Source organism: Mizuhopecten yessoensis, unplaced genomic scaffold, assembly GCF_002113885.1.
Source record: "Mizuhopecten yessoensis strain PY_sf001 unplaced genomic scaffold, ASM211388v2 scaffold2711.2, whole genome shotgun sequence".
NCBI classification, from domain to species: Eukaryota; Metazoa; Mollusca; class Bivalvia; order Pectinida; family Pectinidae; genus Mizuhopecten; species Mizuhopecten yessoensis.
In genome coordinates, this window is record NW_018485984.1 from 46495 (window position 1) to 111199 (window position 64705).

General features: G+C 34.7%; 5 protein-coding genes and 2 pseudogenes across 6 annotated transcripts in view; all 7 read right to left on the minus strand.

The window, feature by feature from the left end:
• Positions 1-1255, minus strand: part of LOC110445102 (probable zinc transporter protein DDB_G0283629) — a 36075-nt gene extending 34820 nt beyond the window's left edge. The window contains exon 1 of the mRNA XM_021489497.1: positions 302-1255. Within this exon, the coding sequence (XP_021345172.1) occupies positions 302-1250 (949 nt within the window). The 5' untranslated portion in view covers positions 1251-1255. The remainder of the gene's footprint in view (positions 1-301) is intronic.
• A 1797-nt stretch (positions 1256-3052) lies between these two features.
• Positions 3053-13643, minus strand: LOC110445073 (rho-related protein racA-like). Of its 2 annotated transcripts, XM_021489458.1 has the most exons (11): positions 13530-13643; positions 12628-12817; positions 11871-12042; positions 11397-11527; positions 10162-10270; positions 8989-9176; positions 7920-8118; positions 7149-7388; positions 6130-6233; positions 5744-5983; positions 3054-5395 (listed from the first exon to the last, which is right to left on the minus strand). In XM_021489458.1, exons 2-11 carry the CDS (start codon positions 12808-12810, stop codon positions 5177-5179), a joined length of 1785 nt encoding a protein of 594 aa, XP_021345133.1. In that variant the 5' UTR covers positions 12811-12817; positions 13530-13643; the 3' UTR covers positions 3054-5176. The 2 variants fall into 2 exon arrangements, with proteins under 2 accessions (XP_021345134.1, XP_021345133.1); XM_021489459.1 differs by lacking the exon at positions 13530-13643 and having other exon boundaries at positions 3053-5395; positions 12628-12813.
• A 1885-nt stretch (positions 13644-15528) lies between these two features.
• LOC110445075 (rho-related protein racA-like) lies at positions 15529-18417 on the minus strand. Its single transcript, XM_021489461.1, has 4 exons — positions 18184-18417; positions 17397-17497; positions 17034-17273; positions 15529-16759 (listed from the first exon to the last, which is right to left on the minus strand). The coding sequence occupies exons 1-4, from the start codon at positions 18239-18241 to the stop codon at positions 16550-16552; spliced, it is 609 nt and encodes a 202-aa protein (XP_021345136.1). The 5' UTR covers positions 18242-18417; the 3' UTR covers positions 15529-16549.
• A 75-nt stretch (positions 18418-18492) lies between these two features.
• LOC110445070 lies at positions 18493-22436 on the minus strand (annotated as a pseudogene).
• Positions 22437-26535: 4099 nt separating this feature from the next.
• LOC110445074 (rho-related protein racA-like) lies at positions 26536-31738 on the minus strand. Its single transcript, XM_021489460.1, has 9 exons — positions 31656-31738; positions 31119-31253; positions 29908-30016; positions 29516-29703; positions 29115-29307; positions 28626-28865; positions 27784-27887; positions 27307-27546; positions 26536-26874 (listed from the first exon to the last, which is right to left on the minus strand). Exons 2-9 carry the CDS (start codon positions 31203-31205, stop codon positions 26650-26652), a joined length of 1386 nt encoding a protein of 461 aa, XP_021345135.1. The 5' UTR covers positions 31206-31253; positions 31656-31738; the 3' UTR covers positions 26536-26649.
• Positions 31739-36287: 4549 nt separating this feature from the next.
• On the minus strand, positions 36288-41031 carry LOC110445082 (rho-related protein racA-like). Its single transcript, XM_021489471.1, has 9 exons — positions 40848-41031; positions 40275-40577; positions 39369-39471; positions 38854-39044; positions 38254-38461; positions 37726-37965; positions 37345-37448; positions 36778-37017; positions 36288-36512 (listed from the first exon to the last, which is right to left on the minus strand). Exons 1-9 carry the CDS (start codon positions 41028-41030, stop codon positions 36300-36302), a joined length of 1785 nt encoding a protein of 594 aa, XP_021345146.1. The 5' UTR covers position 41031; the 3' UTR covers positions 36288-36299.
• Positions 41032-50365: 9334 nt separating this feature from the next.
• LOC110445083 lies at positions 50366-57292 on the minus strand (annotated as a pseudogene).
• Positions 57293-64705: the final 7413 nt, after the last annotated feature.

A 64705-nucleotide genomic window follows, 5' to 3' on the forward strand; every position in this document is an offset into this window, starting at 1 on the left:
CACTCAAATTACGTGAAGTTACACAGTGAAACAGTCAATGCAAGGTGTCCTCAGATTTACCAACATGACATCAATCAATTGATGCTCCGGTCGCTATTTCTACAGAAACTTTATTATATATGCCATAAAATCTGCTTTTGAGGCTGTTCTGATGCCAGATTGTACCCTCTATAAGAATGCTGATACCCATTTGAACAAGTTTCCAGCTGCTGAAAATTGAAATTAGGTAATTATCTTAATGTGCCGATTCAAAGACAGCTAGTAGAAAAAAAATCACAAATGTGTATTGTATATTACATACCTACTGCTTCTCCGATCATAAACAATGCACACAGAACACACACAGCGATCAGTTGATTCCTCGCAACTTTATCATGCTCAGGTTTCACCTGAGTATGGCAGTGCCAACCAGACATTTCAGGATTAGACCTTGTTCCATTTGTGACATGGGACAGTCCCAAGTCTGCCTCCAGATCATCGTCACTGCTAAATGATCGTAACGTTCTGTGGTTGCTGTACCTCCCATGTGTTTCGGGATGTGATTCATCAGATCTTCCATTAATACATGAACTAGATACAATGTCAACACAGTGGTTGTTACTTAAGTCCTCCGATGTCAGATGTCCATTTGGTATGTTATTTGAGGTTCCAAGTGCACCCTTAAAGTTGGACAATACTTTTTTACTTTGGGTTTTTTCGTTTTCTGGAATCATGTTGATATCCTGATCGTGCTCGTTTATATCGGTGGCATCAAACTTTTCTAAAATAGCTAGTAATGAGTCCTCAGACATCGATCTGTGGGGACTTTCCTGAGAAGCTACCTCGGGGAGTAACTGAAGTCTTGGAGTCGTCTGTACATGGTCATTATTTGACACGTTAACATTATGTGCATAGTTGTCAGCCCCAAACGGCCAGAAGTTATTTTCACTGTCTAATAAACTTGTGTCAATATGTTGTTCTTCTCCCCTGTAAGGATCCGCGCTGATACCAGAGTCAATCTGCTCGCTTGTAACAGCACTTACAAATGGGCCAATTTCTAACTCCAGGTTGTTTACATTACCACTCCATCCAAGAGAACTGCTATTCTCAGAGTGTTCAGTCGTTTCATGTGTTACGTTTATGTTAGGCCTAAGACTACGTTCACTTTGCAGACCAATAGTGTATCGCTCGTTCGTGCTTACAGCTGTAAGGCTATTAATATCCGACACATCCCACCCACTGCTATCATCAACGAACACTTTAGCTGCCATTTTACCTTCTCTTATGTCGTCACGTGATAAGTCATGTGATATTGCAGGGGTTTTCCCGTCTGCTAGCTTGACTGATTTGAGAGTTTCCTGCAGTTTTGAACGACACCCTTTTGAGGCATACAGAGGACTCCCTTTTGAGGCATACGGATTGAAAATCTACCAGTGTTGCACGCCATTAATATTGAATTAGATACATCGCGTATTTGGAAAATGCAACGTCAAAATAGGTTATTAAAATCTGCAATAACCATGGTGCGAAGGGAGGCAACTCCTATTACAAAAGTNATTTTAATATCTCCAGTGAAAAAAATTCCTTCATGATAATAATTTTTGCCTTTGACCTGTGAGCCAATATCACGGTTAATACATGTCTTAACGAGTGTCAAGACCAAGTGGATTTTTGGTCTTGGTCTTGATTTTGGGAAAAGAAGCAGAAAATGAATATTATCGACGGAAAAAACAAAAATCAATATATTATGAGATGAAAATGTTCCGCTAGCTTTCACATGTCTTTCGATAAAGAAAATATATTTACGATTTCCTACGTAGGTACAACTGACAATCAATTTTAATTTTAAAGTTTAACAAAACGTAATGCGATATTGCAATTGGCTCACATACAGTGCTGCTGTTCAAATACTACATACAATGTATACGTCTCTGTTTTGGCCGATCATAATTCATAGCATGAAATGGACAGTCATGCGAGTCCAAGACAGACAAAAAAGAACATGACATGCAGCTTTCCTATGATATACACATGTAAAAAGTTTGATACCCAGGCTACAGGAAACACCATAAACACGGAAGAACTTTGACGAAGCGAATATTCTTTATCCCAACTTCCTTGGAAGCCGGAGTATAACAAAAACAACAGGTCCCCATTTTAACCAGCACTGATAGTTAAGCGGGACATTGATGTGCATATTTTTAAAATGAGTACTATACACATGTTTTGTATGACTTCTATTATCTATTTGAAAGCGATTAATACGTATTATTTTAACTCATTTAATAAAACATTTAACTCGTTAAAAGTATTTTTAATTGAATAATCGAATTGAATAACCGCCTGAACCATATCTCCTTTACAACTATATATTCTATATATGTGTAGAAATCGCATCAGAAGTTGCCACATCAGCTTCGGGCGGTCAAAGTATCGTCGATTCGTTCATTTCTTTCTCTCTGTCTTGGGCTCACATGACTGGTCATTCGTTTCCGCTCTAGTGGTACTGTGCATCTGATGTATTGGAATTGGTTTGTCATACATTGTTCAACCCAAAAAGTTCATCTCTACAAGCAATATGCGTAATGTTTCACTTCTCTCTGGCTCTCAGCTCGTTGCTGCAGCCTGATAACTTTCCACCAGAGTGGTTAGTCGAATTTGAGAATTTCCGTGATACAAACTTCAGTGTCGAGTATATATGTGTAGGGAATTTCCCTTTAGGTCAGCGGTAGAGCATCGGGCAGGAGAGCCAAGGGTCGTGGGTTCGAAGCCCCAGCGACGGCACTATCTGTATCACTATTTCTCGTCCTACTACAAATTAGTTCCGTTGCCCCTTCCCGTTCAAGGTAGGAAAACCCGTGGCGGGGAGTCAAAGAACCTGGGTTGGTGTTTGAAAAAAGGGGTGAATAGTGTAAAAGATGTGCATTGATTAGGTTGCCTTACAAACGTCAGTTGTAGGGAATTTCCGTTTAGCTGGTAAAATAGGCATATTATTACAAAAAATCACAATTTAGAATAAAACATACAATTAATATCACAATGCAGCTGGTAGATAAAAATAATATTTTGTATTAAGACTGAGAATAATAATAGTCTATCATAATAAAAGGTTTCTTAATTAAATCCTTGACATATATAGAGTATAAAAATCTAAAAAAAAAGTCTGATACACTGTAAAAAAGGGCAGATATTACTATAAAATGAGACAGACTATATTTTAGTACATGAAGTTAGATATAAATAAGTCGCACAATAGGAGTGGTGTGTGCATTTACCTAGGATAACCCATAAAAGCCACAGAGTGGCTTATTTCCAATGGGGTCCTTTAAAAATGGAAGAAAATAAAAGCAAAAATAGGAAAGCCAAGGGTCGCGGGTTCGAGCGGCACTATCCTTATCAGTATTTCTCGTCCTACTACATATATATATATAAAAAAGAAATAATTTGACCACTTCGTAGATAGAAAAGAGTTATCACTGAAAGTAGCGGAGTAGCCAGTGTTGTTACCTTCAAATCAGCACCAAGGATTCGGAAACAGATGTCAAAAAGAAGAGGCTGACTTATTCAAACTCATATTAATGCTGAACGACATCAAGTCTGTTAGTGCTTCGATAGCAATTTATCATTCATCTCAATCCATAGCAACATATTTAAAAGGGAAGGATATTATCCAGAATCCTTTAGATATTTGCTTGAAAGTATATTTATTGGTAAAGAAACAGGATTAAAGGTGACATCAGTAGGCCAGGCCATCGTATCAGTCCATTGTGTTTGGCCTTTGTGTTCCACTGTAATACTATTTGGAGTTTAATTATCACGGGTTCTGTTGTCCTTATAAGGAAGTGAAACGGTTTGAGGAAAGTCTTCCTTTCTCTCGTCACAGAAATAATTAATTTACTGCTCTACTTCTAGAGTTTTGACTCGGAAGATTTAGGTCCTGTTTAATTTCTTTCCGGTTTCAGTGATCTTTTAATGGATGTTGAACTTGAATTATTACACTGGATGGACACTGCTAGATGCTAGAAAAAGTTCAACAGAAGACACAAAACGAACAATTATGCAGATTTTATACTATATTAATATGTAGTTTGAAATTAAACAATCGAAACGTGAGTTGAGGTATTTGCAGTTTCATTAATGAGTCACCAATCTCGGCAATTCGGAGGTTTCTTCTCTACTGACTTCGATTTTCTCATGACCGAACTTGATATTACCGTGAGCTAATCGATTGGATCCAGATTTGTTATGGCAACCTTTTTAATTATGTATTCAACTACTCTTTATCAACTATTCAAACTTTTACCTGTCCGAACTCCTAGAACATTCTTAAAAATGTTAAACTTTTAAACAATTCGGTTAACCTAACGATCACATGCAGAAATAAAACACAACAGAATACTTTAGTTCCTTTTTTAGATCTAGAAAAATCAGATTTTTTTTTCAATTGAACAGACGTAGGTCCAAAAAGAATCGATAGCAGAATGTATGATATGATACAGTTACAAATGCATATAAGCAACAACAACAACAATACAGTTTTCAACAGTAAGCGGCTAAAACAGAACGCTTTTCAGCTGTTCCACACAATTTGACAGGGAGTGTTACATACTATGTAAATTACATGGTAAGGTAAAATCTTTGGCCTCTGATATATAGAAGCTACTCATTTTGAAATATCTTCACATAGAATATAAGTAATGCCTGCATCGGGATATCATCTGACCAAATATCGAAAAATTCAATATATGCACGAGAAGAGTGTATACACTTTATCCGTTATTATATTAAATCCAAATTCTGGTCTTCCAACTTGTCAGACCTACAATGCATTAATTAACATAAAAAGGGTAGCATAGCGAATGCATACTTACCAAATTATACAAAAAAATAATAATGTTAAGAAAGAAAGAATGTAGAAATATAAACTTACATAAGTATATTCAATTATATCTATAATTCAATCCAGTATGTGCCAGATGTCGCAGTTAAATGAACCAGAATTATTCACAAGTATAGCACAAATAGCTTCCTCAGCATCAGGCCCAAAAGCTTATCTTTTGATTCGAATTATGGGTTTGTTGCCGCTTCGGTATTCTCTTGTTTTGTTTTAGTCCTAGATCAATAATCTAGTGTGTCATTCAAGTGAAAGTTTATCGTTCCACACCAATCTTTCATGCATCAAATGCAAATTACATGTCTATATAATTGAACATTTGAACGAACATTCAACATCTTTTAGGCGTTTCTCGTACGTTTCCACTTCACGGAGGTATGCTGTTGGAGGCCACCGATTCTCTTCAATATACGGTTTGTTATCTCCCTTTAATGAGGAGAATTCCAGCCGGTGCTGGAAGGACATGTAGTTTGTGGAGATGAAATGAAGACACCATCTGGACAATTGTTTTGCATTGTATTTCTGTAACATCAAACAAACAACTCTATGAGATTCTTAACAAAACATTACCAATCAATTTCAAGGTAAGCTATTTTAATAAGACATTTTAAATATAATATATAAATTCACATGCCATTTAAATTGTTCAATTTTGATTTAATCACTTGTACTAATATACAAAAAAGAAAAGAAAAAAACATGATTCTTCAGCGTCGACATATACTGATATACGTTTGTCGGGAGAATTCATATTTTTTTCACGACATAAGACAGAAGATTTGTTAGGAAACGTTCACAGACATATGTTTCTAACGTTAAACTCATCATTCTGTGTATTATGCCACCGACGTCTATGTGTACATTCTTTACCTGTGACGTGTGTAGAATCCCAATGACGTCAATTTCTGCTTTCTCTATATTTGTTGTCACACTCCTGTCGACTTCCTTGGCAATGTATAGTTCACACAGATCCACGAGACGTTTCACTCCGTATCTATCAGCAAGAACAAGTAGTTCCGTCGCTTCAATATCTTCAGCAGGCGCATGGTCGGTGTACAGGTATTCCAAAAGAGCCAGGAAACATTCTGCCGAAGTATCTGGAATATTCACCTGTCAGGTAAAGGAAAGAAAAACATTCTTCACTTCAAGCCGTTTTTATACATAACGTGCACATATAGCCACGTGTGACGTTACAATTCCTAGAATATAATTACTTTTTAGCTATCTGACTTTAATATTTCTGATGTCAAACCTACCTCAGATATAGTCGCTTGGCCCTCCACGAAGCGGTCTCCAAACATAGCCGCCATAGTTCTGCATCTTGTACACAGCACACTTTTATGAGCATATATCGTTCTTCCTGAAATAGATTAATTTCCTTTGCATTTATTTGATCGGAACAAACTAACGATTGTCAGGAAAATAAACGCGATTCTTTCGAGTACCAGTACATTCAACATTTACGTGAAATAGTATTTTATCAGATTCAGAATTATTTTAAAACTTGTGCAAACAAGGGCAACGACGTAATGACATCCCCCATTCTATTCCATCTTTTCGTATTGCAGAGTTATCTGCACTTGTGAGCAGGTATTGATTGTAACGTCGTTTGTTTGTGAGAGTAACGTCATCAATTTTTGAGAAAACGACGTAATTTTCTCACACAAACCAATGACGTAACAATCAATACCTGCTCACAAGAGAAGATAACTCTGCAATACGCAAAGTCGGAATACACACGACGTGAAACTCGGGAAAGTATGTAGACATTTACTTTATATGTTCAAAATATCAAAGACACTGAACTTATGTGAACTAGTTACAATAAGGTTCAGACGCCGATCGTATGGTTTCTTCTACGTAAGTGAAACATGGCAGATAGAAAATACTGTGGATCGATCAAGTCTGGCATAGCATGTATAACGGTGATAACACCACACGCAAGAACGACAAATGTGTTACCTCCAAGGAAATGAAACTTAACAATCGTGATAAAAATGTGGTCTCGCTTTTCATAGAGTTTGATAGTAAGATGCTCATTATTATCAAACCTCTGGTAAATAAAATTAGTACACTGAAGTAGGCTGATGAAGTCTAAGGGACTTCTAATTGTACCTTCTCAATTGTATTTGATAGTGTATTGTTCTATAACCACCCAGATAGCAAGTAACTAGTAAAGTAGTTACGATCGCTTGTTGGTGAATCGACGCTCAGGTATGTTATCATATTCTTTCTCATCTACTTTGTGCGTATGGTTACAGTCAACACGTCTTACCTTCCACCTTGAAAGTGACGTCAGCCATCTCAGGTTTATTGAAGTAAATCTCTTTCATCGTCTCTTTTGTTTCTTCATTCACGCAAGTTGCTATACTTGGATTGAGAAATTCCTGCTCAGAGAGATAATTTTGGCAAATATCTCTCAGTCGCGGTATTTCAAACATGTCGGCTATCCTCATGACGTCAGCGAGTTCGTCCTGTTCAATCATGTCTTTATCGTTTGTAAATCTAAGTAAACCTGGAAATACAAAGTTTATTCCGTTACTGTCACTTTTAATTCTTGTATGAATCGGTAGGTTCAAAACGCAAGTGAACGTTTGAAAAAAAATGTTTTTTTCGCAATTGGTTGCGAAATATTTAATATTTTACAATATTTGCTTAGTGATTGATCTTAATGTAACTGAATCCATTTCGGACTAAGATTATAACTAACTGTACAGAAGTTATATTCGATATATTCCATTTTGAACAATGACGAATATAATTTAGTGTTTGTAGTATAAGTAATTAAACAAAGTGATACTATACCAATTTCAAATTTAATGATAACAAAGTATGTAATTAACATAAATACGAATCTGCACGAGAGTCCATTTGTATTAAGCTATCCTGTCTCTACAGAGATTACTATTTTTTCTTCCCGAAGAAATGCTATGCATTTTTAATCTAAATTATATATAATCTATCTTCTAAAAACAGTCCCTGTGAACAGATGGCATCTTTAGCCTCCCATTGTGTAGTTTCTAAATAAGAATTCAAATATACATACCAGCGTAAAGAAATTCCAGGATTCTGACAAATGTTTTTGGTTTGATATCAGCGCTGAGCTCCACTAATGTATGGCGACGACCTTGACCCAGGAGTTCCTCTGAACTCTTGTCCTTGTCACAAACTGCTACAATTCCAGGAACGAGTCCGGCGGTCAGTTCATACGTGATTATGTTATCCAAGGATTTTATCTTCTTCATCTGAGGAGTTAGAATGAATACATGTAGTGTTGTGTTTGGCAAGCCTATTAAACATTAACTTTGGGGATATCTTATAAATAGAGATATCTCATATAATCCTAATGATATATGATATGTTTACAACGTTTAAAGATATCTTTAATGCAATAAGAAATATCCTTCACTCTTTTAGGGATATCTCTATTTGAATTAGAGATATCTCGAACTAATTAAAATATGTCTCTGATATACTAGAGTTATCTTTTAATGAATTTAAGACTTATTGATTTTTTATTTACAGAGATCTCTAAAACATCGGAAATATAAATCACATAACTCGGTTATAGAGATAAATTACTTAAAATAATATCCATTCCGTTTAGAGACATTTATCCTTTTTTTAAATGTATCACTATTTTATTCAAAGATCTCTTAACCAAATTACCCGAGATATTCTTAATTCATTTAAAAATACATGTATTTAAATTAAAGATATTTGTATTTCTAAGGGAAATGGGTTACTCTTTAAGATATATCTCTTTTTCCTTGAAATATATATTTATTTCTATATTATATGGGAAATCCTGATTGATTTTATCACATCTTTGTTTGAATAAAGATATCACTATTAAATATAACCATATCTCTATTTGAATCATAGTTTTTCGTTTCGAAATATCTCTATAACAGTGAAAAGATGTTTAATACTTTCACAAACCCCTTAATGGGTTTTAAATTAAGTTGGCTTGGTATAGCTGCAACATATGAGACGGCTTCCGAACATGCGATTGTAGCTATTCTTGAACCATCAAAGATATATAGTCGATATGCGAAAAACTTGCGCTTCTCAATGTGTTTACGTCACTGAAACCTTGATACAGTTCAGGTTACCTTATGCGTCATCAATCCAAAGATTTGTCTGAAGTATTTGGAGGCTGAACAAAGAACTATTTTATGCGCGTCAAGGTTGTGTTGCCCGTTCATTACGAATGTCACATCAGCATGTACAGGGTTCTCGTGCATCGCCATCCAATCCTCAGCAAATCTGGATGTTTCAACTTCAATCCACGGGGCCTTACCTGTCAATGGATAAGAATACAACTTAAGTTAATAGGTTATCTACTTTAATACTAATAGTCATGAACAATCGTAGAAAAAACAAATATCTGTATCGTTCACGGTATGAATCCAAGTAAAAAATGAAATTGGAGTGTGTGAGACTGTACTCAAGAACTGTTCAAAGTTCAGAGTAACATTCAAAAAGATATCTATACACTGATGTTTCTGTAATATTATTTCAATTGTACGATATTTTGAAGTCTGATGTTTTGTTTTGATCACTAAACGATTTTAACTTAACCTACGGTACATGGTAGAAACTCATGTGTGGTATAGGAAGGGTCTATTTTTAAGTCCATAGGTTCTTAGTATTTAGCTTCACCGTTCATCGTGTAAACAGTGAAAATATCATAACAAACACTATTTTTACCATAGTTTCATCATAAATCAAAGTGCACGTGTGCGTCGAAAAGAAATAGCATAAACATAAAGGATTATGGTGGCAAACATTTTAAATGAGCTGTTTTACTATATAGCACCTCATCATCGCGACTAATTTGTTACTACCAAGGAAATGAAAGTTAACAATCGTGATAAAAATGTGGTCTTGCTTTTCATAGAGTTGGATAGTAAGATGCTCATTATTATCAAACCTCTGGTAAATAAAAGTATTACACTGAAGTAGGATGATGAAGTCTAAGGGACTTTTAATTGTACCTTCTCAATTGTATTTGATAGTGTTTAGTTCTATAACCAGGCAGATAGCAAAAGACTTATTCGTTAATTCAAAAGACTCCTTCATGAGTTCAAACGATTTATTAACCAGTTCAAACGATGGGTTTAAGAATTAGGAAATTGAAATACAGACGTCTATGAGGCAATTGTTTATAACCGTGTCGAAATATTTATTTGGTTGATATCTGAAGTTGAATATCATGAAATGCAAGTCTTCTGAGGGCAATCATTTGATTAGGTTGAAGATTTTAATCTAATTGTGTAACTTACTGGCAGGGGGCATCGCGGGAGGAGTTGGGATTTCTTTTCTATTGCTACAGGAACACCACGGTTGGAACTTTGTTATTTTCTTCGGTGTTGAAAGCAACGCTGCTCGGATCTAAAACATAATATTGTGATATGTAATTGTACACCCTTTATTAAATACTACCTTCGTTAGATATATGATGCTATGTACTGTACTTTTGTGCAGTATACGACATCAGATGCGTCGGGCTGATGCTGTTATTCCTAAATACCAGCGCTGCACATACTTGTTATACTGTTTGTGGATTATTTAGTCCCTGAGATTTATCGTAATCATCACGGTCACAGTCATCTCTTTTGAGTAGTGGCACGGTTTATAAGCACTTTAATATATGTTTGTTTTGAAATCCACCAGTACTCTTATACATTTTGAACTTCATACGTTAAGGGGTCTTACGCAATCGCCCCTGCCCCGATCACCCACCCACCCACACCCACAACCTCTGTTTTAATAGTAGTTTAGACGAAATGGATTTCCAACCTTGTTGGCCCCTATCGAAAGTCATACCTTTGAATAAGGTGTCATTTCGTAGTATTCAGTTTGGGGACAAAACGGATTGACATGTTTTAATGTCAATAAACTATTTTTAGAAGGCATCAACTTTTAAAACCTTTTGCAATGCAACATATACATAACTTCATGTTCAATATAGTCAACGTTCATATCTTAACACCGATGTAAAATTGGGTTTAACCAAAACTTGATACTCTTGCTGTACCTTAAGCAGAAATAGAAATAGTACTTTCATTTTTTTTCTTCTTTCAAGAACTGTTTTCTGAGTGCGTATTCACGCAATACCAAACTGTAGCAGTAGTGCTCAGGCTATATATCCATATACTGCAAATAGCAGCTTCAGTTATGGTCTAATAAGTAATAAATTAATCGCATCATAAAAAGGACATAGATGGGTCTTTACTACTCAGTAATTACTAGAAAAGCATATTACGCTTTAAAACTACTACGCGTACTTAAAATCACTTTCTTATTGCGAATACAGAAGTGATTTATACTTTTAAACATTGCAATTGAAATTAAATTTACTTGTTAACGTTCATTCCTTTTAATATCCAAAGTGAAAAATATAAAGAACCACCAGTCAGAATGTTGATATGTATTGACGAAATTAGTTTGTAATAAGGCGAATCAATAATGCGATACAATGTAATCTTCTAAACACAACAAAATATAACCATCTTACTGCTGTGTCAAAACCATCCTTTACACCCTGTTGAGTAAGCGCACTGGTTTCTATGTAAGGCAATCCCAGATCACTGGCGAACTTTGACCCTTCCTCGTACGTCACAAGATCAGGACATTTATGTCGTAAATCTGCAAAATTAGCACCGTAAATTAAAGCACTTCCTACATAAGGAATTAACAACACTAGTAATAATGAGGACCTAATATATTTCTTATAAGTATCACATGCATATTTCTGGTCCCTTGATGAACAAACAATGCATATAAGTCATGTTGTTTTCACAAATATATGCTACTGACATATCCTCATTGGTGTATACCTACGCACTAGTAAATAATTTATTTTTATAAAAGATAGATAATGATGAAGAAGTAATATCAAAATAATAGATGAATATAACACGTCATAGTACTTCGTGTCAAAACAACTCTTGTATAAACTTTTGACTCTACGCTGGATTAGAATATATACCTATCTGACAGGCAACCAATATGATTGGCGTTTTAGGACAGTGATGTCTTAGCTCTGGTATCCATTTTCTTGTTACATTTGGCAAAGACTCTCGGTTTCCTACTGAGAAACAAACGAGGAATACGTCTGTGAAGGGATAGGATAATGGCCTCAAACGGTCATAGTCCTCCGTCTGAAAAATAACAACACACAAATATCAGCCAAATAGGTGAATACAGAATAAACAATACTAACAAATCAGGCTACAGCGGCACGCAACTACTAAGGATATTGAATAGGGATATACGTCTCCAGCGACTGAAAGTCTAATAAAAAAGTCAATAGTTCATAATAATAATTAGAATATTAAATAGATATTTGAAAAACAAATAATTGTTGGTTATCGCACATGTATTAGCATCTTGTATATTTATATGTGAAAATATGGAATAGTCTTCCCTTACAACCACAGGCATCAGTATCTGGTATGTTACTATGTGAAGATATGAAATAGTCTTCTGTTATTACCTTAGGCATTTGCATCTTGTATGTTAATATGTGGAAATATGGAATAGTCTTCCCTTATAACCACTGGCACCAGTATCTGGTATGTTGAGATATGAAAATGAGGAATTGTCGTCCCTAGGGCAGGTTAGACTATACTCTAGAGAGGACCTTTCATAAATACCATGCAGATGCAAACACCTGTTGTTAACGTTCATGTGGACAGTTTACCGTTTTGAGAAATATAAAATGAAAACGAATGCATTCGGCTTACATTTCCATATGCATCACATAAACACACACTGACTAGTACTCCACCAACGATGACATTGACTGAGTAGTTGTCGAACACCGTAGGTATATATTCTTTAGGGTAAGAATTGGTTGTGTAGGCGATGAACAGGCAAGTCTTCCCTGCCGCGCGATCTCCCACCGCGACAAGCTTTAGGTCTAGCATATAGAGGCTATTTAAAATATAAAACATAAACGAAAATTATCACACAGCTTATCTTCATCAACGGTTGTGTAATTTATTACATATACATGTACAATCCCTGTGGTGTTTCCAAACGTCTGTTCAACGTTTGATTATGACGTTGTAGTAACATTGTCCTAAGGTAACTTTAATGAATTTACAGTAATTAAAATAAATTCACTTCAATTAAAACGAAACGCGAACACTTTGTAGCTAGTTAATGTAACAGTAGAGTTTTTATTACCTAATCACATTCGTATTCAGAAAAAAGGTTCTTGATTATGACACGGTTCGATAATAGTGTACTGAACAAGTCCCTTAAGCACTGACTATACACTATGTACATGCATATATATTCCAATACATTTACGTTATCACGAGGAAATAAAATATCCGAAGCATGGTAGAAAAGTCTTCTCGAAAAGACTTATTATTTAATATAATTTAATTTAATATTGTTTGTATTTAGCGAACTACATATCAAACACATGCTATATACCTATAGATGAATCCGATCAAAAAGAAATTTTAAATAAAAGTGTTTTTCGGTTTGGAGGAAACACACGTATAATAAAACTCCAAACACTTTGATATAAATGGGCTTGTGCAAGTCTATGCTCTACGTCATAGTGCGTATTTATATGTGCTTTTACATCAATTACGGAATGATTAATAGAGATAACAATCATACTTAAACCTACCTTTACGATATACGACAATATGGACGTCTTGGTTGTCTATCGTCAAATGTATACATCGGTACTTCCTGTACGATGCAGCATCATGTAATTTTGTTATTAAAATCTAAAAATAGTTCAGTCAGCTTCTTCTATATTTGTCAACCAATAAAATCGCTGTAGAGATTAGTAATTGGTTGTTGTGGTGCGCTAACGTTATATGAGAAACTCAGCCGTTATCACTCAGTATTTTATCTTTAGTCTATAACCTCTTTTGAACACCTTAGTTCGAGTTCTCGTTTTCAAGTCGTTAACGTATCTTATGGAATAAATGGGCTTCCTCTACCTCAGTTTCAGTCGTAGAAGTCGTAATAGGTAGCATTATTCTTTTATACTATCGCATTGTACTTTAAGAACTCTATTTACAAAGATGTTTATTCTAATAACCCATGGTGACTCAAATATAGGCCAATACAGTTAATATAATACTTGGTTGAATTTTAAGTCAAGAATTCACGATTGGTAATTAAACCTTGATTTGAAAATATTTCACATTTTATAGATGTCGCGTTAGCACATTTCCCAGACAGGCTATTCAAGTACCTTTCCCATTGCGCTATTGGTAAGGAAGTGTCTTCTACAGGTAAACAAGACTTAAACGAGTAGTTCTAAATTTTTACTTTGTCCCCTTGTTCTCTAATTGTCTGAGAAAGCTACCATTCCCCCCTGCTATTCTGGTTTCATCTATTCCAGTTGATATTATGTACACTTTAAAAAAAAATACTCTTCTTTTTTCGATATTCTAGAGCAGTCTTTCAGTGTATCTGACTTGTTCTCCATTAACTTTAATTACTATCTTAGTGGCCCTCCACTCTGCATCTACTGTTAGCTGGACATTCATCTTCACCACAACATATTCCAAACTATTACCTCGTACTCTAAATGAGGTCTATATCGGACTTTATATAATGATGAAGACATACTCATGTCGATATAGGTGAACATGCTTCCAATCGATTCTATCATTGTACTATCCTCTTTGACTACCTCGGACACATGGGCGCTGTATTTTAAAGGCTGATTAAAACACTCCCGTGTACTGTTAGAGTGCTTATTTTAGTGGACATACATTTTAGAGTGTTATTGAATTTTAACAGATTAGCACATTGATGGAATCCACGCACTCTCAATAAATGTGATAGAAAACTATGTACAGAAACATGAATTTGCTCAAGCATTAATTATCACAGTATTTTTCCACTTCCACATTTTCCAGCTCCTTCCTCCACTTGTCATTCTTATACATTGTGTGATATATTGATAAATCTAAAAATGAAGTGTTTGATGTTTGTCTATGCTAGGTGTTATTTGCCAAGTGTCCGATTCTGTTTGTGTCCTCTGGTTTTGGTCACCTCATAAATCTTGCTATCGTCCACGAACATTTTCTGTAGTTGAACATGCCAATTTTGGGAGATCACTAATGAAAATGAGAAACATAAATCGGGCCAAGGACGCTCCTTCATAGAACCCCACTCTTCACATTTGTCAAACTGGAATTTGCTCCCTCTGCAACTATTCTATGTCTCATATTCGAAAGGAATGCCGATATCCAGTGCGACAATTTCCCCTGTATGTCAAAGTCATGCTCATCAACCCATCATGCGGTACTGTATCGAACACTTTTTGGAAGTCTAAATAAATCACATACAACGTAAATCTTTGGTCTAGTAATAAAAGATAATAAATATTTACCTCGACTGTTACAGTATACTTATTCAATATCTCGTTCCGCACAACACTTCCAATAGTCATCAGTAATTTTATAACTGCTATCAGAAGTGGAATATGTTCAAGGAATATATATTGCATACCTTCCTCAGGTTGCCTATAGTCCTTTTAGCAAAAATATAATCTCAATATCTTATTTACGGTATGAATGTGAATATGAATATACTGTGAGTGGGGTTGTATGTAATGTAAAGTTTAAAGACTAACAACTTTATTTGCTGAAGTAAAATACATACTCCAAACATTTATGTTACTATTTATTCATATAGCAGCATCAATCAAATGTAATATTTCTTTAATCGCCATCTTTATCGAAATGATGATTTCAGTTCATAATTGATACACTCTGTACACCAGTATTCCTCATACTTAACTTAAATCATGTTTCATCAGTCATTTTTGTCTAAAACTGACAAACATAGAATAACAGGTACAGTGTATTTAACACCTTTTTGATTGAAAAAGTCAGCACAATGAATTTAATAAACGGTTTTCTATTTGAAGGAAAATAGTTTTGATTTCCTCTAGAAACTGAATTGATGCAGGGTCTATTGAAGAAGATCAGTTAATTGGTCAATTATACAATTTCTCATTTAAATAGGGTAAATTGCATTTGTCTTTAAAAAAAATTGATACCAGGATTTTCTATAACTCAATTTTGCAGTTCCACAGTTTGCAAGTTTATTTGACAGAATCCTTTTTGTCTTGAACAAGACGTTGATTAGATCACTACGAAATTGTCACCTGCACACCTCATATATCTCTCGGTCATAGTTACCACAGCATATATCTTTCCAGTTATTTGTTCATTCATCCTTTCTATATGTCTGCATACTTATCACAATTCGTTCATAATATACCACACACTTACCACGATTTATTATTCACCTAATGATGACTCCATGAAGTATACATACATGAATAATAAATGTAATTATTGTTAAATAGATATATTATCAAAGGAGTAATAACAACAGTGCCGACAGAGGAATGTGTATGCACTCTTGTTATTACTTCTTTGCATATACGTAATATATATAGTAAGAGTTTGTATTGAAAAAAACTACCGTCAATGATACTTACATCAACAAAGATATCTATGCGAAAACGTTTTTCATTTAAATGTCTCTAGTTGTGTTTTGACACGTTGTCTTAATCCCATATTGATGAATTCGGTATTTAAAGTAAAATTGATTAACACATTATGATCATTCGCACATCATTCACAAATAAATCACGTTTACATGATTGAACATTTAAATGAACATTTGTCTCTTTTTTTGCTTCAATTTATTCTTATATTCCTCCACTTCACGGAGGTACGATATTGGAGGCCACTGGTTCTCCTCAATATAGATTTTGTTTCCTTCCGTTAAACACGAGAATTCCACCCGATTTTGGAATGCAGTGTAGTTTGTGGAGATAAAATGAAAACACCAGCTGGACAATTGTTCTGCATTGTATTTCTGTAATTAAAAATATCTGATTTCAAAAAATTTACATATATATATAGATTTGTTGAAATTTTTAAAATAATGTACTTTCTGATTTTAGTTGAAGAATGAATATTCATTTCGTATGCGATTTTCATTTTCCAGTTTTTGTTTTAGCAAAACCACTGTATTTTTTATACTGCAGATTTAGATTTGTGGAGTCCATCATTGTTATTAAACGTCGATGTCTTGTAATACATGACGGCATGCTTTATCCCTTACAGAAACAGCATGTACATTTCTTTACCTGTGCCTTTTGCAAATGTCCGATGACATCAATTTCTGCTTTCCCTATATTCGTTGCCACACTCCTGTTGATTTCTTTAGTAACATTCAGTTCGCATAGATTCATCAAACGATGTTGTCCGTATTCGTCCGCGAGACAAATGAGTTCGAACCCATCAGTCTCATCAGTAGGTGCGTGGTCACTGTATAGGTATTCCAACAGAGCCTGAAAACATTCCGCCGACGTAGCCGGAATATCCACCTGTTATATAAAGGGAAAATCAACGCATATTTCAGTTGAAGTCGTGAAGCCACAGATCTCCAAACTATGAATATACTTTTAACTTTATTACTATACATATCTGCATTTTGATATCATACTTACCTCAGATGTGATCGCCTCGTCTTTTTCGAAGCGATTTCCAAACATGGCCGCCATAAGTTTACACCTTGCACTTAGCACACATTTATGACAGTATATCTTTCCTGAAATAAATGAAGAAATAAATGAATTTCATATCAGTTTAATGTATCAATACCATAATGTTAGATTAGTTTCTAAGTTGTACGACGTTCCGAAAACAACCAACGCAATTTTGTTTACTGCATACAGTAAAATCAACAAAGGGAAGAAAATCGTTACTTATATTTTGGATTGACAAACCATGAACCCACCCCGCACCCCCGCACCCCCGCACCCGCACCTCTCGTAAATACCAACAAAGCGTATCTCATATCTTGATGCACCCAATCACATCCAGGAAAAAAATGCATGTCAGCAAGGTTCTAAGACACTATTAAATTTGATATAACTATTAATAGCTTATTTCAGCAAAAGAGTTGACAGGTAAAACCGCAAATATTTTTCAGGATATACCGAGTCCGCTCATAAAGAAAAAAAAATATGTAGAAAAAATGTTTATGAAAAACTCTATCCAGAAAATCCTCGAACTAGCTTATCGATCTGAAAATTCTATATAAACACACACAACGGGACAGTTAGTTATTGTAAAATAAAATGCTCATTTTATCATAGATTTTGTGGGTTAGGTGAACATTATTATGACACTTCTGGAAAGAAGAAAAGTCTGCGGTATTTATTGCAACTATGCAATGCTATTTAGTAGTACATATACCTTATACTAGCTAAGCAATATGTCACTTAACCTTACCTCCCACTTTGAACACAACGTCAGCCGTCTCAGGTTTGTTGAAATAGAGATCTTTCATCTTCTGATTTGTCTCGTCGTTCTCGGACGTGCCTATACTTGAATTGAGATAGTCTTGCCCGGTAAGGCAGTTTTGGCAAATTTCTACCAGTTTCGGTAATTTGAAGATATCGGATACCCGTATGAGGTCTTCGATTTCTTCTTGATCAATCTCATCGTATAGGTTGGTCAGTTTAGGAACTCCTTGGGAAACAAAATATATATTAACATTTGTATTGTTTGGTTGAATTAGTCATCGATTTTTAAATACATTTAATGTGAAAATGGTTTGATATCAGCGCTAAGCTCCACCATTGTATGACGACGACCTTGACCCACGATGCCATCTGTACTATTTCCCTTGTTATAAACCGCTATAATCCCCTGAACAGTCCCGGAGTTGAGATCTTGCACGGTGAAGTTACTCGAAGAGTCTGTTGTCTTAAGCTGAGGATTAAAGTAAAAATTAACTGTTACATGCATGACATTTGGGACCGCTCTAAAGCATACGAACGCTTGCGTTGAAACTGTCTTTCAAAATCTTGAACGGAAACTGGTAGGTTGGACAGACCTTGGACTAGTACATGTAATGGTAAAAACTACATTTGATGTCTACCAAGTTATTTAGAGAAGTTTTTACAAATCAATTATGAATGTCCTGTTACCTTATTTGATGTCATCATTCCAGAGATTCGTCTGAAATATTTGGAGGCTGAACACAGAACTATTTTATGTCCGTCCAGGTTGTGTTGTCCACTCAATACGAATGCCACATCGGCATGCACAGGATTTTCGTGCATCGCCAGCCAATCCTCAACAAATCTAGATGTTTCAACTTCAATCCGCGGGGCTTTTTCTGTCAATGGACAATATTAGATGATCTATAATTTCAATTTCAACATATTTTATTGACTTAATATATGTCAATTGGATTGGACATCAAGCTAGGCCTATTTAAGTCCTTTCCAAACTTCTCCACAAATATAACATGTCTGCTGTCATAACAATCCAAATAAACAGTGTAAGGCAGATAAGTCGAATTTATATTTTTTTTTACTATTATTCAATAATTTTTTGTTAATGTTTATATTAACAATTTGATATATCATGTATATTTGTTGAGAACCCATCCTACATAAAGTTCAAGGGTTACAGGACTAAACTATGATAAAGATGTTTACCGTGTTTATGTTATGTAAATGAGATATATAATGCAAACATACATGTTTATATTATAAATTAACCTTAGTGTTTAAGATGATGAACTCGCGTTGTCTTTCAGAAATTGTTAGAATTATAAACACGCTGTTTTGGTTATTCATTAAACTGAACAATGGTTTATATACAACACAATTTGGCGTGGTTATGCTGTTATATACATAAATAGCCATACCTTCAACCTTTTTTGCTCATACTTCGTCGGAAACTATTTTGTATTATTTCTGTTATTTTTTTATAATGATGTTTATAAGATCTTCAGAACTTCTTCGACACTGAACTATAAATTGTCAGCATGTACACTTTCTAAATCGAGAAATATCACAGGAAATCAACATCAGCCCACATTTGAGTACATACGAAACTGTATAGTATGAACTATTAACACTTGTGAGAAACATTATAACGAAGTTTGATAAATAATAAATGAAAAATATTGTGCTGGATGTCATCAACAAAACAATTGAATTAGAAAAAATTGAAAATAAATTAAAAAAAAGTGCCGTATTTATTATATTGTGATCATAAAAAACCCATAATACTAAGCTTTAGTGACATTTGAAGTTAAATTAAAGCAATTATTTTTCATTTTTATTAAGAAAACAAATCAAGAGAAACGTTGCTAATTTTATTTTTTAATAAGTCGTTTTATCATAGTATTGAATTGACGTTGTGATTATTAATTATGAGATATTAGAGATTATCAATCTGATGATATCTTACCGGCAGGGGGCATCACAGGAGGGGATGGTAGTTGTTTTATACTACCACAGGAAAACCATGGTTGAATAGTTGTCGTTCTTTTGGATTGCAGCGCTTCTCGGACCTAAAACGTTTTACATTGCAATTCGCTAAGTAACGGCTTTCGAATGTTACTATACCCATACCATACATGTACGCACCTTTAAACTAATTTGTGCATAGCATGCAATTACAAATTTCACCATGGTATTACATATTCATATTCCTCTTATTCAGTAGTGGATGTAAGCTACATTCGAGTTCCTTGTTCTTAACGTTCGTTTCTTTCAAAACAAAGGGATATGTACCAAGAAAGATGAACGTGAAACACTTATAGGTGGTTGCACCTTTAAAATCTGGTAACGATTATACAGTATGACAAAACTAAAATATACTGCTAGGGTTGATGATAGGGGCCAAAATGTTGGAAATCTAAATTGTTCTAAAGAGTACTTCTGGAACAGCAGGAAAGGCAGTGAAACCCTTTAATTTATAAATTTCAAAATTTAGAAACATTTGTCAGAACCTATGTGGTGAGAAGCGGTTTAAAGATAGTCGGAACAGTATTCGATATTATATTGCAGACAGAACCAAACTTACCACTATATCAAATCCATCCTTAATTCCATGTAATAGTCGAGAACTGGTTTCTATGTAACGCAATCCTAAATCATCGGCAACCTTTGACCCTTCGTCATATGACACTAGGTTAGCTGGACCTTTCTCTCGCAAATATATAAAATTGATAAAACGTACTCAAATAATATTTATATACCAAGTACCTTGAGTTAATGAACACACTATCTGAAGGAAGTAATTACGAGAACCTGACATATATTGAACGTTTTCTGAAGGATCCCCTTACCACTGCCAAAAACTGCAGAAATGTAACTAAGTATTGGACATTTATACTACTGAAAAGAAAACCATATCTTGCAGGACTTTAACAAGAAATAATAAAGATACAATAAACAAAATATACTCAACAACAGTATTCTGTTAAAAAAAACAACAAAAAAACAACGAAGGGTAGACCCGATTCGAACCATAAACTTCAGGCTTGTAAAATATCGTTCTAACTGATTGCACTATCTGGTCGACGGATGTGTTCTGGCCCAACTACTCTACAGTTATATCCAAACGGAAGTTAAAGGGAGATCACTGCATCATAAAGGTAAACATAACCATGCAGTGGGACAGCGATCCGTGATGTTTATTTCTGGGGGGTTTTGATGATAAAAAATATATAAATCCATACAAATTAGTGATAACATATACACAAGATTATGTTACTCGTATTTCATAATCAGAATGTAGCGCAGTAGTTTTTTTTAAAGCTGATAAAAAACGTTAAAGAAATAAGAGTTTATTACTTAACACTGATGTGATGTAAAATTAAATATTTTGTTAATATTTTACCTATTTTACAGGCAACCAGTACGATTGGTGTATCAGGACGATAATGTCTCAGTTCTGGAACCCATTTGGATTTAACGTTTGCCAAAGATTCTCGGTTTTCTATTGAAAAACAAACGAGGAATACATCCGTTCAGGGATAGTATAACGGCCTCAAACGGTCATGGTCCTCCGACTGAAAAAGATAACAATGCCAAACCATCAGTCAAACCAGATGGTTCATGGAAACCAAGATAACTGAAAAGTGTTTTTTCCCTATTATCTGGGGATAGGGTTACACTATTGGGCTGACGATTTTTACCATTAATGCATTGATCTTTTTCTTGTACTATGTTGATATTTATCAGTTTAATAAATTAAACATCCACTTCTATCACACCAATCATATTGACTAAAATAATGTCTTACTTGATAGACACCAAAGGAAAGCATTGACAAAGTGTCACTTATACAACAATTGCGCAGCTAACTCTCGATAGAGGTATTCATTTTTTCATTACTTATATGGCAAAAAACCAACCCCATTACAACTCTTCGTTTGATGCGAAGTACCTATTCAATGGAAGATTAATAACAGCCAATTACCTCTGACATTTAGACATGTTAAACAAGTATTCGAAAGACGAGTTCTGATCAATGTTGACCATTGTAAAAGTGGAATGTTTATCACCGAGATGGATACAATTTAAGTTGATCAATATAATCTTATCTGCCTATTAAAACATAATTATAGTTCCATGTGTATCCCACAAACCCACGCTGACAGCAATTCCGCCAACAATATCATATGCGACGTAGTTTTCGAACACTGTGGGTACATATTCAGTGGGGAAAGTATTCATTGCGTATGCGATCAACAGACAGGTCTTCCCAACTGCATAATCTCACACCGAGACAAGCTTTAATTCAGGCGTTGTACCTATAACAAAAACAGACAAAACGATAATGACCAAATACCTTATCATGATAAACGAGGGCATTTTCAATAACAGTATGATAATACACATAACCATATTTTATTAACAGACGAGCCACAATAACGTATACAGCAGCTTAATCAATTGAATTCTTATAAAATATGGTTGGGTCAATTAGTCTAAATTGTACTGAAAAAGACTAAACTTCTCATAAAAATCAATGTTTAGCGGGACAACCAAATCGATTGTGACTGGAATATCGAGTTTCATATATATACAAAATCAAATATTGCACATCGATATAAATTGAGGACCAGCTCTTAATACATCTACTTGAGAAGGTTTGAAAAATTAAACATAAGGCAATTTACATAAAAAAAAGCACAGCATAAATTTCAGAAAAAAATATGTGTAAAACATCTGTTATACCATGATAGACCATAGCGAATAATTAAAATGACAAACTTTTGATAATAATGGACATTAGCAAGTTCATGTTAAACGTACGCCATAGTGTACACATATCTCTTATATCATACACTGCGTTGACACGAGCCATACTGACTTATCATTAGATCTAGAGATTACATTCATCTCTTACCTACCTTTCAGTTTCCTATGACATATCTCCCCGATGTTTCGTCAGATGAACACAGCGATACTCCCTGTTCGTCTCAGCATTATCTATTGTTATTATTAGATCAAAAAATAGCTCAGACAGCTTCTTCTATATTTGTTGGCCAATCAGATCGCTGCAGCATTTATGTTGACGTCAGATATAATTTCGTGGTTTACACATTGCACTGCGAGTTCTTGTTGTTTGCTACTTCGAGAAAAACACACCAAATGAGGTGCTCTGATTTTGTTTAAAGACATATGATCTACAGGAAATTAAATTGTGATAATTATCACAATACGCTCTGATACAGGCAACCTTTAGTCAAATTTCAGTAATAAAAATATTAAATTTCACCGCGACTTATATTCAAAAATAAGATGCTAGGATAAATAGCTTATTATACAAAGAATGATATATTATATTAAAGCTACAAGATCAGTATGCATTATAAAGCCATGTTTGACTAAACCTAACTCTGAACATTCAAACACGTAACACTTTCATTTCGTAATTATTTTTTCCTTCACATATTGTGTTGATTAATAATGCATAATGCAAAATTAAACGTGAACAGTAATTCTTATGTTGTATTAATGATCTTACTGTTTGAATAGTCATTGATAGTGTTACATTTCATTAGTTGCGTACGACTTTATGAGTGGCAAGCGTTGTTTCTGTGATTTTGCTTTTGATGTTTAACTAATAGCTAAATATGCACGTGCCACTGCTATATATTGACTCACCCGTACGTACGTACGGTTTGATCTTTTCACAGGTTGTCCTCCCGATTATTTCCTCCAAAGATTCAAGTAACGTAATGAAGTAATCACTGTGATCTCCTAATGTATTCTGATACTTATGACATCACCACCAGGCTTCTAAGCTCTCATAGGGTTTGTTTTATGTTCAAGTCAGACAAAGTGCCACTAAAGAAAACTATTTCAAAGAATGGATCTCCTTCATTTTTGTGATTTTGCAGCTCAAATGTCAGAATAGAGTCGCAAAGCTCTTAATGTATTTGTACATCACATCTCAGCAGTATGGAGGGAAACTCACCCGAACATTTTAAATTATATTGTGTCTATAAAGGGCTTTACAATTAACACAGTTAGGTTATGTACATGTAGGTAGGAATCTGTTTCTATTTGACCTTTTATATGTTGTCTCTAGGGAGTACAGATCCCGATTTTTACCAGTGCTGGATGTCTAAAGTAAACTGTTTGGAAAGATTTGATAATTCTAAGAATGCATATTGAAACTATCTTATATTGACTAATCAAAGAATTGACCTATTGTATCACAATGCACGATCTTAGGGGGCACTTCTGTAGGACCCGTGTAGAATCAGTTATTTTCTTTTGTTGGTAACCTATCTTGGTTACCCGTAGGAGAACTTAATTGATCTGATGCTGCTGCTTCTTTAATCGAACAAGGGGCCTCCATCTTTTCTTTTCCCTTCATACTTACATGGTTCTTTATGTGTCGTCTCTCCAGGCATTTAAGCTGTTTAGCTCGTTGTTTGGATAACAGAACTAAGTGAGGTTATCATGCTACCGTGTCTTAGCTGTGTTGTGAAACTCCAGTGAAAGGACATTTATAATGACCATCATATGAGGATATTTATGAACTGTCGTCAACTATATTGCTAAGACGTTAAACCCTCATAAGCCAAAATGGTCAATCTACCGAAATGTATATCGAACTGTTGATGCAGTTGTTCATCTTGAACCAAAATCTTGATAGAAAAAAGGATATTAGTGAAATGTTTTGACTTCTCTATAGTAAACCATTAGTTCTCATACCTTACTACACCCACGTGTATTTTGTCTAAAACTGACAAACAATGATTCAAATATCATTCCTTTTTATTTCTTTATTCATCTTTTATTAAAGCAGCCTCCTTCTTCTAACCAGATATATCCTGTCCACTTGCACCATAAAATGTCATACCAGGCAAGACAGTTAATCGATTATATATAAGAACATCACTATACTTATGTCANTGCGTTATTGAAATATCGAAGAAAAACCTTTCATAATATGTCTTAGCAGCGATACCAAAGCAAGATCTCAACAGCAGCAGCAGTGCTGTAGAAGTGGTGGTAGAAGAGGTGGTAGTAGTAGTTGTAGTAGTAGTAGTAGTTGTAGTAGTAGTAGTAGTAGTAGTAGTAGTAGTAGTGGTGGTAGTAGTAGTAGTAGTTGTAGTAGTAGTAGTAGTAGTAGTGGTAGTAGTAGTAGTAGTAGTAGTAGTAGTAGTAGTAGTTGTAATAGTAGTAGTAGTAGTAGTAGTAGTAGTAGTAGTAGTAGTAGTAGTAGTTGTAGTAGTTGTAGTAGTAGTAGGAGTTGTAGTAGTAGTAGTAGTTATAGTAGTAGTAGTTGTAGTTGTAGTAGTAGTAGGAGTTGTAGTAGTAGTAGTAGTTATAGTAGTAGTAGTTGTAGTTGTAGTAGTAGTAGTAGTTGTAGTAGTAGTAGTAGTTGTAGTAGTAGTAGTTGTAGTTGTAGTAGTAGTAGTAGTTGTAGTTGTAGTAGTAGTAGTAGTTGTAGTAGTTGTAGTAGTAGTAGTAGTAGTAGTAGTAGTAGTAGTAGTAGTAGTAGTATAGTACTACTAAGTAGTAGTAGTTGTAGTAGTAGCAGCCGTAGCAGACGTAGTAGAAGTAGTGTAGGTGGTAGTGGTAGTATATAAATATCACATGTGATTTTTATTTTATTATACCGAGTGTCATGTAGTAGTAGTAGTAGTAGTAGTTGTAGTAGTAGTATAGTAGTAGTAGTAGTAGTAGTAGTAGTAGTAGTAGTAGTTGTAGTTGTAGTAGTAGTAGTAGTAGNATGCGCCGAATGTATGCGCACCTGGTTCATCCCAGTGAAAACTTTTCTAAAACGTTTGTCGACCTTTAAAAATGGTGAAGTGGTGAAACACCTAANGGCGTTATTGAAATATCGAAGAAAAAACTTTCATAATATGTCTTAGTAGCGATACCAAAGCAAGATCAGCAGCAACAGCAGTAGTGCTGGTAGTAGTAGTTGTTGTTGTAGTAGTAGTAGTAGTAGTAGTAGTAGTAGTATAGTAGTAGTAGTAGTAGTAGTTGTAGTAGTAGTAGTAGTAGTAGTAGGTAGTAGTAGTAGTAGTAGTAGTAGTAGTAGTAGGAGTAGTAGTAGTTGTAGTAGTAGTAGTAGTAGTAGTAGAGTAGTAGTTGTAGTAGCAGTAGTAGTAGTAGTAGAGTAGTAGTTGTAGTAGTAGTAGTAGTTATAGTAGTAGTAGTAGTAGTAGTAGTAGTGGTAGTGGTAGTAGTAGTAGTAGTAGTAGTAGTAGTAGTAGTAGTAGTAGTAGTAGTAGAGTAGTAGTTGTAGTAGTAGTAGTAGAAGAAGTAGTAGTAGACGTAGTAGAAGTAGTGAGGGTGGTAGTGGTAGTAGAAGTAGTAGTAGACGTAGTAGAAGTAGTAGAAGCCTGTATCGCTGTTTAAAACCCAGAACAGGTAAAATAAGTACACTTATTGCAAATAAGACACAAATAAAACCAATTTATATGATGGAACATTTGAATGAACATTTGTCTCCCTTTGACTTCCACCTTTTCTCGTACTCTTCCACTTCATGGTGGTACGACACTGGTGGCCACTGATTCTCCTCAATATGTATTTTGTTTTTTCCCTTCAGTGACGAGAATTCCTTCCTTTTTTGAAATGACGTGTAGTGTGTGGCGATGAAATGAAGACACCACGTGGACAATTGTTCTGCATTGTAATTCTGTAAACAGTCACGAAAAAGCTTCATTAAGTTTTTATCAAAATTCGACTTATTAAAGATAATGAATCACATGTGGTCTTTCATTTTGTATGCAGAATAGTTTTCCATTGCATGTGAAATCGGCATTGTTCATGTCTTTATGCAATTATATACATTTTACTGATTGAAAATTAATTGCATTTGTGGAGCCCATACTTATTGTTCAATGGCGACATGTTAAAATTCATGACGTCTTAACCCAATCATGACGTCACAAGTGAACCAAGTGTTTTGGAGGGAAAATATTGCATTATTCACTGAGTTATGCGATTAGAACTGACAACGATAGACAGTTTGTGACAATCCCAATGCCACAATGTCAAATATACTTCTCCCATGTTAAAATCATATTATGCTACACATACTCTTTTTTCCCGTTGAAAATTTATTTACCTGTGACGTGTGTAAAAGTCCGATGACGTCAATTTCTGCTTTCTCTATGTTCTTTGCCACACTCTTGTCTATTTCTTTGCCTATATACAATTCACACAAATTCATGAGACGTTTTTGTCCGTATTTATCTGCGAGAACAAGCAGTTCCATCACCTCGATCTCTTCAATAGGTGAATGGTCGGTGTAGAGGTATTCCAATAGAGCCAGGAAACACTCCGCCGAAGTGTCCGGAATATTCACCTGTTAAGAATGGGACTAGATTAACGTTATTTGAAACCATTATTATACATAACCTGCATTCACAGCCAAATGTAATAGATATCCAGAGTCGTCTTTCCTTACACTCAGGGTGAGAATAACGAACGACAACTCTGGGTAGAGATTGAGCCAAATGTGGTTATGGATGATTGCAATCCAATTAAATACAAACAGATAGCAGCATGACGTCATTACCTACCTTAGTCACGTCATACCCACCTCAGATATGGTTGTTTGACCTTCTACGAAGTGACCTCGGAACATGGCCGACATGATTTCACACCTTGCACTCAAGACACATTTATGAGCGTAAATCTTTCTTCCTGGAATAATTATATATTCAATTCATTGAAACAGTTTGTAATTTTAGATATGTTTATTCATTCTTTGTAGACAATTTTTTTAAATGTTTTGAGTACGACCATACTTTTTTTGACGTACAGGTTGAAATGACTCGCGTACAAAAAAGTGTAACTAATTATTTAGACTCCACAATCTTGAGATGTGCTAGTGAGGGACAAATGAAGCCTGAATATGTGGACGCAATGTACTACAACATGCAGATACCCGCTGCTTTTGTTGAATTACTGTCATTGACAAAACAATTTCAGCAAAGGTTTTTGAGAGACCATTGGCATTGGTGATTTAAATCCACACTATATAAGCTATATATATACTAATTAAATAACGTAAATTCATAACTGTTGATGAGATGAAGTATTATCAAATATCCATGTTAGCAAGTCAAATTCATTAAAGAGCATATATGAGTTAATATCGAGAACAAAAATCACATGTAAATATAATATATATATATGACTGTAAACATAAATGAATGGGTTGAATTAGGAAATTACCAAATCATCACACAAGGGTTCTTTTGATTTCAACTATACAAAGCGATGTGACAGTACATATTTCCTATACTTACCAGATACGTCTTCAATCAGTTTTGAGTGTGATAGTGTATAACTTGTTAGTATATACTCTCTACCGTTATGTATCAGTTATACAGGTATGGAGCTGGAGGTTTGAATACCGTTTAAGTCACCAAAGCCTACCTTCCACATTGAACGCTACATCAGCCATCTCAGGGTTATTGAAATAGAGTTCCTTCATCGTCTGTTTTGTCTCGTTATTGAAGTAAGTTCCTATACTTGGATTTAGAAATTCTTCTTCGGAAAGGCAATTTTGACACATTTCTGTAAGTTCTGGTATAGCGAATATGTCGGCTACCCTCATGACGTCAGCGAGTTCATCCTGGTCAATCGTGTCGTGGTCTTTGGTCAGTTTTGGTACTCCTGGCGAAGCAATACATATTAGTAAAAAATGTTTTGTTCTGATTTGGTATTCGGAATTGATTTGACAATATTATATTATTTGTCGAATAGTAATATTTTGATAACTCGAGATCCAAAAAACAAACATTCACGTTTTATTTACTAGCCAACAATCCCTGTTGGTTTTTGCCGTATACATTTGTAATATGGTACAGTTTTAAATGAAGGATTACAAACAATAACTATGATATACATATGAATAATACATACCAGCATAGAGAAATTGCAGGACTCTGACAAATGTTCTTGGCTCGATATCGGCGCTGAGTTCTACCATTGTGTGACAATGACCCACGATCTCTTCCGTACCATTTTCCTTATCATAAACAGCTACAATCCCCTGAACAAGTTCTGGGTTGAGATCCTGCACGGCGAAGTTACTCAATGACTCTGGCGTTTTCATCTGAAGAGTTGAGAATTATTACAATACCGTTACGATATTTGGGATCATGTTCATGGATACACACGCATGGGTGGCTGAAGTCCTTTTTAAATCTTCTCAGAAAAATCGCAGTTAGGGAATAAATGGGAATATAATCTGTGAAATAAACATGGTATGTCGACGAAATAGTTCAGAGGTGGAAATATTCCAGTTATTATGGTCAAGTTACCTTATGTGACATCTTTCCAAAAACCGTTCTGAAATATTTGCAGGCTGAACACAGAACTATTTTATGTGCGTCCAGGTTGTGTTGGCCATTCAATACGAATGTCACATCAGCATGTACAGGGTTTTCGTGCATCAACATCCAATCATCTGCAAAGCTTGATGGTTCAACTTCAATAAATGGGGTCTTGACTGTCAACGAAAACCAATAGAAATATAACAAAGGTATTTGTAAGAAAGGATTTATCCAAGAATTTAAATGACTTGTCCATGACTTTGAATAACGCATTCATTTACTAAAACATCGCCTTCATGGATTTAAATGAATAATTTACCAGTTCAAATGATTGCTCCATTGATTAATTAATTGATGATAAATGGCTAATATTAACTTACCGGAAGGGGGCATCAATGGTGGAAAAGGAATTTGTTTTTTCCTACAGCAAGATGACCGGATTTTAAGCATTTCCGTTTTCTTTGATGCTGAGATCAGCGCTTCACGGATCTAAAACAGGATGTTATGTGGTCTTTGTAGGGAGAATACCCACATATTAGCATTAAACATCTACATTAATATAGTATCTAACAATTCAAGTTGATATAGGGTCAAAACTTTATTCTGAACGACGGGAAATGACTTGCACGATTCATGAGCTACCGCAGAGACGCTTTTATTGAATTGTATTAAATATTTACCAACGTTCATCGTTCTATTGCTGGAACCATCCAAATTAAATCCTCTTAAAATGAACATCGCTGTACGTGAGAATAACTGTTTTGAAAATAATATAGTCTACCTCGTTTAAAAATATAATTTTTAATTGCTCTAGGAAAACAGGAAAAAATAACTATTTTATTTTGCCAAATAATAGCATACAAGTATGGTAGGGGAAATAACTCCCACGGGAATAGTTGATGGAGGAGGGAATTCGGAAAAAAGAAGAAGTTCCGTAAAAATAGCAAGCATTAATGCTACTATATACAGTTTTATATATTGATCAAGCATGCCATTACATGTAAGATAACAGTACATATTTATTTGTTTCTAATACATTATCTAAATCAGGTACATCTTGTTATTGTAATTAATGTTTAAATCACCCATCATTAGCATAGCCTACCAAAGTGTTATAAGTCACGTGAATGTTGCACTGTATTTGTATTTAGACTGATAGTGGCATTGCATAGCACTATGTAACACAAAAGGAGCTGATCGCCCTTTCATAGATATTTAAAATTAGTTCATAGTTCAATTCTTTTTTATTTGCTTAACGACGAATGAAATGATTTATGTCCCTTTTGCAGTTATTTGTCGGAATAAATATTTGCAAAATATAAGAAATGCGCAGTAAATTAATTATAAGATCGGTCCATACGTATTTGAACTCTCCTGCAATTACTTTTATGAAATTAAATGATTTATTTTAAAACAATATGAAAATTGATCTCATTCCTTCCAAAGTCAGGAGGGGCAAATTTCAAGGAAACCTGTTTCAGTATATATGTTGAGGACACTTGATAATAACAAAGCGAAACAGTTATACGATAAATATATTATCTGCAGCACTACAAGGNCTCTGCAGCACTACAGGGAGAACCAAACCTACCGCTGTGTCAAACCCATCCTTTACACCCTGTTGGGTAAGCGCACTGGTTTCTATGTAAGGCAATCCTAGATCACTGGCGAACTGCATGTGACCCTTCCTCGTACGTCACAAGATCAGAACATTTATGTCGTAAATCTATAAATTTAGCAACGATTACTCCAAAAATTGTTTTATAACAACTTTTAAAAACGTATTAACTCACAATATTTACTAAATAATTACGAGAATTTTCCTTATTTTACGTTAATATAACACATATTTAAGGTTTCTGATGGCAAATAATACATACAAAGTAGTCATGGTAGTTTCACAAGTAGTAATAACTTTAAATGTCATAATAAGTAGGTACCTCTAGCAAATTAATCTATTCTAACAATATATATATAAAGAAGACAATAATTGATCAGCATGGTGCAAATAATCGATATTAACTTCATATATCAGAATCATACAAAGTCATTTCGACAAAACAGAAGTTATGTCAAAGCGTGGACTAAACAGTGATGAAAGCTGTAAGGTGAAAACAAATTTGTTTACCTATTTGACAGGCAACGAGAACGATTGGCTTATTAGGACAAAATCGCCGAATTTCTGGAATCCATTTTACTGTCACATTTGCCAGAGATTCCCGGTTTTCTATAGAAAAACACACGAGGAATACGTCCGTCATTGGATATATGTAGGATAACGGTCGTAGACGCTCATATTCTTCAGTCTGAAAAAATTACAATTAAAACAAGTAAGAGAGACAAGATGAAATCGAAAATCAAAAATCAATTGATTGAGATAGTGGTATTTCATTACTGATTGGCTTCAGTCTCAGTTTGTTGTGGTTAAAATGAAGGAAGTTGGTATATTAAATACCTTATAGTCCCTTCTCATCTCAGCATGCATGGATTGCCAATTAAACTTTCACAATTAAATACTTTTAACAGATCTATCCTATCAAGTAGAACATTACATATACCGCACTTAAAGATAATAATACACTAAACACATATTATAAAAAAAAATGGAGCTAATCACACGTATACGGGCCAAAACTGTCGGACGCTTATTAGTAATTTCAAAATCATCTACGGCCATCGTTAATGTGAACATTTTCAGCTTTCATACATCAAACTTGATTTGACGATTAAAATGAAGAAAAAGTGTTCAGCTTACAAAAAATCCCCGTGTGTCAAACAAGTCCACATTGACTGATACTCCGCCCACCATAACAGGTGCGCTGTAGTTGTCAAAGATCGTTGGTATGTATATACCGGGATACTTATGTGTTGTATAGGCGATGAGCAGACAAGTCTTCCCTGTGGCGTGATCTCCCACCGTGACTAGCTTTATGTTCGGCATGGTACCTGTTTGATAACATATAAATAGACAAACATGAAATAGTAAACAGCAATCGAGGACCAACAAGTGTATTAGAAAGTGTGATAGATATAGTGAATCCCCAATAATCAAGCTGCTGTTGTTTCCATCAAAATTACAGAGGCAAGACAGATATCCTTGTCCCAGAGACGTATATAGTGGCTTTATGTGTCTCTGCCTGTCCTAATGGTCAGTGTATATATGCTCACTGTGTAAGAAACATAACACGCATATACACCGACCTTATAGCTATGGTGTCCTTTGTTATACATCTCTATCTACGATCAAAAGTGACCCTAATGGAAAACAGGTGGACATTTTCGATAAGAACATGTATCTTAAACCACTGGATTAATAATGGGACAAGTGTTCAAAACCGTGCTTTTGATATTGTTATATACTCAGAGGATAATCAATAAAACGCATATTTATAACACACCTGGCTTGTGCAAGTGTACGTATGACAACATATGATGCATACATTATCATCTACAGTGTTCACATCTTCAGGAATGGCTCAGGAAGACTTACCTGCCTTCCGTCCGATTTCCTACCCCATGAACTTCTCCGATGTTTAGGCAAATGTACACAGGGATACTTCTAGTACTAATATTATTGCTACGTTATCGTTAGCTATGATATTTCCTGTACGACTCGAGAGTTAAAATCTAAATATATCCCAGGCAGCTTCTTCTATATTTATTAACCAATCATATCGTTGCAGTAATGATACCGACATTAGTCATGCCCTGTAACAATTGACGACTATGCATAACCTATGAAAAAATACAGGAGCACAATACAGCAAAATACTTTTATACGGAGCAACGAAAAGTCAACAAACATCAGCAAACGTGATGATTCTTAGAAAAGTCAACAAACATCAGCAAAAGTGATGATTCTTTCATCTTTCAAAAGATAGCTTACATTTAGTTGGATTGGATTGTTTTGAAAGTTAACAATGTCTTGAATTCCGAAGGACAGAAGCCTATTTGAAATAGCCCTGGTCAGTCAAAACGCAACGTTTTCATTTGTAACCAAAATGATAAAATTACTGTGTAATGTGATGGGATATAAGTATAATGCATAAAGCTTCAAAAGTAAAGTAAGCTTTTCTGTTGTATGATTATTGTTATAAAAATATTTATTAATGCCATTTCCGGGAACTTAAAATGATCTTTTTCTTAAAGCATTTATTAGTAGTAGATTTAAAGTATTATGTTTGCGAAGTAGTATCGATGATAAACAACACAAAACGTCCCTAAGTTCAATTAATTGCATCAAACGTCAAAAGTCGATTTCATTGACTCTAGCACATGTATTTCATGAATCCTGCAGCATATTTCCTTTGATAGATTTTAGCGTTCCAAGCACATACAATGTAATCACCGATGCAACAGTAAAAACTCAGGCGACGCTAACGTTTGGGAAGCACAGATTAAAACATATTAGGTGATTTACCTCTATATGGACTTCAGTAATATACAGATATCAAACGTGTTATGGTAGTATTTACTCATGACCCAGCATCAATGAAATGTAGATTTTCCTCTATGGATGCTGCACCATGAACAAAATCTGTGCTTATATTCATTGGAATTTTAAGTGAAATTGACCATAGATGTAAAAAAACATTTCTGAAAAGAAACATGTACCTTGCGTAACCTTCTTTGGTCATTTTCGGGGGGTTGATGAAAAGATATTTTTTTCGGTAGTTTTTCTTATAAAAATATTAAATAGTTTTTAAAATTAATGAAAAGAAGTTTTATTTGAAAGGTCAAGCATAAAAAATAATAATAATAATAATAATAAAAAATAAAGTCAATAATGTTGTATAAAGAAAAAAACAAATATTGTTGTTTTTAAATGATAACGCAATACTTCATTATTTCTTTGTTGCTTTACTATAATTACGCATTTCCGCATTATTTCTAACGCTAGAATAACGTCAAACAGATTTGTCTAGGGAAATGTAAATGTTGTGGGCTTCCTACAAATTGAAAAGAATAATATGCAAAGAAAATATCAGTTAAACATGTTGACTTCTCTACTTTCTGTACAATCACAATCCTTTCTTATTTACACCTCCATTAAGGCAATATTAACCACCTCATATATGACAAAATGAAAAATTTAATTTTACTTTCGTTTGCGTTCGTTCGGCATTAGTATAACATCAGTCGTTTCTTTTGATGTTTTTTCTACGATCGAAATTGAAAGCAATGACATTCAGAGCCTGTTCTGGTGTTCTGGACAAGTGTATTTTTCGTTGAGAAAATTAAGATAGTCAAGGTCTTCTATAGAAAGAATGAATTATAAGCAGACGAATGATTACGGTCGTAAAACCTATTAACTAATATGTTAACAATAATCAGTTTAAAACCACGACGTAACGACAGTTGCTTTTATGTGAAGCACGGCAAAACGTTTGTGGCGAGTTACTTTTACACAAAACAAATAAGACTATTCGGGATAGTTACCTTTATGAAAGAACATGTAAGACTTTTGTTGGATAGTTAGATTAATGTTAAGCTCGTCAGACTATTGGTGGGAAGTTATATTTATGTAAAGCTCGTCAGACTATTGGTGGGTAGTTATATTTATGTAAAGCTCGTCAGACTATTGGTGGGAAGTTATATTTATGTAAAGGTCGTCAGACTATTGGTGGTTAGTCATATTTATGGAAAAACGCGTTAGACCATTGTTTGATACTTTGTTTTATTCAAAACAGTCAGACAATTGGTGAAGACTTATGCAAACGTAGAACATTGCAAAACTTTGGAGGATAGTTACATTTATTAAAAACGCGTCAGACCATTGATTTTGGGTTCACTTTTATATTGTCCGCACACGAGGCATTGGATTCATTTATGGAAAACGCGTCAAACCGTCGATGAATAGTTCCTTTTATGTATAACACCTTACACTTTGGGTAGGTCAAGTCGTTGGGTTAAGTATATCCAAATAACCAAAACATAGTAACACGTGTATTTAAAAGAGTTTTATTAGTATGTTTTAATACATTTTAGCGAAGCATGTTTAAAATAGTTAAACACGTTTGCCTTTGTAAACTTTTATATCGATTCGTTCTATAATTCAGTATTTTTTCTTTCCATTTAGAACAACAAACACACTTTTATAGATAGCGATATCGCATTTTATATGCATAACAATGATGACCATGATAGCTGATGATATACTATTAATCACTCAATGTTTCATTCATTTATTCATCCCATTATACGTGTATCAATTCTACATCATTCATTTCATCCGTACATTCATCCGTTTATTCATTCATTCATTCAATCAATCAATATTCAGTCATTCATACATTTTATTTTCCACTTATTTTTCATTCATTCTTTATTTATTTATGTATTAAACTTTTTTTTTTTTCATTGCGTTTTAATACTTTAATTCACTATAGCTTGCATACTTACATAGACGATAAAAACACATTTTGACATTCATGAACATCGATAATATTGTATACTAGTAATGCAAGTAATACCAAACTAAAGTAATTTTGTCGCAATGTTCCTTCCTCTTCAGGTCGATTGGATTATTGGCAAACAAGTGTTTTCTTGTTACAACAACAATATGTGATATCAATATTCAATGAGTATTTATAACAAAAACTTTGTAAACCCATTGTTTTTCACAACCATTCGTTCGTACACTTCACAGGTAGATACACGCTTACATGATTGAACATTTGTCTCCCTTTGGATTCCATTTTTGCTCGTACTCCTCCACCTCACGGAGGTACGATACTGGAGGCCACTGANTACTTCACAGGTAGATACACGCTTACATGATTGAACATTTGTCTCCCTTTGGATTCCATTTTTTCTCGTACTCCTCCACCTCACGGAGGTACGATACTGGAGGCCACTGATTCTCCTCAATATATGTTTTGTTATCTCCCTTTAATAACGAGAATTCTGCCCGGTTTTGGAACGCCGTGTAGTTTGTGGAGATGAAATGCAAACACCAACAGGACAGCTGTTCTGCGTTGTAATTCTGCAATATAAAACAACATTTAATTACACATTTATCAATATCTACACATTATATTTGAACTGATTCATAGAACAAATATAAGAATATCGATATTCATAATTTAGTCTTAATTTGTAAGGATTTTCTATTCCATGCATAGAATAGCAATGGAAAACTAAGTGTTTGAAAGGCTTATTTCACCATACATGGTGTACAAGACCCAATTGTTCCTTTGCAAAAATGGGTTTGGTCATGCTAACATGGAAATACAAATAAATATTCTTACCTGTGACGTGTGCAAAAGTCCGATGACGTCGATATCTGCTTTCTCTATATTTTTTGTCACACTCTTGTCGACTTCCTTTGTAACATATAGTTCACACAGATTGATCAGTCGTTTTTGTCCATACTCATCTGAGAGAACAACGAGTCCCACCACATCGATCTCTTCAATGGGTGAATGGTCGGTGTAGAGGTATTCCAACAGAGCCAAGAAACACTCCGCGGAGGTAGCCGGAATATCCACCTGTGGTATCAAACGAATAAAACCTTACTCCACTTGGAGAATGAAAGTAATATACGCACACACACACACACACGATATTTCATCTTAAACATTCGCTAATAGATACAGTATGCCAAAAATGAATTTCATTGCATCATGGAGCTGTTTCGTCCTTTTAGGACTGATCGGAGATGCAAGGGGCGTTGTGAATATAATAGACCTTCAGGTAATGAGAGGAGTTCTAGTAACATCATCATACCTTGTATGCACATGTGTTACTACAGATAATCAAAAGAAGATTGCATTTCAGCCATAAGAATTTACTTACTATTGGAATTTTAAACCTACCTCAGATAACGTTGCCTGGCCTTCTACGAAATGACCTCCAAACATGGCGGCCATAACTTTACATCTTGCACTCAGAACAACTTTATGGGCGTATATTGTTCTACCTGAAATAGATAGATTGAATAAGTTTATTTAAATGCAATGCAATGCAATAATGGTACATGTAAAAATAACCAAGATGATAACTTAGATGACATCGCAGCAACATAACATTTCATATACTTTGTACTGAATTATGTATTTTGTATTTAAACGACATAGGAGGGTCAAAACCAACTACCTTTAATATGAAATGAGCTATGATAGTATTTCTGTGTGTTGATCATTGTTGTACAATAGCTTTCTCGTTACGTTGTATCGTTTGTAGTCAGCAATCCTTACCTTCCACTCTGAACGCAACGTCAGCCATCTCGGGATTGTTGAAGTATAGTTCCTTCATCTTTTGTCCTGTCTCATCATTCAGGAATGTACCTATACTTGGATTTAGGAATTCCTGTTCGCTGAGACAATTTTGACAAATTTCTGTCAGTCTCGGCAATTTGAAAATGTCCGCTACCCTCATGACGTCAGCGAGTTCGTCCTGGTCTATCTCGTCCTCATCATTGGTCAATCTAGGTACACCTAGGAAAACAAGTAATATAGGCGTGTAATTCACCCACTACTCTACTGATTCTTTAAAAGTAGATTATATACATTGCACCGCCAACAGTTAAGTTTTTGTCAGGCCCAATTGAATATGTAGATGCTACAGATATACAGACAAAGCCGTATTTTGTTGTTTAATGTGTGTCATGGAGGACATGATGGTGTGTATTTTATTGGGTATTTATCCATCTTTCCCGTCGGGATTTAAGATCAAATTTTCTCGTATTTGTATTTATTTTGCAAATAGATCAGAATGCTTCATACCAGAATAGAGAAATTCCAGGACCCTGACAAATGTCTTTGGTTTGATATCGGCACTCAGCTCCACCATTGTATGATGATGGTTTTGACCCTTATTATCCTCTGTACTAGTGTCCTTGTCATAAACCGCTGCTATTCCTTGGACAAGTCCGGCATTGAGATCTTCAAGAGTGAAGTTACTTAAGGCCTCGATCTGCTTCAGCTGAGCGCTCTACAAATATATGTTTTAGAATGTGATGTTCTAGTTGGTTCCAAACAAACATAGTTTGTTTCAATGTAGTCCATTTATACTATTTACATATAATTTGCACGTGCATTATCTAGGTCAAAAAGGACAATTATTGATATAACCATTCTTTGATATGTCACTGAGGTTTGTGTACGGGATAATAGTTTTTAATGTTGAGAATCAATCAACTTTAACGACATTATTCGCTTAAAAAGGGCATGCAAAGCACTCACGACTTTCGTGATCATCTTCATAACAAACATGAATTGATGCCGTATGAAAACCTGTTGTATGATAATATGACTGAAGACCTTTTATTACGCAATGTAATGTTAGAGGCTGTTTTTGTGATTAAAAATCGAATTGTATATTACCTTATTTGAAGACATCATCCCGAAGACTCGTCTGAAGTATTTGGAGGCTGAACAAAGAACTATTTTATGTCCGTCCAGGTTGTGTTGTCCACTCAGTACGAATGTCACATCGGCATGCACAGGACTTTCGTGCATCGCCATCCAATCCTCAGCAAATCTTGATGTTTCAATTTCAATCCAAGGGGCCTTGCCTATATAAATAAATATCAATAATGTAATAAATACAAATATGTCTTGACTGTAAACTAATACAAAAACAATACTTCCAAATTGACATAAACCTATGATAAAGACACTTTTCACGAGGATCTATCTTTCCCGTTATTTGCAGTAAATATTCGAAATATTAATAAAAACGCATGCATAAAAACAAAATGTGTATAACTGTGCCTGCCATTGTCTTAGTCTACGTTCTGGATAGTAACTTTTAACTGTCCGATCTATCAATTATATTCTGTTTCGTATAAACATTTACGCATAAAAGTTATGGAGATTTCAGTCCTGTGTAGACTTACCGGCGGGAGGCATATCTGGTGGAAGGGGAACTCGTTTTTTACCACCGAAGGAAAATCCAAATTTTTTCGTTTTCTTTTTTGTTGTACACAACGCCTCCCGGATCTACAACACAATATTATATCATTAAAGTCGGTGTTTGTTTTGTATACGATTTCCACAGGTACATAACCAAATTCGTTTTAATATCATTTAATATAGCAACAATATAAATGGTTTTAGTCATTAGATATTTATTAGAAACACATTGATAGGCACTTTACAAAAGTATTAACTAAAAATGTATTGCAATTGCAGTAACGAACTATTTTCATAATATTAAGGCTTTAATGCCTTGATTGCACATGATATGATCAACAAGAATATTTTTTGAGGTGCAAATACTGTTAGACTATATTTGTCAATGACAAAAGATAATATAGAGATTACATGAATTACAGAGAAAATGTTTATTATTCTATTTATAATAATGAGTATGTCTGAACCAGGAACACATTTCATTTTTTTAAACATGTTTTTGTTTGTTTTTTAATCATTTAATCATTGATGATTTTCCAAAAGTTTCCAAAAGTATTAAAAATGATTATCTCTTCCAATATTAATTGGGTGCAAAACGCTAATTTATATTTTTCACTATACCAAGCCTGATAATATCAAGTGTATAGTCAACAGTCAATACTACATCAGTCTGTTGCCGTAGCACTATTATGATGTCACACGTTAATTGTTTTGTAATGCCTTATAATACCGTTTCACTTTTATACTATAATGATGAGAACTATTCAACCAATGATGTTTTAGAAGCTGGAAAGAAAACCATTCATAATTAAAGGTATGATAATGCTATGCAAAACGAAACGTTAAACATACTCGATTATTGAATAGTAAGTTCTATTTATCCAACCTACCGCCGTATCGAAACAATCCTTTAAACCTTCCTGCGTTAACGCACTTGTTTCTTTGTAGCGCATGCCGCAATCCTTGGCAACTTTTGCCCCCTCTTCATACGTCACCAGGTCTCGTGAACTTGTGTGGCGTAAATCTATTTTACAGGCAACCATTACGATAGGTGTGTCAGGACAATAGTGTCTGATTTCTGGTATCCATTTTGTTGGCACATTTTCGAAGGACGCACGGGATTCTATGGAAAAACACAAGAAGAAGACGTCTGTTGCTGGATAGGATAAGGGCCGTAGACGGTCATAGTCCTCCTGAAAATATAACAAAGAAATAACGTTTAAGATACAATAAAAGATTAGAAAAGTAGAGTAAGGGGGGAAAGTGACATTCGCAAAGTTGATATTGAACCCTAGTAATAAAATATATTGTAGTACACCTTTTGGAAGCGTATCTAAGTCACCTTTCATGAATGAAAATCAAACTTTGTTTTTGGTATATCCTGCTGATAGATTTATAAAAGAATGTGCAATTTTGATATATTATTTGTTGATATGTCGAAACAAAAAAAAAAATTCGCCTACCTGGCCTGCTGTATCCCAAAGAGCCAAATTTACAGGTTTTCCGTCCACCATTACGTCTGCTGCGTAGCTGTCGAACACTGTGGGTACGTATTCACTTGGGAAGGAATTTGTGGAGTATGAGATAAGCAGACAACTCTTCCCGACAGCGCCATCTCCTACCGTCACAAGCTTTAGGTTTTGCATTGTTTCTTTAATAAGAAGGAATAGAAACACATGAGAGAAAAACCAAAGTCAAATTTACAATCGATATGATTCTTTTAGATGCGTTTTCATTGATATGATCCCTATTAAATTGTCTGGTAAGATCTTTAAATCTCAAATCTTAATAAGTAGAGCGTGCCATTCAATTGCAAGATGTTATCAAATATTCATCATCAAAAATGTGACTGATACACTCAATGACACCAATTATAAAAGAAAGTCAAGAGTAATTAAGAACTTGGTATATATAGTGCTCATTATATACTAATTACATGGTGTATGTCATTATTAATTGAATGAAAACGTGCGTTAGCTTGTATCAAATTATAAATGAGAAACTCTACATGGTGAGATCTAACTGTTCTATCGCTAGATACCATTAAAGGCGATCGATATGTTGAAATTAATCTCAAATATGACCATATGTCAAGAATGGACAGATTTTTTTCCCAACATCCTTGTACTACAATCGGAAAGGTTCAGACTTGCCAACCCCGTTTTAAAAAAAAACTCTTTTTATATAATGGTAAAATTACATGACAAATAAACGAAGATAAATAAGCATAATCCCGAATTTGATAAATGAACTTGTGCAAGTCTAGGTTGATATTTACATTATTCTCTAAACAAAAGTTCGCATCTGATAAAGTGCCTTTGTTATAATGTAAGCAAAGAAGAAATCTTCTTCAAACAGACCTCTTTTACTCTAGTTCTGCTACATATACTTAAAAAACCTACGTTGCATTCAAACCTCCAGTGTACGACTGCACCATGTTGGAATCATATGAAACCTAAATACGCTGACCAATCAGATTGTCGAAAAGAATACGCTAAATTTAGAATAGATCGCTCATAGTTACTGTAATTACATAAGTCTGAAAAGACCTAATATGACAATGCATTGCATAAAATTGAACAAAACATGTAATTGTAAACATTTAATCATTTCCTCCATTGAATTAGTCATCTTATATAATATAGATACAGCGATCATAACTCATCAAATGCACTGTCTTTTACCAACGATCTAATAGTATATATGTTTAATGAATTCATATAATATTTACGTCATACCTGATAAATACATTATATATGAAACAATGTATGAAACAATGTTAACATCATAAGCTATAGTAAATCTCCATTTTCACACGTACCTCTTTACTCTCTTCCACGATACGACTGTCACGGTGTATCGTCAAATGTTTACACCCCCCGGACAACACAGCGTTATGTACTGTTTAGGTATCTAAATATAGCTCGACAAATGTTTCTAAAAATGTCGACCAATCAGATCGTCGTAGCGATTACGCTAAAATTAGACATGACATCTCAGCAGCTTCTGTTGGAATAGACCGAACACGACTGATGCTTACCTATTATATCTAACTATATACACGTAAGATATGTACATGTATAACAGAATATCGGAACGGTTTTAATGAATGTACATGTATTTCATTAAACGTTGATGATAGCAGTACTTCCCTTATATCTAACGTTCTCTAGCATTGTGCGTGCCAAATAATCTTTAGCTTGATTAATCTTCAATAAAGAAAGGATTCCCTCTTTGAAGCTAATAGTCTAAGAAATATTAATTTGCGATTCCCCAATTTCAATTACAAACATTTGTTTTCAAAATACAATATAAGGTTAGGACAATCATCTTAGATTAATTAAGTGCATTTAGGCTCATATATATGCTGATAACTGTTTTGATTACTCTAAAGAGGCCTATATGCTTCTATCAACAGAATTAATATACACGCATATTGCTTTCTAATGATGCAGATCTCTACACTAACCGGCTTTGACATAAGCAATGGTAGCCTGTTGTTTTAAGCAAAAAGGAAACCTTGCCAGACCATGTTACCGTCATTACATTGAAGTAAAGGAACGCACTATGTACAGTCTATATAGTTGTGTATCAGTTTCATTGGAGTCATTCAGTTGAAGATGAATGAAGGAAGTGAACGCCTCGTTTTTATATCACGTAAAATATATTATAAAATGTTGACTTGCAGTTTTTGTTTAAATAATTTTAATTTTTAAGTATCAAACTAAACAAAGTAGTTTTTAGCTTTGCGTTTACTTATCCCGTATCTTTTTAATTGGATATCTTCATCATTATTAATTATAGAATGCTAAGCTTTGTTTTACAAATGCGTGTTCTCAATGTTAATGATATAATATTACATGTACATAAAGTCATGTCTCCTTAAACATAGTATCCGTAGTAATAGGACGTAATGTAACTTTATTCCTTTGACCTGTAAAGCACCAGTTAGGGGTGTTTAAAATGTAATAACATGAAAATGACAAGAAGAAACTGTTTTCTCTACACACATGTAAACATCTTAAATATGTATGAATCTTACCAAACTTGGATGTTTTGTTATGTTAAAAATACAATAATTTTTCATACGATTAACGGCCGAAATTTTACTTTCAATATTTAGAATTAACGGTATAAAAAATGACCCCGTTGTAGAAAAACATGCTATTGAGAGCAATGATTATATCTACCCTAAATATACTTGATAACATAGTATCAATTACAAAAATATGTGTCCTTTTTTCAAAAACAGGCATCATTCGTTTTTATATTGTATTACGAGTTGTTATTTCCGGCTCGCGGTTCTATAATAGATCGCGAAATACTATAAGGGTCATGCTCGAAGGCGTGTGAACAGAAAGGGACACTTTGGTATTGTGTATATACATAGAAAATTACACATATAGTGGTTAAAATATATAAGCCTCTAAGGAGGTTCTGATTAAATTTTCATAAAACAAGTTTCTGAAAATGATAAGCAATCAAACAGATGGAGCCGCACAGCACGTTAATTAGAAAAGTTAAGTATTCAAAATTATTTATAACCTTAGACTCTCCTTGTGAGCATAATCAACAGCCAATAAGCCGACGTAGGAAAAATGAATACAAAAAAAGGTGCTTCTTTGAAATGCATGTCAATTGTCTGGCCCATTTCTCACAAGTGTTTTGGGTACGATAACTTTATCTAAATTTCATTAAGGAAACTACAGTAGACGTGATATTGTATTTAAGTTTGTGTCTGGCGTGGATACATCCACTTCGTACATATGAAATGAGGCATTTCTGGATCAGCATTTCTGACGGGAATTTTAAGGATATTGTACAAAACTATTTTTCAAATCTAATATTTCCCCCCGTCAGAAACCCTTAGTCAGAAATGAATAAACAAGAGGCCCAAAATATTACCTCTATTTCTCCTATTGGGCTCCGCCTCTCTGACCTCATGGGGTCACATCCACCGTTTAGTTCCCTTGGCTCAAGGATACTCCAGACTAAATAAGGATAAAATCCCTGCATCCCTACGGCAGTAAGAAGATTTTAAAGGTTTTGTCTCTATTTCCCTCTTTTGGGCCCAGCTTCACTGCCTCAAGGGGGACTAAACCCACCGTTTATACAAAAATGAGTCCCATTGTCCAAAGGATGCTCCAGACCAAATTTGTATAAAATCCCTTAATTCCTATGGTAGGAAAAGGATTTTAAAACTCATGATTTTTGCGTATTGTTTGGTGTTATTTGATGTGGTAACTACTGTTTTCAAAAGTCCCAAATCTGGGGAAAACAGTTTTTGAAAAAAAAAACCCAGTCTTCTCAACAAAATGTATTTGAAATGTAGTTTATAAATATAGATATAGTAGATAATAAATAAATAAGTCCTTGCGAAGGAAAATATAGAATAAAAACAATTTTTTCAGATCGTCCGCTAGGCCTTTCTGCCTTATAGGGCTTCTTCAGGCGGATTGATGTTTATTTATCACCGTTGGTTACATGACGTCATCAATATTTGTACAGTCAACAATTTTAGTGACGTCATAAATAAACAAGCATAGTGACGTCACAAACAATAGTTTTCAAAAGTCCCAAATCTGGGGAAAACAGTTTTTGAAAAAAAAAACCAGTCTTCTCAACAAAATGTATTTGAAATGTAGTTTACAAATATATATATATATATAGTAGATAATAAATAAATAAGTCCTTGCGACGGAAAATATAGAATAAAAACATAAATTTTTCAGATCGTCCGCTAGGCCTTTCTGCCTTCTAGGGCTTCTTCAGGCGGATTGATGTTTATTTATCACCGTTGGTTACATGACGTCATCAATATTTGTATAGTCAACAATTTTAGTGACGTCATAAATAAACAAGCATAGTGACGTCACAAACAATACCAAGACAAAGAAAACATCTACATACAATACATTGCAAAAATCATTGTGCATTCAGGCTGGGTTTGAGGACTTTTATAAACATATTTTCTTTAATTTCTCTTGCAACTACATCGTCGCTATTCAGTTTGTAAATAGGTAACACATGAAAATCATCTTTAGAACATCGATGCATATGTTTGCTAACTTTTAAAAATCTTAGTTCATTGTCCTTCATTTGTTGTCTATGTACATTCATTCGTATTCTCAATTCACATCCGGTCTGTCCGATATAAAATTCACCACATTGTTTACATATTAAAGAGTAAATAACATTCTTAGAATTACAGTTAATGTCTGATCTAATTTCTATTTTGGAACCATTTGCAAAAACGTAGTCTTTACATTCAATGATAATCTTACATGTACCACACCTTGGTTTCTTACATTTTTTTTACACCAGTGACAACATTTGTGGTATTCATATCAAATTTGGATGTACATAGTAAACGTTTTAAGTTTTTAGGTTGTCTTTTACAGTTTATAATCTTCTTCTTATCAAAAATACACTTCATGTTCTCACTGTTTTTCATAAAATTTACAAAATGTTTAACGACAGGAAACATATTACAATTATTTGGATTGTAAGTAGTAACAAATGGTATGATATCAGCATCTTTGGTGTTAGCTCTTTCTAAATTAACACTGACAGGGCCTTTCTCTTTAGCTCTTTGTATGGCGTTTAGTACCACTTCAGCAGGATAACGTTTGCTTTTAAGATAAAGTTTCAAATCGTCCAATCTATCTTCTAATATTTTTTTATCGCTAACAACCGTGACTAATTTCGATGCTAAACCATATGGAATGTTAAGCTTAGTGTGTTTAGCATGATTTGAAAAGAAATCCAAATAATTGTGAGAATCTGTAGGTTTACAATATATATCGCTAACAATATTTTGTCCTTTAATTTCTACAAAAATATCCAAGAAAGGTATTCCTTTTTCACTTAACTCCATTGTGTAATTCAAATCGGGATGCAAGGCATTTAGCATATTGAAAAATTCCAGAAGATTCTCACCTGGAGGCCAAATGATAAAGCAATCATCTAGAAATCTCAAAAAGTTGTATATATGTAGGTGTGTTGTGCAGGTTGAATACACTATCCATGTTTATCTGAGACATGCCCTTTATTTTTAGGATCAGACCATTTCTACTGTACTATGCTACATTTGTTTTACAAATGCATTTTGTCAGTGTTGACTAGTTATATAATACATGAAGTCATGTTTCATTGAAACCGCATTAAGTGTAATTTAATACTTTGGACCTAAAAACAGGAAAAAGACAAACATTTATTATTTATCTACATAAATGTAAACATCTTAAATATGTGTGAATCTTACACAAACTTGGATGATATTTTATTATTTTTCTTACGATTACTTTTTACCTTCAAAATTTTGGATTATTTGTAGGCCTATATAAATGACCCCGTTGTATAAACACTACGTTTTATGTTATAATTGTCTAAACGGGACACTTCAAAGTAAAATACGTTTATGTGTTTCATACCAAAGTATGAGTTTAAAACATTTAAGTTGATATTTCCGGATCGTGGTTCTATAAAAGATCGCGAAACACTATAAGGGTCACACTCAAAGGCTCTTGAGCAGATGAAACTGTATCCTGAAAACGCTTTGGTATTTTGGCTACTATTGTAGGGTAATCGATCAATGTAAGTAGAAAATTACACATTCAATAGTTAAAATACATTAGAATCAAAGCACATTCTTGTCAAACTCTTTTATAAAACTAACATTAGCTTTTAGAGAACAAGTTTCTAAAAATGATAATCAGACAGATAGAGCCGCACGCCATGTTAATTAAGAAAGTTATGTTTTCAAATTTATTGATAACCTTACACTGTCCGTTTGACCGTAATCAACAGCCAATAATTATAAGCCATTGTGGGATTAGGAAATATTAATACAGAAAAGTACTTCTTTGAAATGCATGTCAATTGTCTGACCCGTTTTCTCAGAAGTGTCCTGTTTTTTTGGGTACGACGAGGAAACTACAGTAGACGTGATATTAATTTGAATCTGGCGTGGATACATCCACTTCGAACATATGGTATGAGGCATTTCTGGATCAGAATGTCTGACGGGAAGTTTAAGGATATTGTAAAAAATTGTTTTCCTAATCTTATATTTTCCGTCAGAAACCATAAATCAGAAATGAATAAAAAAACGGAGGGGACAGAGATAATAAAACGGCTATTGCACGTTTCTCTCGATGATCCCATTAGATAGAATACAGACGAAAATTCCAAATACTGGTGTTGATGATAAATCCAACACAGACAATATATATCTTTAACAAAATTGCAAAACTAAGAACAAGTGTATCAGAGTAGAGCGATTATACCGCTGGTAATTTGAGCAGCTTTTTGCAAAAGGGGCATAACTCCAATAAAATGGCTAGATCGAAACAATAAGCGCAACTTCATAATGTGGCGACAACATCAGTAAAGTTTCACAGAATACGGATAAAAATAGAAGAAATCGCACGAAGAAAACTGATCATGAAACCTTGAGACTACACCATGTGACCCGGAGATACAGCCATTCCGCATTGTTCGTAGGCAAACTCCGAACGGTCAATCTGTGCAATCACATTTTTGAAGTTCAGAGATGCTATTATGTTTGTGTACTTGACAAAAGCCTTTCCCTCTCTACTATAGCACTTGACTTCACCCAATGTGTATTGGGCTAATTGCAATATGTATTTTAGAGTTGAGGCTATTTTTTTTATTATTTCTTTGATCATTGTCCCAGTCAGTCGTAACATTTTAATGGTGTGTCATGACAGAGGGACAGATTGTCGGTTTAATAAAAGAACATTATAAGTACGTTTCCTTATTTGATACATAATTTTGCAAGTCATCTGTACACTTCTAATTGATTGTAAATAAAGTACACTTGTATGTATTTGTGAAAAATGTAATTTCAAATGATAAGGAATTTGAGTACTTTAAATCGTTTTACGAAAATATCAAATTCAACAATGATTCCCTATGCAGGTTTTTATGCATTTCGCTGAATCTTATTTTTAAATGTTTCTTAACCAATGATCATCATGCATTGTTGTTTGTATTTTACATTGAAATCAGCCAGTCTAAAATTAAAAACCTCAGACATTTGGATTAAATAAAATTGTATTGTTCATGAAAGATATTTTATGAGATTTGCTCTATAGATCAATCTGCAGATTTACCTGACAAGATCAATGTACATCCATGTTAACCATAAGAGTCTTAAAAGTGAAGAAATACGAAGAAATCCAATACATAATAACATGTACTGTGATTTCGTTGATTAAAATAATCAAAGGAAAATTGAAAATTTGACAGTCACGAACATGATTGCATTCAAATAGTCTGTACTAATGCAGCATTTCAATTGGAGAAGACGCAGCAATTTCTTCGCGAAGTATCAGAGTCAAAGCATCAGATAGACGGCACGTGATTGGTCTCGCCTATTAATAAGGAAGGCCTCAGCACAACTGACTGGGACGTAGATCAAAGAAACAGAAACAAACTTTTGATACGGCGATGCGTAAATATGAGGGTAAACGGATTTTGTCATGTACACAAAGATAGTGGCATCCCGAACCTCAAAGATTACCGTTCGGGGATTGCCTACGATTAATCCGTAATGGCTGTTATTATTCCTGGACTACATGTGATACCTGCCATGTGACAACGTTTGTAAACAACTTGTTTATAGTAATTCAATTGTTTTGAGTCTCATGTAGTATTTAAATACCATCTGCGTGACACATCTCATAACTAAATGGTTTTCATAAAAAATGTATTATTGAATCAATTCAAATGGCATAGTTAACTATCAGATTTGCTTGTAAATCGAACAAAGCCGCAAAAAAACGAAACATTGATCCCATTCGAAATAGGAACAGTTTGAAATAGAACATAGCAAAATGAAATGATACCGTGTTAACTGATGAATGGAATCTCTGTTATTCGTATATTGATTTTAATTTGATTACAGAGAGAGAAAGACGACTAATGTGTCTTCCATACGTTATTGATACAGTATAGCTACTACGTACTGTACATCAACATTATTCTAGTAACCAAACTAACACTTACTCACCATTTAATCCGCACTATAACAGTCAAATGACACGAGGGGAATACCATACCAATTTTAAATAGCTCAGCCAAACAAATTGCTAGATAAATCACAGGGGAGCAATGTAAAAGTAATGCCATTGGTTCGTACCTTCTACTGGCGTGTATTATTGTCATCATAAAACCGACATTGTGGGTTTGTGGATAGTTCCTGATGTCTTTTAAGTTTAATAGCTCCTCGGTTATAGTCTTTCTCATTGAGAGAAAAACATCGCACTCACATGTCATTCATTGACATAAAATATACAATATTAAAACAAAACAAAACAAAATCACATTCGTTGAATTATGAAGTCATTCATACGTTGCTACATTCATATCCTTTTTTTATTCTATATCGATTAATGTTCAAACTAGAACTGTAAGCCAAAGGCTAACTAATACCCCTCCTCCTATATAAACCATAACTGTAAGCTAAAGGCTAACTAATGCAAAGCAATATAGACTCCCACCAGTAATGAGTTAATCACTATTTTATTAAAAACAAAAAAATAAAATAACTAAAACAAGTATTTCGCACAAAGGGGCATAACTCCATCAAAAAGGGTCGAAATCCCAAATTAAAATGCCGGTGTACAACTACATAAGATACTGATCATTCATGCAAAGTTTCAATGAAATCTACTAGTTAATTAAGGAGTTTTCGGGACAAATTACTGCGGACGACAGACCGACATCCAGACATCCAGACAGGGTGATTCCAGTATATCCCCCCCGCTCCAACTTCGTTGCGGGGGTATAGTTAATGTTGCGTAATATATGCAAAGTTCTGTTTAATTTGCGTTGTCTTTGATCACATAGTTTGGTATTATTTCCACTTTGTGTTGACGTTAAAACTTAATATTTGACAGTTACAAATATCGAAAAAATAAGAACAATTCATTCAAATATTATTTTAGGTTAACGATTACATGATTGAACATTTATCTCCCTTTGACTTCCATTTTTTCTCGTACTCCTCTATCTCACGAAGGTAGGTTAATGGAGGCCACTGATTCTCCTCAATAAATGTATTGTTACCTCCTTTTAAAGACGAGAATTCCGCTCGGATTTGGAACGCCGTGTAGTTTGTGGAGATAAAATGCAAGCACTACCCTGACAACTGTTCTGCGTTGTAATTCTGCAAAAATAAATGCAAAAAATAATGACACATTCACCGTATATGACTGATACAACGAAAGCTGAAAACTTTTATCTTTATCTAGGAAGTGTCAGATATAATTTAAAATATATGTAAGACTGATAGAAGAAGTTTAGAAGGTTTAACTAACGACCATATTTGAATGCAACATTAACATGTTGGGAGTCATTGCCATATCTTCCATGTCGATATTTAAACGCCATTTGTTAGGCCAATTTTCCATATTATTGCGTCACGATTGGAGCACATGATATAATATGATTAATGAAAATGGAATGACACTGTTATAATTAAAACATAATATGGCAATGGAAAAGTCATAAATCTCCAACCGAAATATGTCAACAACCACATGTTTCTTTGCAGAAACATAGACGTTACTGTACACTAAACTCTTTGCGATGTTAATACCTGCGACGTAAGCAAAAGTCCGATGACGTCAATTTCTGCTTTCTCTATATTCTTTGTCACACTCTTATCGACTTCCCTTGTAATATATAATCCACACTAATTCATCAAACGTTTTTGTCCATACTAATCCGCGAGAACAACGAGTCCCATCACCTCGATCTCTTCAATGGGTGAATGGTCGGTGTAAAGGTATTCCAATAGAGCCAGGAAACACTCTGCGGAAGTGTCCGGAATATTTACCTGTGGTATCAAAGGAATAAAATGGCTACATCGATGGACACCATTAACGTACAAAATCGCATATCACCTATAGCAATGCGATAACAGTTCAACTTTAAGAATTAGGTACTACCAATGTATACCTACCTCAGATAATGACGATTGTCCTTCTATGTAATGACCTCCAAACATGGCGGCCATGACGTTACATCTTGCACTAAGGAGAACTTTATGGGCGTATATAGTTCGTCCTGAAATATATGGATTTATTTGGTTTAAATCGACAATTTCACCATTTCAAGATTATATTAAGATATAATTCATGGACTTTAGTCTGTTCAAATGTTATACATGTGTATTTGTATTAAAAAAAACCAACAAAACAAAACAAAGCAAGCTTTTGTCAACTAAACAATCAGCTATGACACTTGGTAGTCGTGTGTGTTTACCAGTTGGGATGAATTATATGTCTCAGTGTATGCAGTTTCTCGTTACCATATCTTACCTTCCACCCTGAACGTTACGTCAGCACTCTCAGGTTTGTTAAAGTAGAGTTCCTTCATATTTTGCCCTGTTTCATCATTCAGGAAAGTACCTATACTTGGATTTAGGAGAGACAATTTTGACAAATCTCTGTCAGTCTCGGTAATTTGAAAATTTCGGCTACTCTAATGACGTCAGAAAGTTCGTCCTGGTCAATCTCGTCCTCATCGTTGGTCAATTTCGGTACACCTTAAACAGTATAAGCAGGTATTTAATCAACCTCACAACTATCATTTAAATTGTATCGGGATTCAGCTTTGTAAGTCTTCGTAGCTTAAAGGTAGCATAATGTGACACTTATTTATTTTATGATATGTATATTTATTTATATTCTTGATATTATATTTTCATTGAAATGTTCAAGCTATCTGCACTTCAATGGCCATACATTTTATCCACACACATATTAATGAAACAAATTTTAGATTTGGTAAACATCAGACAGAACAAATTTTTCGCTTTAATGTATATCTTTCTATTTCTTATACATTTCTGATGCGTGATGATATTAGGAATGCAAACATATATTTTTTTGATATTCACCCTGAAACAATTATGCAGCTTTTCAAATGCAATTTGTACAAAGTGATAATGTTCGTACACAGTTCACAGTGTAATAATAAAATAAAGTTATAGAAATAATCAGAATACTACATACCCGAGTAAAGAAATTGCAGGACTTTGACAAATGTTTTTGGTTTGATATCAGCGCTGAGCTCCACCATTGTATGACGACGACCTTGACCTTCAGTTCCCCGTGTGCTCGTATCTTTGTCATACACTGCTGCAATTCCTTGGACAAGTCCCGAGTTCAATTAATCCATAGTGAAGTTACTGAAGGACTCGATCTGTCTCAGCTGAGCGCTCTATAATCAGTAAGACCAGTAAAGAGAAGTAAACTCACTGTTATGATATAATATACTATATTTAGGTGAGCGTCTGAAAAAAACTTTCACTTGTACTCATGTTTCAGTGTAATTCTCGTTTATCTCCGACATGTGTATGGCATATTCTTCAGATGCGTGTTTGCTATCATAACTTGTTAAATATTACAAAAACCCGTTACACAAGATCAAAACGAGACTTGAACGTGATTTAAACCTCAGAAAAGTACATCCTTAAAGTATAAACGTAAATTAAACTCCAATCAACTGAGCTTAATGTTTGAAATATAACCATAATGACAATACACAGTGTAATATAGAATTAAGAACAACACCGAAGCAAACATCATAATATCATGAACCTCTGTAAAATCATGTTGAAGGGCAACAACATCTGATATCCAGTACTCGGAAACCAAGCGATGCTGACGACTATAAAGAAGTTTCTTCAACGATTATTTGATTTACTCACGTGAAAAATTCTTAACAACGCAATATCTTAGTTAAGAAAACGCATTAATTGCTAAACCCCTGATACTTGGAATATGATTTAAGGAAGCGAATACATTTACAATATGATGCATTATACATTAATCGCTCTTGATTTAGGGAAACACGATTCTTTGTTTTACCGAGATTAAATATGTTTCAACGAAGACAAATCTAGAGGGAAACATGATTAATCGAGGGAAACATATTTTATCGCGTTTCCCTAACACAGGGGCAATGACTATTTCATTACACCTGAAGTATAACAATATCACAGCAGTACAGGTAATCAAGTTAACGTGCCATTGTTGTCGTCTGCTTCAATCACTCGGAACTCAGGCGTAGTGCATCCGGCTTATGTTTTCTAGAAAGGTTCAGAAAGAGGCCTACATTAGCAGGGAAATATGATGTTTTGTTTCCCCTCATCAACAGAAATGAGTAATGCAGTATTTGTCTAATGGAATACAGACAGTTTAATGAAATACTCTTTCAATATAATGGTCGCAAATGGTAATTTTGTCCAGCTAGCAGCGTGATTTTTCAGAATTAAGACATTCTTTATGACAATTTAACTTGTGTCTGCATTTGCCAGATTTAAATGAAAATGACATATGCATCAAAACCTCGGGAGGTTATTAAACTTAGTATGAAAGATGTGGAGATTTCAAAAGTTTAAACGGACATTTGGTTCAGCAAAGGTTGGAATGCAAAGTATTAAAGGTGTTTTTTTCATAATCTTCATAGAATATATTGCATTACAAAATGACGGAAATCCTTTTGACAATGTTGAGAGATTGTAGTGAAAGTTAGTAGAAATATAAAATTCCTTATAACGAAAGACGAGTTCAATGTTACCTTATTTGACGTCATCATTCCAAAGACTCGTCTGAAGTATTTGGAGGCTGAACACAGAACTTTTTTATGTCCGTCCAGGTTGTGTTGCCCACTCAGTACGAATGTGACGTCAGCATGTTCTCGTGCATCGCCATCCAATCCTCAGCAAATCTGGATGTTTCAATTTCAATCCATCGGGCTTTCCCTGTCAATAAAGATAATACAGTAACTTACAAAAGAAAACATACTTACATAAAGCATATTCGAAAATAATGATTATAAATATTCATGTATTATTTTTTTTTGTAGAAGAATGCCATGTTAAGTTTATATTTTAAGATATTATATTAACTTACCAGCGGGAGGCATCACTGGAGGAACAGGAATTCGCTTTTTTCTACTAAAAGAAAATCCAAACGATTTCGGTTTCTTTGAATTTAACCACAACGCTTCATAGATCTACAACATAATATTGTATTGTTCAAAATTGATAAGGTCACGCGTGCATTCAGCTTTATGTCACTGAAAATAAAATGCACCAGCAAAATTATTGCAATTTCACATGAAACATAAACAGACATATTAACTGTATAAAGAATAATTCATGTCAATTCAAATATCAATTATGGTATCTGAATGTCTTAATCATACATATTCTTACTTACACTTTACATGTATGAGAGTCTTTGGTCCAAATGTATATTCTTTAGCATACAAAAATATAAACTGATGCTTATCCACAACAATTTTTTTAGGGTTGATAATTAGTTTTCATCTTACTATATAATGAATCAAACATGCATCTTTTCTTCTTTTCACTATACCCAAGCAAATTCATTTGCACAGTTAAGAGTCAAAGCAACCCCGTTTTTCGTGTATTGACACTCTAAAAGGACCTGCACAATTAACTGACTTGTGATTTTTTCCTTCGTGGTAGAATGGCTAGAAAACTTGACACATGGTATTCCAGTATTTGGTATATTTAAATACAATGTAGATATCTCTGACAACGAATGTGTGTCTCTGAACGATGAATAGGAATGGTTGGCGTACAGGATATATTATAAAGCAAGTTAAATGTTCATTAAAAAATTAGTACGGTAGAAAAAAGCAAACCTACCGCTGATTCAAAACATTCTTTTAAACCCTCCTGACTTAATGCGCTGGTTTCTTTGTAACGCAAGCCCAAACTCTTGGCAACCTCTGCGCACTCTTCACTTGTCACCAGGTCAAGTGAACTTGTGTGGCGCAAATCTACAAAATTAACAAAAGCACTATTGTATTATAAATAATAAGGTGAACCCATTACTTCATTTTCCACCAATAATGCCGTTATGACTCCGAAAAGTCGGTCAGATTCATTAACATGTCGTTTATCATGAGAGGTAATCGTAGAAAATGTGCAGATCTGGGCAGTTATACCAATTTCGCCATTAAAACTTTCCTCTCGTGAAGTGTTTATAGCGATTAAGTCTGCAAGAAGTATTTCTCAACTGATTGAGCGATACTTTTACAAACACATCAAAATTCCATAACATGATATTATTTGCGGCGTAGTGATTTTAACGTACTTCTTAAAATGTAAATTTCTCAGTATATTTTTGGATAAAATAATTGAATGATGTTTACCTATTTTACATGCAACTATTACAATAGGTGTATCTGGACAAAATTGCCGGATTTCAGGAACTCATTTCTCTGTCACGTTTTCGAGGGATGCTCGATACTCTATGGAAAAGCACAAAAATAATACGTCTGTCTGTGGGTAAGACAATGGTCGTAGACGGTCATAATCCTCCTGAAAGCGTAACAAAGCAAACACGTCTAATACACATCGAAAGACTACAGAAGTAATGAGTCTATGAAAACGTGATATGCAAAAAGTGCAATAAGTTTTATCATATTAATACTGTTTTATGAAGTTTCATAAAGCCGTCACATCAATTATGTTTATGTAACGTGTGTAATATCACTCCGAAAATGACGTCACAATCGAATTGGAGTCATTGTGAAGCGGATGCCATTTTCATCATTTCTGAGGCGGCCAAGTGCAAAATATTTGTTATATATCATAATTATACAGTTTACTTTGTATTATATGATAAAAAGAATTTGTCATTGGTTTCCCATTATATTATATTTAGATTTTTGGATTTTTCAACCAGAGGCTCGCAAACATTAAAAAATCCAAAACTTGTATCATAAATGTAATATGAAGGGAAACTTATGACAGATCCTCTATATCTTTGTTGCAGTCCAATATTGTCCCGCTTACTTTGATAAATATATTTTGACATATCATTGTTTCTATTAAGGTGACGAGAAAGATATAGTTCTGGCTTACCTGGCCTGCTGTATCCCAAAGAGCCAAATTTACAGGTTTTCCGTCCACCATTACGTTTGCTGAGTAGTTGTCGAACACTGTGGGTACGTATTCACTTGGGAAGGAATTTGTGGAGTATGAGATAAGCAGACAACTCTTCCCGACAGCGCCATCTCCTACCGTCACAAGCTTTAGGTTTTGCATTTTGTCTTAAATAAGAAACGAAAAGAGAAGCATGAGTTAATCAAGTAATGTATATATAACCTGTTTTTCATAGTTGTGTACAATTTATATTAGAATTTTGTGAGATAATTATAATTATACTTAATCTTTAAAAGTTACACGTTTTAGTCTTCTGTTTGGGAGAGACTTAAGAAACCAAAACCAAAAATCTGCCGCCCTCATTCCAAAACGCAGGATCTACAATTTTCTTCTCACATTTCCTGCTCTCGCTTTTCGGAAGTTTCCCGTCTTCATATGACTCTAGCTTTTGCGATAACATTAAATCCCAGACAAAGCACACCGTGCGATATAGTAAGGTTTCGTTAAATATTCACCATCGGAAACATGACTGATACATTCCTTGAACAAATCGGTCCAGATTTAAGTTTATCAAACAGCACCCTCATTATTAATTGAATACTGTAATTGCATGAAGTATATTACATTTACGTGTTGTTGCATATCGGTCAAATGCTATTTAGCCACCATATAGACATTTAACATGCTAGAAAGATGAAGCTCCAAGATTCAACAGCCAATATTATACAGTAACAATGGGAATGTATCTTTTTTACAATACGTTGTTTAAAACATTAACCGATATGATACATGAAAAATATATATGTTTTACAATATATTGATATAATTCTTTTTTTTTTTAAATGAGTTTGATAAAAATTGATTTGAAATCTATTTATTTTCACGACACTGCAAATGAAAAATTACTGAAAATCACTCCATACATTCAATTTGGATTGGGGAGTTCATTAATATAATTAAATCATCCAATGGAAACGCTACAATACAAACGATTTTGGTCGATATCTCATTGCTTGATCGTTGTCCATAATGTTAATTATGATTTATTTGCATGCGTATTTAGAATATCAAGCATGCATAGACATAGATACATATGATTAACATACTTAATATATATGAATTCAAACTTTTAGTTTCAATAACTGGTTTCTATCGATATCACAGGCATTAATGTAATTAATGTATTCGTTCAGGTCTGAGGATGTACATGTACGTGTCTTACAAACAATCTTATACTACTATTGCGCTTTAGAGACTGTTTTTTTTATATATAAATGTACACATTCTAAATATACATTGACATTTATACGAGATACATTACAACTGTGTTTGCACAATTCCTAAATTTATATGTAAGATGATTATTCTGATATTATAGAAAAGGTACAAAGAAGAGCCAGAAACTATTACCAGGGATTGGAAGAGTTACATGTACCATACCGAGAGCGCTTGAAAAGGATAGATATTACCGGGGACTGAGAGGCGACATCATAAATGTTTTTGAAAATAATGAACAACCAACATGACCAGAAGGTAACACAATTAATCTTCGAGTTAGATAAAGCATCTAGAACACGAGGACATGCACAGAAAATCAGGAAAAAAACCCATTGCAAGCATATTCATTTAGCTTTAGGGTTGTCATAATCTGGAACAGTTTCCCCGAATATGTTAATACATCGCGAACGATTAAGGACTTTGAAATTAATCTTGATACTCATTGGAACAAGAGGCCCAGAGGGTCTGTACCGCTCACCTGAATATATGTTTAAAATAATTGGTATGAAGTAAAGATATAGCACTCCATGGTAGGTGCTGTAAGTACATATGAAATTTCAGAAAGATCCATCAAGTACTTGAGATATAGCTAGAACAAACTTCAAACAGATCCCCACCCCTATGCCCTAAGGGGGTCATACCCACCAATTATACAAAATTGAGTCCCCTTGACCCAAGGATGCTCCAGACTAAATAAGGATACAATCCCTTAATACCCATGGTAGAAGAAAGTTTTTAAAAGTTTTACCTCTAGTTCCCCTATTGGGCCCCGCCTCTCTGCCTCTAGTGGGGTCAGACACACCGTTTATACAAAATTGGTTCCCCTTCACCCAAGAGTGCCTCATACCAAATTTTGACAAAATCCTGCCATTTAAGAATTTGATATGTTTCCCCTATTGGGCTCTGCCCTTCAGGCTCCTGGGGGCCAGACCCACGGTTTATACAAAACTGGTTCTCCTTCACCCAAGGATGCTTCAGACCAAATATGAAACAAATCCTTTCATTCTTACAGAAGAAGAAGGATTTTAAAGAATTTGCTATGTTTTCCCTATTGGGCTCTGCCCTTCAGGCTCCTGGGGGCCAGACCCACTGTTTATACAAAATTAGTCCCCCTTCACCCAGGGATGCTGCAGACCAAATATGAAACAAATCCTTTCATTCTTACAGAAGAAGAAGGATTTTAAAGAATTTGCTATATTTCCCCTATTGGGTCCCTTGCCCCTCAGCCCTCAGGGGGGCCACACCCACCGTTTATACAAAATTGGTTCCCCTTCCCCCAAGGATACTTCTGACCAAATGTGGTCAAAATCTGCTCAGTCGTTCATGACTAGTAGCGTTTTAAAGGAAATGTTGACGGATGGACGGACGACGGACGCTGGTGAGCTAAAAATCTTGAACTGAAATACAATCATTTGGCCGGCCATAAAGAAATCTTGTGAAATGACAATTAATGAATAATATTTTCTAGATACGTTTAAAATATATTAAAAGATATGGATATACTGTAGAGGCAGAGTGTCTACCTGCATCCATCGTTTATCCTATTGTATCCTATTGTATTATAAGATCAGCAACAAAGGCAATTTTCATGACAATGTATCCGTTCTACGACCAGAGACGCATATATTCTCTGCAACGACACAGTTTGCGTTATCTAAATAAGTCAACCAACCAGATTGTCGTAGCTAGTACACTAAAAGTCATAACATGTACACGCGCACTGCATACATTATGATCAACAAAGAATATACAACTATAAAAAACAAGAGGCCCAAGGGCCTTAGCGGTCACCTGAGTTATATCATAGGTACTGGTAGCTTTATTTTATTGTTGAGATGTGATGTGGAAATCAGCATGTAAACTAAGTGAAATACAATACTTGTCATGTCATCAATGGATAAGAATTTGAAAATATTGGTAAATGTTCCCATTGGGGCCCCGCCCTAGCCCCTGGGGATGGGGCAGGAATCCTAATTTTACAAAGTAAAACTCTCATTTACCCAAGATGATTCTGACTAAGTTTGAGCAATTTTCTGCTGAAAATGGATAAAATATATACGAACAGTGTTATTTCCCTATATAAACTATAGTAAACTTTACCCCCTCCCCAAGGGAGAACGAATAGCTCGGGGGTCCTGAAATTTACAATTTAAGTAAAGCCCCTGATGATCTTTCTTTCCACATAGAGAAAATCACTGTAGTACCTCTGAGTCTGGAGAAGAAGATTTTTGAAATATTGGTTAATTTTCCCTTTGGGGCCCCGCCCTGGCCCCAGGGGTTGGGGTAGGAATCCCAATTTTACAATTTTGAAGCCTCATCTACCAAGGATGATTCTGACCAAGTTTGAAAAAAATCCATCCACTGGTTCTTCAGAAGAAGTTGAAAATGTAAAAGTTTACGCACGACGCGCGACGCACGACGGACGACGGACGACGACGGACGAAAAGCGATTAGAATAGGTCACTTGAGCAAAACTCAGGTGACCTAAAAAGAATCATAGTTTCCCATTAAACTGTATTCACCTATTCACCGTATAAAATATAGATTAATCCCGTAAAACCATTTTAACCAATGAATGATATACCGCGCCGTATACTAATAACAACAAAATAAAAAGCAATCTTCGTTTTCATACTATTTCATTTTCTTACATACCTGTTTCACTCTCTTCTACAACATAAACTATCCCGATGTATCGTCAAATATAAGCACATTTCAGGACAACACAACATCAGATACAATTATTAATGCAATATTTATATATGGCGTCTAAATAGAGCTCAGCAACTGTTTCTAAAAATGTCGACCAATCAGATCGTTGTATTGATTAATTAAAATTAGAGATGAAGCATGCCATCATATACGTCCATTTAAATTTCTTTACTAACTCGAATATTACCTTAGGTATATTCACATATAACAATTTGTAACGTCGTGGAGTGTGTTTCCAGTGTTAGTGTATACTTTTTGATCAAAGGTATATTCTGGTTACTCCATCTTGGATCCGTCTGGTCCTGGCTCTTGGCTCCTTGGGTTGTTCTGTTAACTACTCTACTTCAACAACAACTCGAGACAGAAATACAATTTAACTTTGATATTTATTCAAATCCCAACTTCATATCTTCAAACACTGTACACAATGGCATCCTTAATTAATATATAATAGAAATTGAGAATAACGACGGAGTGCCGTTATAAATAAAAGTGATGAGTAAGTATCCTTAATGGATACCTAAAAAATAGTAAAGGCTAAGTGTCCTTTAATATATTGTAACAACTTCGGACGTGGATGTACCGAAGTAGGTTTTAATATTGGAATATGTTTTATCTAAGACCTTTCATAAATAATGAACATTAATGTATGTCTAAGTAAACTATACTAGTCCAAAATAGCTAAGTATCACACCCGTGGTTAGGCGGACTTAGAATATATTTTGGTGTTATTCCTGGCGTATCATAACATAAGGTCATTAAGGAGACTTGTATCTATATATAGTGTATTGGAGACGGGAGACGGTAGGCCTACTTAGTCACTACGGTAGTAGTTACCTCCATGGTTCTGGTGTTTAGCTGGACTCTGGAAAAGCTTGGTTGCTTGGACTGTGTAGGAGGGTATGAAAGCCTGGCCGCTTGGTTAGGAGATCATGGGCGAACTCCGTTGAATCTGCCGCGGGATCCAACTTTTATACCCTTCTCCAAAACTTCTGACCAATCAGAATTTAGTATATTCGGGTCTCTCGGCACAGAACACTATAACTAAATAACTCACTAAAGCCCGAGAGCTCCGAACGCACATCTGCAATGGCGGATGAGTCGTCTGTTTGACAGGCTTCGCATAGCATAAACATGGATTATAACCAAAATACAACAAATCATGAGTGACAACATTACAACCTATAAAGAGAATGTTCTCAACATACTAGGCTGTTGTATCTACGAGTCGGTAAGTGATTATTTCAGCCGTACGGAACAGAAACATGCGAGTCCATGTGAGAGCATGATTCTAAATATAGCGCACGACTGACGTAAACACATCACCGACTCGATGATTCTAAACTTGTAAACACGAACTGTTTCAATTGAGACAATATTAAATGGTATCATAATTAGATAATTTGTAACTAAAAGACATTTACTATACAGTTTGATTATGATAATAAATGTAGTAGACAAATAACGAAGTTATTTATCAATACACAGACTATAGCAGGTAGGCAAAAGTACAGTCGTTACAAATGTTAAAGGAATGCGCGTAATCGATTCTAATCCTTTCACATATCTGAGAATGCATAACAATATCAATTAAGCTCACTATATATAAATCTTTAATAAATCGAGGAATGAAGAATAAATTATGTGTGATTCTCTTTCACCGTTTCCAAACAACATATTTAACGAAATGTAAAATATACAACAGCAGAATATAAACACAAATATGCCATTGCTTTCTATATATCAACAATTAACATGTCGTTATAATATATATATATAAAATACATGTAGTTCATGATAATGGCATAAACTTGTAACTTAGTATTACGTAAATCTACGCTACAGTGATTTGAATCAACATAATAGCGGTAACAGGTAATCGATGGTCTCTTATAATTGTCCCAACCGAGAAGAAGAAAAAGACCCCCCCCCCCCTTTCTCCTTGCATTGGTGAAGTATAACAAGGCACTCGAGTCCATATACTTGTGCACACTATGATACTATAATTACTCTTAATTAAAATAACGATTTCTCATTCATTTTTATACCAGTGGGTTCGACGAACTTTTTCTTCATCTAAATATCGATTGAAATTCCTAATTCACGAGTCATACATTACAAAACGGTATTAAGCTTTTGTTTCTCATCTGAAACACCTTGATGTCAAACAAAAATGGATAAAAAAGGCAAAGATACACACGACTACCGAAATTGGCGCAGAGGTCTGGCCATTTTCATACATTCTTGTATGTACCCTTGACACAGAACACACACGAAGATCGCGAGAATTAGTCTTCGCTTACGATCTTGTTGAGACAAGTGCTATACGTACCTGTAGAACACATGTACAGAACACGTGTTGCTGATTTTTTTAAAACGTTCTTGTGTTAGAACAATATTTGTGTCGAAGCTGTCGAAACGCAAATGAACAAAATTAGAACTAAGAAGTCGAACCAATGGACCTTTAATTCGCGGAAATCCCAGACTATCAAAAGGAAGTGTATAGTTTAAGCAAAATTTTCGGACCAACTCTCATTCGGTTCATGCAATATTTTTTGTGAAATATTGGTCTCGTCAGAAAAAAAGGAATTATAGAAGTTTGATGATGAACTCCTAAATAATTGATGCAGATAATTATTAGATGATGATAATAAAATGATTTATCAATCATAACATACAGGAATCTTTCAGAATAATGCTGACTTACGCAATTTATATGCAATAAACAAATGACTCAAATATTTGCGTCTGAAAGTCTGAAATACTTACCTATAATATGATTGCATGGCTATTGAATCTGAACGTTTATGATGGTTGAAGTGGTAAACGGGTAACAGAAACTACAATATTTGGAGAATAGAAAATACAATATTCATGTTTTGTATCAGTTAACCATACAGTATCATAACATTGAGTTTTCCCTGTAACGTTACATGTATGTAAGTTCAGTGATTACTTTCTGAATAAAATCAGCTCAATCAGGAAAAATATTACCGAGGTGAACACCTCTGCTGTTATTGACATCTCTGTCATGACTGCTGACATTGCATTTGATGGGGAACCATTGGCAAATCTCTCACCAACAACCCAGGACGAGTTGCGCAACATTATCATGACCTCGCAATCAAAGTCCTGTGAGCTTGATCCACTGCCTACAGACCTATTAAAGCAATGTCTTGAAGCAGTGCTTCCTTTGATTACCGCAATCATGAACAAATCACTGGTTGAGTCGAAGGTTCCATTATGTTTCAAGAAGGCACATGTCAGACCATTGTTAAAGAAGCCTGGGATGGACAAGGAGGAGTTGAAAAACTACCGCCCAGTTTCAAATTTGCCTTTTCTGTCTAAGATCTTGGTGAAGGTTGTGTCCCGGCGTTTAGAGGTTCATCTCCATGCAAACAGTCTCCATGACAACATGCAATCGGCCTACCGCATGGGACACTCTACTGAGACGGCCCTCCTACGTGTACATAATGATATAGCTTCTGCATTGGATAACAAGTGCAGGGCTGTGCTTGTCATGCTGGACTTGTCAGCTGCATTTTACGTCATCGACCATGGCATACTTTATAAACGTCTGGAATACTCTTATGGAGTGACTGATACCGCACTATGCTGGATACAGTCTTACCTGAGTGAACGACGACAGTGTGTTGCCATCGGATCTTCCACCTCACATGACAAAGTACTAGATTTTGGGGTTCCTCAAGGGTCGGTGTTGGGACCACGAAAATATTGCATGTACTCCAAACCGATTGGAGAGATGTGTCGTCGCCATAGCCTTCGCTATCATTGCTATGCCGATGACACACAAATTTACATTGTTATCAAACCACAGGACAGTTGGAAAACCGTATCAGAAAGTCTGGAAGCTTGTCTGACAGATATCAGTATCTGGATGAACGCCAACATGCTGAAGCTTAATCAGGAAAAGACAAAACTAATCGTCTTTTTCTCAAAGTGTCAGCAAACAATGGCTCTCCAGCTCAAGGTCGGTGCCAGAACTATTGAGACTGTTCCAGCTGTTTAAAACCTAGGGGTATACTTTGATAGTTCACTGAACATGGAGAAACAAGTGAACGCTATTGCCAAATCCTGCTACTACCAGATCAGGTACATCGGCTGTATTCGGCAGTTTTTAACTGCAGATGCATGCAAGATTTTGGTGCATTCACTTGTTACCTCTCGGTTGGATTATGGTAACGCCCTGCTCTGTGGTATATCTGACAAACTAACTAGTCGTCTGCAGAGGGTCCAGAACACTGCAGCACGGCTAGTTACTCGTACTCGAAAGAGAGAGCACATCACACCTGTGCTCTATTCGTTGCACTGGTTACCTGTACGATACAGGTCGCAGTACAAAATTCTGGT

What these genes read in the sequence shown, in the direction of transcription:
- LOC110445073 (XM_021489459.1), bottom strand. Translation starts at nt 12,810, where the DNA reads ATGCTAGACCTAAAGCTTGTCGCGGTGGGAGATCGCGCGGCAGGGAAG. An exon ending in TATGTGATGCATATGGAAAT is followed by an intron (nt 12,043 to 12,627) that starts GTAAGCCGAATG and finishes GTTATTTTTCAG; the next exon opens with ACGGAGGACTATGACCGTTT. An exon ending in TCCCGCGATGCCCCCTGCCA is followed by an intron (nt 9,177 to 10,161) that starts GTAAGTTACACA and finishes ATCCATTGACAG; the next exon opens with GTAAGGCCCCGTGGATTGAA.
- LOC110445075 (XM_021489461.1), bottom strand. Translation starts at nt 18,241, where the DNA reads ATGAAAGATCTCTATTTCAACAAACCTGAGACGGCTGACGTTGTGTTC. An exon ending in CGTTGTGTTCAAAGTGGGAG is followed by an intron (nt 17,498 to 18,183) that starts GTAAGGTTAAGT and finishes CATTTATTTCAG; the next exon opens with GAAAGATATACTGTCATAAA. An exon ending in ACGAGGCGATCACATCTGAG is followed by an intron (nt 17,274 to 17,396) that starts GTAAGTATGATA and finishes TTTATATAACAG; the next exon opens with GTGGATATTCCGGCTACGTC.
- LOC110445074 (XM_021489460.1), bottom strand. Translation starts at nt 31,205, where the DNA reads ATGCAGTTCGCCAGTGATCTAGGATTGCCTTACATAGAAACCAGTGCG. An exon ending in GTCAAACAACCATATCTGAG is followed by an intron (nt 27,547 to 27,783) that starts GTGGGTATGACG and finishes CATTCTTAACAG; the next exon opens with GTGAATATTCCGGACACTTC. An exon ending in GACTTTTACACACGTCACAG is followed by an intron (nt 26,875 to 27,306) that starts GTAAATAAATTT and finishes GACTGTTTACAG; the next exon opens with AATTACAATGCAGAACAATT.
- LOC110445082 (XM_021489471.1), bottom strand. Translation starts at nt 41,030, where the DNA reads ATGCAAAACCTAAAGCTTGTGACGGTAGGAGATGGCGCTGTCGGGAAG. An exon ending in TTTGGGATACAGCAGGCCAG is followed by an intron (nt 40,578 to 40,847) that starts GTAGGCGAATTT and finishes TTATATTTTCAG; the next exon opens with GAGGACTATGACCGTCTACG. An exon ending in GGATGATGTCTTCAAATAAG is followed by an intron (nt 38,462 to 38,853) that starts GTAATATACAAT and finishes ATATATTTGTAG; the next exon opens with AGCGCTCAGCTGAAGCAGAT.